The sequence below is a fragment of the Triturus cristatus genome, chromosome 4_2, assembly GCF_964204655.1.
Source record: "Triturus cristatus chromosome 4_2, aTriCri1.1, whole genome shotgun sequence".
Lineage (NCBI taxonomy): Eukaryota > Metazoa > Chordata > Amphibia > Caudata > Salamandridae > Triturus > Triturus cristatus.
The window spans coordinates 791,170,071-791,242,159 of record NC_140586.1 but is presented as its reverse complement, the minus strand read 5'-3'; the positions used below and the strand labels follow the sequence as shown (position 1 = coordinate 791,242,159).

At 42.9% G+C, this 72,089-nt stretch overlaps 1 long non-coding RNA gene across 3 annotated transcripts; it reads right to left on the bottom strand.

The window, feature by feature from the left end:
• Window positions 1–15,499: 15,499 nt before the first annotated feature.
• LOC146835054 (uncharacterized) lies at window positions 15,500–61,808 on the bottom strand. 3 transcript variants are annotated; one of them, XR_014960372.1, is made up of 9 exons: window positions 61,747–61,808; window positions 60,906–60,998; window positions 60,707–60,814; window positions 60,518–60,606; window positions 60,368–60,431; window positions 56,036–56,104; window positions 35,069–35,131; window positions 34,764–34,958; window positions 15,500–15,556 (listed from the first exon to the last, which is right to left on the bottom strand). It is a non-coding gene; the product is annotated as an uncharacterized LOC146835054 (long non-coding RNA). The 3 variants fall into 3 exon arrangements; XR_014960370.1 differs by lacking the exons at window positions 15,500–15,556; window positions 34,764–34,958; window positions 35,069–35,131; window positions 56,036–56,104 and adding an exon at window positions 59,615–59,926; XR_014960371.1 differs by lacking the exons at window positions 15,500–15,556; window positions 34,764–34,958; window positions 35,069–35,131; window positions 56,036–56,104; window positions 61,747–61,808 and adding exons at window positions 59,615–59,926; window positions 61,326–61,425.
• Window positions 61,809–72,089: the final 10,281 nt, after the last annotated feature.

Genomic DNA, 72,089 nt, shown 5'->3' with positions numbered 1-72,089 from the left:
ATTCAACATCACCAAGGCTCATTTCCTTTGCTCTAGTCTAATCACTCACCCAGGTTCCACATGCTCATGGTCTCAAGTAGCTGTTAGGACATGTGCTCTTTTCTTCCTCTCTAAACTATAAGGAAAATGTGTCAGGCTGTTACAGTAATTATCACTTTTTCTACCACAGTAGTATATGTGCTTTGAAATTGCCAATCAAATATCGTTTTCTGCCTAGAATCACACCATGAGTCTGTCTGCACACAGGAATTGTTGTCAGAGATTTAATTCGTGTTGCTCTTGTTCTGTAAGACTTGCACTTGTAGGAAAGGGGCAGCTCATATGATAGGATTTGAAAAGCTCAAAAAAAAAATAGTAATATATTTAAATTACATAAAGGTATTTTTTTTTAGTTTCCTTCAGGTATTGCTGAACAACACTGAAATAAATTAAACATGCCTATAAAATCAAGAAAGAGAAAAGAACAGCAAAAACATCTATATTTGAAGACAACTGGACAACAAAAATTAGTTGAAGAACCTCATGTTGGAAAAAAGATAAAGTCTTCTGGTAAGCAGACTAAGGATTTTTAAAAAAATATCCTCAAACATAGAAAAAATGTACAAAGTATATCCACTGCAAATAGTGTTTCAAGAAGAAAACAACAAGACCATAGAAAGAAAATACTAAATGCTAATGTACAATCAGAAGCAAGAAAGAATGACTTAAAAAGAAAAACAGAATTTCAAAACATTTGTAAAAAAATGTTTCAGAGAAGAGTGGTGTTCAATTTGCTAAAGGATGTGAAAAAATATAGGAAGAAAGCAATATTTTATAAGAAAATGAAGCATATTGAATCAATTGTTGCAAAGGCTTTGGAATCAAAAAGAAAACTATTCATTTTAATTTTGAACAGGATCCGTACATTAGATAAAATAGTCAATGTAAGGAAGTCAAAAAGCAAAAGGAAAAGAGTAGTGAAAAAAAATAACTTTTGTAATGTGTTCTTAGGAGAATGGAAGCATAGTTCAAGTACTGAACCATTTTTTAATGAAGAGAGTTATCTTCAAAGTAATAGTTTGCTGCATGCAGTTGACACCAGTGGTCGAACTTATGAAGTTAAAGATGGTTGTGTAATGGAAAAGGAGAAAATGGTTCGAAGAAATGAGGAAGAAGTGTTAGCTGATGAGGTTATGGGGAAACGTTCTAAAGCCCCAGTGTACACTTGGAATTGTAGTAGTATTTGTACTGTACGACAAGAATCTATTGATAAATTATGTGACTTTCTAAGAGATTATAGTAAAAAAAAGTGTTACACAGAAGATTAGGGTGCTTCAAAGACTAGATCCATGCAGAGTGAGAAAGGATACTGGTTTGCAAGGACATTCTCTGGCTTGTCTTTCTAGGAAAGCTTGTCAAAGTGTTTTTCTCCATTTTAGGATGCTGGCAGTACATCATACTGAAATGAGAAAGTTTGTGAGAAAATTGTATTTTGCTAAAAGTCCAGCACTAAAGTGAAATGAGTTGAATAGTGCTCTGTTGCGTGGATCTGTATCAGATGTAGAGAAGGTTACTGATGATATTCAGTTTTGTTACTTTGGTCCAGAACAAGAAAGTGCAGGAAATGACACAGTTATTGAAGAAAATGTGGAAGCGAATGTAGAACCCACTGTTAGTAAAAATGTTGAAGATCAAATGACAAAATTTACTATCATCTCTAATGAAAGACCAAATATTACTTGTATTTGTTGCCCGAGAAGCCATTATGAAACTCAAACAAGGAATGTTGATCTCTATAAAAAAAAGTGAAAAAGAAAATAATTATGAGTGGAAGGATTTTGCTACATATTTGTTTCTGGAAAATTGTTTTGATTTGGGTGAAGATCAGCGTATTTTTAAATACTGTTATAACAAGTTAGAAGAAAATAAAATGCCAGCTAGAGCTGTACATACTAATTTAGAATTGGTTGATATTCCTGCAGAACTTAGTGATTTAAATACGTATGAGTCTATACTCATTCAATGTGTCCATCCGTTTCAGACTATAGTTCATATGGAGCCCAAAACAGGTAAATTACCTCCTTCCGATTTACAAAGAGGTTTAAAAGGAAAAGTTGTCTATTTGCCATTAGATTTGAAAACAAAAATTGAAACAATTGATGCAGATAGTTTGGAAACTGAACCATTAGTTATTCTGGTTATTGGTGTACCTACAAAGAATAAGAACATTTGGCAGGAGCTAGTGGATGTACGAAAAGTACAAAGAGCAAATTTATATTTGAAAAGAAATAATAAGTACTATGATTCAATTTATATGGATGAAGATGAAGAAGTTTTACTAGCAGACACAGGAATACCAACTGGGCAAATTGAAAAAGTGGATAAGTCAAAAGAAGAAGAAATTTATGAACACTTCAGCATACATCCTCTTCATTCTAAAGAAGTTATGGGAAACACTATTGATCTGTTTCCGATGAAAAAAGCAAAAGGAACTCCCGTCAGTGTATGGGAGGAGAGCTTGGAAGCTCGTTGTTTTCCCCAGCTGTTTCCTACAGGAAAAGGTGGACGATATGATGAACGTCCAGTACAGATTCCTGCTTCTGAGTATCGGACTACAAGATTATATGCAGAAGATCCAAGATTTCGTCAAAGTATTCCTTATTTGTTCCATCTTTTATTTGAAAGTGACTTGTCTGCACTATCTTATGCAGTAAATCACATTTTAAAAACTGGAGTACATCTACATAATGTGTCTGCAAAGGATTTTATGAACAAAGTGCAACAGCGAGATGATCATTTGGAATCTCAATTGATTAATCTGATGGCTTGTCAGCGTGGAACTAATGAATATTGGTACTGAAGCCATGGAGAATTGAAATGTATGTTACGGAATTTAGGAACTCCTACATGGTTCCTTACCCTAAGCTGTGCTGAGTACGCTTGGGATGATTTACTGGATTTTCTTCAAGAGGCAAATTCAAATATTGAAAACATCCAATACAAGACAGCAGGAGAATTGTGCTCATTGGATCCGGTTAATGTTTGCAGATATTTCAATCATAGATTTGAGGCTATGATGTCCTTCATCTGCAATAAAAAAAATCCACCTCTTGGAGAAGTTGTGGATTTCTTTTGGAGAAAAGAGTACCAAGCAAGAGGTGCTCCTCATATTCACATGCTGTTGTGGATCAAGGATGCCCCAAAATTTGGAACAGATTCTGATGATGCAGTTTTATCTTTCATTGAAGAATATGCAACATGTGCTATACCTAAAAGCACAGAAGAAAAAAACTTAAAAGAGCAAGTTTTACGTTTCCAAAGTCATCTGTGTGGAAAATACTGTCGACAAAAGTACAAGAGTAAAGATAAATTCTACACAAAATGTCGATTTGGATTTCCACGACCTGTTCTTTCAAAAGGAAGAGTAAACAGTTTTATGTCAGCTGTGCGACATACCATTACAAGAAAATCTCCGAAAAATACCTACAACCTAAGAAGAAAGAAGAGTCAAAATGTATAAATGACTACAACCCAGTCATTTTATCCATATGGAATGCTAACATGGATATTCAGTATATAGCTGACAATTCTATTGCTGTGGCTCGGTATGTCACATCTTACATCACGAAATCTGAGAAAACGGAATTGAAAGAAATGTGGGAAGAGATTTCTCACGAGAAGACTGTCAGTAAAAAGCTATACAGGTTCAGTTTAAAGATGTTATCACATCGAGAAATTGGGTCATACGAATGCTCAGATAGGTTATCATCTGCAAGTCTGTACTCCAAATCCAGAAGAATAATTTGGTTAAGTTTAGGCCTTGCAGGAATGCGAAATCGGGTACTGAAATCTAGTCGAGAAATTGAATATTTAGGAGAGAACGAACCAGAAAGTACAGACATTTTGAAAACAAATATGTTGGACACATATTACCCAAACAGAAGTCATCATCTTGAGAACATGTGTCTCTATGAATTGCTGCAGATCTACATTTTTACACGGAATGCCACAGAAGACATCAACAATGGAAAATATAAAGTCATTGGTGAGGAAGGATGTTTGGTGAAACAAACAAAAGGAAGTTTGATTAATCACAGGAAGCTGAGTTGCGACACTACTGACAAAAAGGAATTTTACTACTTAGCACTTTTACAGCTGTTTAAAGCATGGCGTTCAGAGGATGAATTACTTGAAGATTTTCAGAGCTATGAATATTCCTTTAATGCATGTAAAGATAGCATAGAATGCAGTACTTTCACAAATTATGTACAAATGTTAAATGAAGAAATTGAACCAGAAGCTACAATTGCAGCTGAAGTAGCTAGAGACAGTTCTCAAGATAGTCAAAGTTCTGGTACGCTCAGTCAAGATCCCCTAGGACAACCATTCGTAGAAAATGAAGCTGCAATAGCCATGACTGAAGTGGAAACAGCTATGAATCAAGCTCAGGAAGATTTAATAGACTTACCAAATTTGGAACAACAACTGAATGATGAACAAAAACAAATTTATGAAGAAGTCACAAAACAAATTGATCATGGATTACTACATGAAAATAAAGAGTGCTCATGCACATCATTTGAACCAATCAGAATGTATGTGAGTGGACAAGCTGGAACTGGAAAAAGTTTCTTAATTAAAGTAATTAGAAGCTACCTACAGAAAAAAACTGATTCAACTTTGTCTTGTGTTGTTACTGCTCCAACTGGGTTAGCAGCATATAACATAAAAGGAATTACCTTACATCGTTTGCTAATGTTACCAGTAGACCATGAGAACAAAATAGAATACCACAAGCTAACAGGAGAAGCATGTTTTGAAGTTTCAAGAGTGTTGAAGAAAATGAAAGTTCTCATTATTGATGAGGTAAGCATGGTATCAAACTTAATGCTTGCCTTTGTGCATTTAAGAATGCAGCAAATTCTAAAGACAGACTATGACGTGTTATTTGGTGGAAAACATGTTAACATGTTATAGTTTTTGGGGATCTACTGCAGCTCACTCCAGTTAAAGGACAACCAGTATTTAATACTCTTGCACATGAAGACAGAAAAAGTCATTAGGAAGGATAGGTAATGTGAATATTTGGTCATACTTTGAGTACAAAGAACTCATTACCAATATGCGGCAAGCAAATGATGATGATTATGCAAGTATTCTCAAAGATATCAGAATTGGACTACTCTCAGAACATGGCAGAAAAGCTCTACAGAGTTGATTGCTATGTAATTTGTTTCCAACAGAACAAATAGTTCCAGAGAAAATATACAAGAAAATTGCAGTAAAAAATACTGTAATCTGCTTAATGCCAACACTACATGAATGCTCTATATTCAATGAAGAACTTTTGAAATTGGAAAATGAAGAGATTATGAAAATGGAAGCCGTGGATAAAATATAGCATGAAGGAATAACTATTATATTGACAGGCAAATTGAAAAGTAAATTGGATTCTCTAGAAAAAAACATATCGAAAACAGCTGGTTTAGAAAAGAATCTTTATGTATGTATGAACTGTCGAGTAATTTTATGACGTAATTTGAATGTAGAAAAAGGTTTAGTGAATGGAGCTATGGGTAAAGTTGAGGGTTTTGTTAATTACCAGAATAAAGATGGAATTGAATTTTTAAAAATAAAATTTGATCAGATTGAAGAGGTTAAAGACATTAGTCGTTGTTCAGTTCGTTTTTTGCTTGTGAAAGACTTATATGTACGTAGGAAGCAGTTTCCGTTTTCTCTAGCATATGCTGTAACTATTCACAAATCTCAAGGATTAACTGTGGATAGTGCTTTTGTAAACATTGGATCTAGTTTGTTTAAAGAAGGTATGGCATATGTTGCTTTGTCACGAGTGAAAAAATTATCTGGTTTATTCATGATAGATTTTGATGACTCAAAAGTTAGTGCTGATGCAAATTGTGTAAACGACTATAATAGATTAAGAAGAAGCTATGCTCCTCATTTAGGTCAGTATCCTGTGTTTGAAAAACGTATTGTTTGTCGGAAAAGGAGAATTGAGAATATCTGTAACGAGGATGTACAGAAGAGAAAACAAAAAGAGAGTGTTGTGATTGCAAGCAAAAAGAAAAAGGACAATGTTGAAGAGGTTGTTGGTTGTCATTTTGAAAATAGCTCTGGTGTCAACTGCTACGCTAATGTAGTGCTGAATGTTGTATTTTATCTTGAAAGTTTGCAAGAGCAGATAATACTAAATCTTGAAAAAAGATTTTGTTCTCTGCTGAGTTTCCTTTATGAGAAGTTGAGTAATGATAAAACTAAAATAGAAAGTGCTTCTGATGTTAGAAATCTTTCAGATGTACGTTCTGGATGTACACAGTTTACACAAAATGTCCAGCAAGATGCACAGGAATTCTTAATGTATATGCTTATGGTACTGGAAGATGAAGGGGTAGAAATAGAAAATATGTTTGCTCTCTCTTATAAATGGGAACATTGTCGTGAAAACTGTATGAACACATGCAGCACTAATGTTGATTCTGAAAGGTTCATACATTTAACATTACCAGAGAGTAAATCAGTGACTTTTAGTACATTAGTTAAAAATGCAAATCACAACATGGAATGTTCTCAATGTAAATCAGAAATGTTGTCAACGTTATTTTTAAAGAAATATGGACAGTATATAATTTTAATGATGCAACGTTGTAGAGCTGATGGAACAAAATTGGACACTTTAATAAAGAAGTTTGTAGGAAATCAATTATCAATATCAGGAAAGACTTTTGTTGCAGTTGCAATAATTTTCCATGATGGACCTTCTATATCTTCTGGTCATTACACAGTTTATCTAAAATGTGAAAAAGGCTAGACACTGTGTAATGATTCTCAATTGATTTTCAAGCAACGTTTGCCTGCAGAATTACCAAATTCCTACTTAATTTTTCTAAAAACAAAATTTTAGATACAAATTGCAGCATCTGAAGAAACCATTATTTCGATTTTATAGGATTACCATTGGATATTTCACCTAAAAAGGATTTAAAAATTACCATTTGGCCTCATGGAAAGGTAAATGTTTCTATTGTGGACTTCTTTGACAGATATTATTTTGGTGTATGTGCTTAAGCAACAAGATTTACAGACGTTATTTATTGCAAATAGTTATTGTTCTTAAAAGATATTTTTAATATATATGTTACATTTCTATCAAGGTATGTTTTACTGAGGATAGATTCAGGGCTTTTTTAAACAATCTTTCAGATTGTTTATTTTTTTGCCCGCTGTTAAGTGATGAATACAATTGATATCACTATTTTCAGTGAAATTCAATATATTATGAAAACAGCAAAAAAAGGGCAAAAAATTATTTTGTTAAATATGAAAATATGTGTACTGTATTCTAAAATGTATTGTTAAATATTACTACTTTTTTTCTTTTTTTCAGATCTAGAAAGAAAATTTAGGAAATTGAATCCATTTTTCTTGTAATTAAAAAAACTCATTTATTTCTAATTAAGTTATTTTGTTGGTCAGGTAAGATTAAAATATCTGTATTTCTCACCCCTTCAATTTCATGCTCTCTTTTCTTCACTTCTCCTCACTCTGCTTTTCTCATTCCCCTTCCCTCTCTCTTCTTCCTTTACTGCTCTTTCATAACTCCCTCACTCCTTCTCTACTACTCCCCTAGGTTTACTGCCTCCATCACTATTTTTTCAACCATGTTTCTCTCCCTGTCTCCATATGTCTCAGTCATTCTAACTGCCTTACTCCTTCTCAGTTCCTTGCTCTCTGTCGCTGTTTCTGTCTCTCTCCCTTTGTCTGTCTTACCCTTAATTTCCTTAACATCTGTTTCTACCACTCCTCCTCTCTCCATCACTCATTTTCCATCTATGTTAATTTTTTAACCTTCTCCGTCATTCTCCTTCCCTCACCTTCTCTAACTGTCACTATCCTTTACTCATAGTCACTCCTATTCTCCTACTTCACTTCCTCCTGTCTGTATCTCACACCCCTTCACCTTTTTGCATTCTTTCCTTCACTCTCCCTCACTCTCCTTTGTTCATTGAATTCCTGACTCCCTTTCTCTCACTCCAGTTTCCTAAATCCCTCCATCCCCTCACTCCCCATCTCTCACTTTCCCTTACCCCCTTTTCTAATCCTCATACCCCTTATCTCACCATCACTCCACTTCTCTTACTTTCAATCCCTTTACCCTGCTGTACTTCATCCGCTTCATCTGTTACACCCTTTTCCTATCTCCGTCCCTTACTCCCCTTTTCTCACTCCTCCTCCATCACTCTCCATTACTCACTGCCATTCCCTTACTCATTCACTCTTCTTACCTGTATCCTCTACCCTTAGTCCTTTTTTTGCAATCAGTCTTTCACTTCCCTTTCATGACTGATCATACTTTCCTATTCTCACTCATTCTGTCTGTCCTTTCCTCCTCTTCACTCAGTCATTTCAATCATTTCAATCATTCATGTATACACTACACATTCATTCAATAAAATTACAAAACAGTATATTAGGAATATAGCTCTTCTTGGAGAAGTGAAGTGAGTTCTGAAAAGAACTGTTTTTTTTGTCTTTTTTGTTTTGTATTTTTTTTTTAGTTTAACAATTTTGTATTTTTTTACATTTTTTTAGAGCACCAAAAAAAACTGGTAATGAAAAACTGTTCAACAGGAACAAAAACAATAAATGAAAAAAATTATGGGCTGGAGCATGTGTGCTGCTGTATTTTGTTTTCGATCAAGTTAATACTGCTCTCAGCGTAGCAAAGAACAGCATTGCACACATTACAATGTATGTGCACCTTCTGGAAAAGTGGGCGGATGTCCAGTGACCTGGTACACGGAGAATCTGCGGCCGCAGATGATGTGCTCGGCTGAGCAGGTGGAGGGTTGTCTCTTAGGGCTCTAGTTGACTCTCGAGCATAAGGTACAGGATGCACTGCCTTGAAGTGTCTCAACATTGAATAAATACTAAACGAGTATTTCTTGTTGGGATCTCCTCTGGATAACACACTTCCACAAATAGTGCATGTCACCTTCGGGGCATTGACCTTCTTTTGGCCCTCTGGAAAGGTGAAGAATTTCCAGATAAGAGTCTTTTTGTTTGGTCTTCCTTGGTGGTACCACAAAGGTCTCCTCCTCACTCCCTGAAGTAGACTGCTGTTCTGCCATTTTCAAGTAAAATTTTACTAGAATAGCTGTTCAGCTCCTTGTCCCAGGAAATAAGAAGAAATAGTGAGGGGAGTGGGTGTGGTGTTTGAAGATTCTGGAACAGAAACTACTATGAACCAATGAAAAGTGTTGTTTCGTAATCACATGACTTGCCGTGTCATCAGTGATGTCATTAGTGATGTCACTGACCATGTCATGAGTGATGTAATATGTGACGTCATCAGCAGTGGATTGCGGTCGCGCGAGTTATAGTTAGCTGAACTAACTATAAAGGGGGAATTTCAATGGTTTTGTACGAGTGAAATGTCCAGCTAACTATAACATGTGTGAAACCTATGGTTTTTTCAGTTAATTTGCAAGGTTTTTTAAATGCTAATTCCTAACTATAACGTGTGTGAAACCTATGGTTTTTTCAGTGAATATATATATATATATATATATATATATATATATATATATATATATACTCACTGAAAAAACCATAGGTTTCACACATGTTATAGTATAGTTAGGTGGATATTTCACTCGTAAAAAACCAATGAAATTCCCCGGTTATAGTTAGTTCAGATAACTATAACTCGCGCGCCCGCAATCCACTGCTCATGACGTCACATATTACATCACTCATGACATGGTCAGTGGCATCACTCATGACATCACTGATGACATCATCCTTGTGATAGAGTGGCGGTCGCGCGAGTTATAGTTATCTGAACGAACTATAAAGGGGGAATTTCATTGGTTTTTTACGAGTGAAATATCCACCTAACTATAACATGTGTGAAACCTATGGTTTTTTAAGTGAATTTGCAAGGTTTTTTAAATGCTAATTTCTAACTATAACGTGTGTGAAACCGATGGTTTTTTCAGTGAATTTGTACGGTTTTTTAAATGCTAATTTACTTATGTATTATTATTTTTTTATATATTTATTTTACAATAAACTACGTATTAAATTTTTTATTTTTTTTTCACCGTGCGCACCCCCGTGATTTAAAAAAAAAAAAGAAAAAAATCTGCGACGAGCTACAGCCCGAACTGCTGAACGAAATTACCCCAAATTTGACAGAAAGGTAGAGCTTGGTTCAGAAAGCAAACTTTTTTTTTTTTTTAAATGGTGTAAATCCATTATATAGTTTTTGAAAAATTCTAAAAATAAGAGTGAAAAAATCAATTTCCCATAAGAAACTTTGTGCAAGGCTACAGCTGAAACTACTGAACGGAAGTACCCCAAATTTGGCACAAAGGTAGCGCGTGGGTCAGAAAGCGATCTTTTTTTTAAATGGTGTAAATCCATTCAGTAGTTGCTGAGAAATTAGAAAAATACAAGTTTTGATATCCCGTGCATGAGCTTCACTGTGACTGGCTGCCAACACTCCAAACCAGGAAGTGTTGGCAGCCATCTTGTGGCTCGGTAGAAGCGAGTCACTAGAAAACAGAGAAACAAAAGTAGAAAACAATAGAAGGGGGTAGAGTAGAAACATCCTGACCCCCTAGATCTGGCCAGGGGGTCCCAGAAGGACCCCCCCAATTTTTTTTTTTTAAATCGCCGTGATTGGTGCTGGGGTCCCAGGTTTCCGTGTTTTATTTTAATGAGACCCCCGGGTGGGCTAGGTCCCGGGGACATTTCTTAAAAAATAAGAGCGGGGGCTCGCCGGGGCTGCGGGTGCCCGCAGGGGTCTCCGTAGTCTCGGGGCTTCCCTCATGTTGGGAGGGGGGGGGTTGCACGGCCCCCCTCCTGAAGCTCTCAATCTGCTTATATCTTTGACATCGTTTGACAATTGCTTACGAAATTTTCCTAAAAGTTTTTTTTTTTTGATCAGCTCCTATCTTGAAAGTTTAGGGGTGATTGGTGAAGGAGGGGCTGAGAAAAAAGGGGTGTGTGAAAACGTGTTTTCTCAATGGATTTTCCATAGGAAACTTTAGACATGGCTACAGGTCAAACTGCTGAATGAAATTATGCCAAATTTGCAGGGAGAAAGGTTTTGGTCCAGAAAGCGCGGTTTTGTTGAAATGGTGTAAATCCGTTCAGTAGTTTTTGAGATATTAAAGGGAAAAAATATATATATATCTGGTCGGTACCTTACTCTCGAGCACGAGCTTGCCTCTGATTGGCTGCCAACTCTTCAAAGCAGGAACTGTCCTCTGATTGGCTGCTAACACTTGAAACCAGGAAGTGTTAGCAGCTATCTTGTGCCTCGCATCGAGTGAAAATATTAAAGAAAGGTTCCGGGGGCAATTTAATATAGCGGAGCTCTGTGTGATGATGATTTTGACGCAGTGAAGGTTTAACATTTATTAACAATAAAGGAGAAACAGGTGAGCGCCAGGCAGCACGACTTCTACTCCAGGACACTAGTAGGAAGATAACTCTTTCACGCTCCCTGTGCCCAACATCACCACTTTGGAGGTATGCCATTAGAAGCCAGTCCGTCGGCTCGCAGCTGTCTACCTTTGCATGCTAGCATGCTGCTGTTCCTTTGGGAGCGGACGGCTCATAGTTCTGCCTCTGTGAGTTGAGCGGACGGGCTGCAGTTGTCCCTCTGTGAGCCTGGGTACGAACTGTTCATAAGTCTTACTATATGGTCATTGAAAAGCCATTTTGTGATTCAGTCCGTCAGCTGGCATCTGTCCGAGGCATTTCTGAAAACATACCGGAGCTCTGTTTGTGAGAGATACCCCTTTCACACTGCCTCTCCCCACATCAGCAGGTATTGCACCCTCTTCCCACATCACTAGCATACCGTCAACCACTGGTGGGCTTGCAGCTCTTCCGGTGTGACTTCTCGGGCCCGCACTTTTACGAGCCAGGCCACCGGTTTGCAGGTCTCTGAGAAGAGATGCAATGGAGGCAACGATGATGCAGGTCAGACACCCAACGGTACTCTGATATCCCCCAACAGCAGCTGCTTGTACGCCATCCACGCTCACTCCCCACAAACAAATGTGGAGCCTTAGAAATTGGCTGGTGTTGCAGTTTAAATAAAAAAGATGCTTGTGAGGGTGGACAAATAAGAATCTTATGTAGGTAAAAAGGAATTTGCGATTCTGAAATTGCAATTTTCCACGAATCGCATTCTGAGAATCGCAAATTCCGATGTAGGTAAAACATCGCAAAATAATAGCGATTCCCCAAAAAAAATCGCAGAATTATTTAGCGATTACCGAGAACGCAATTAAGGAATAGCAAATCCGGGAATTTGCAATTCAGGTGCAGAATGATGACATCACAACCAGGAAGTGTGACTGCCCATGCTGCACTTGATTGCCAGAGTGAGAGCCAGAAGCTGAGTGAGAGCCTGTGAGGAGAGTTGGCGATTTGAGGTCAGCTACTTAAAGCAGGATAAATGGAGTCCCAGGGGACAGAGAAGCAGCACGAAGAGCCACCAAGAAAGAGGAAACAAATATCTAGCGAAAGGGAGCTGGAGGTACTCACCCAGGAAATAGTCAGAAGCCATGATCTCCTGTTCGGAAAAAGTTCCCTACGTATGCCAGAAGCACGAAAAAGAAAAATATGGAGTGACATCCAGGAAAAAGTAAATGCCATTGGCGTGACACGCCGCTCAGTCGAAGACAACAGAAAAAGGTGGTACAACATGCGGCTAAGGTCAAAAGGAGAGGGTGGCTACAAGAATGGCTAAGGCCAAAAAGACCGGTGGTGGGCCGTCTACAGCAACAGACCCAACGCCCCTGGAGGAGCTGGTGGAGAGCACCCTTCAGCCTGAGAGTGTGAGTGGTGTGGCTGACCTGGACAGCTACGAACACCCAGACACCAGACAAGGTAAGATGCATGCCAAAACCCCCTGATATATACCCAACCCACTCACACCCCTCCGAAGGTCAACCTGAGTGCAACTCCAGTACATGTCCACCAGCACACCCAGAAATGCATTATGGGAGATGTAGTCACATGCACTGATACCTGGGCCAGTGAGACACAGCTAGGTGGAATAGGGATGAGTCCTTCAGGAAATGAGGGAAAAAGACAGATAGGACTCATGTGAATTTTAATTTGTAAACTGTAATGCATTACAAATGCGAGATAGGACACAGAATTAATGTGTGCATTTAAATTCACAACACAACCAACAACACAAGAAACTGTGGCAGAAGGGGAGGAAACACCAGAAATTGAGGACGAGGCAGGGCAGGAGGAGCAGGGCGAAGCAAGACCAGCAAACCCTGCACCATGCAGACGGCACAACATAGTACCACCACTGCCACTGCTGGAGGCACAGGCAACAGACACAGCAGGAGAGGCACAGCCAGTGCACAGGCAGCGTGCAGGACCGCAGACAACACAGTTCCCTGAAGAATCCAGAGAAGGGAGAGGGTTGAGATGCAGGGCACGGCCGTCCAGCAGCACTGCTCCTGTCGAAGAAGACACGGTGTTCTCTGGCCTTGAGGGCAGCATGCTGAAACAACAGCGCCTGCAAGTCAAGGGAATAAGATCAATAAAGCGCCAACTGGCTGCACATGATCATAACATAACTGAGTTGCGGGCTGGTGTAATGGCCATGACTGGTGCTTTGGAAGGACTCTGCAGGGAGATCAGGAGAGACATGGCAGCCCGGCGCAGGGAGAGACAATACCATCACACCCGGAGAGAGATACAAGAGAGAGAGAAACAGTGTGAGAGAGAAAGAGAGAAAGACAGAGAGAGAGAAAGAGTGAGAGAGAGGAAGAGAGAAAGAGTGAAACAGTATGAGAGAGAGGAAGAGAGAGAGCGAGGAAGAGAGTGAGAGGAAGAGAGAGGGAGAAAGAGTGAGAGAGAGGAAGAGAGAGAGACAATGAGTGAGAGAGAGGAAGAGAGAAATATTAAGAAAGAAAGATAGAGTGAGATACAAGGAAGAGAGAAAGAAACAGTGTGAGTGAGAGGAAAAGAGACAAACAGTGTGAGAGAGAGGAAGCGAGAGAGAGAGGAAGTGAGAGAAAGAAAGAATGAGAGAGAGAGGAAGAGACGGGAAACAGCCTTTACCACGAAGGCTTTTCTACGCGTTACGTTTACAACGGTACACTTACCTCATAAACGTCTTTACAACGCGTATTGCTTCCACAACCATCTTTACCACGCAAGCAACGTCTTCAGGGAACATCTTCCTGATCCGATTCAGTCCTTTTTTAGTGTCGGCGAAGACGTGTGAAAAAGGCAAAAAAAAAAAAAGGGGGCTTGTGGGGGGTGGGGGGTCTCCCCCCCCAAAAATAAATGCGTGGTAAAGGAATAATCAAGGTAAAGGAAATGCATAGAAAAATCATTCCGTTGTAAAGCATGCGTGGTAAAGGCATGCGTTGCAACGGAATGCGTAGTAACGACATATATTCGGAAGAGACAGAGAATTAGAGAAAGTGTGAGAGAGAGAGATGGAGAGGGAGTGTTGGCACTGGAGAAAATCTTTACAGCTCACCTTTGTGTCACCGGTGTGTCACCAACCATGTCCCGGGACATACAGCACCCTCAAGTTTAGTTATCTGAAAGATATTATAGAATTAGTAATTGCAGACTATATACAAGTGCACACGCGTAATTCTCTGTTTTGACTCTGCGCACCCAGGCTGCTGCATCTCATTCACTTTCCCTGCCCAGAGGTGTCTAACAGCTGCTGCGCACCCAGGGCCATATTATCAAGAACGGCAACAACATTATTGCCGCTTTAGCGGCAGGAAACTGCCGCAAAAGCAGTGGTAAGGGGCTTGATATTATGCCCTTGTGAATTCCCATAGAAGCCCAGGTTTGATGTCTTTCACACCAGAACCTGGGCTTCCATGGGAATTCTCAAGGGCATATTATCAAGCCACTTATTAACACTTTAGCGGCAGTTTCCTGCCGCTAAAGCGGTGATAATGTTGTCGCTGCTCTTGATATTATGGTCCCCAGTCTGCTATAGCCCATACACTTGTACTACCCAGAGGTGTATAACAATCGCTGCGAAACCCAGGCTGCAGCACCCCATGCACTCCCACTATCCGGAGCTGCCGCTGCGCATCCAGGCTGCTGCACCCCGTCCACTCCCACTGGCTGGAGGTGAGTGCCCGCTGCTGCGCAAACAAGCCTCTCTGCTCACCTTCCGCCACTGGCGTGTGTCAAAGAGAGTCAACCACGTGCCGAAGGAACCTCGTCAGCCTCAGTACACGTGCTCAACTCAGCTCACAATTAATAATGGGTGTTGATTGCCAGGATGGCCACGCATCATCGCAGGTTCTACATGTGTTCAGCTCTGGTGGTGTTGGGAGAGGGACGTCAATTCATGAATCAGAGTCTATTAGATAAAAAGAAAGTTAAGATTGTGCGTCATGCATCCATCAAAGGAGAGAGGAAGAGAGAGAAGAGTGAGAGAGTGACACTGGAGAAAATCTTCACAGCTCACCTTTGTGTCACCAGTGTGTCTCCAACCACGTGCCGGGACATAGTGCACCCTCAAGCTCCCGCACTGAAAGATAGTACAGAATTAGTAATTGTAGGAAAGTATGCAGGAATGAAAAGACAGACGGTAATTCTCTTGATGTGGTTTAATCCTCAGAACATGTTTTATAAGCAGCAAGAATGACTGAACCCCCGTTAACTTCTACCTCCCAACCTTCTCACATTCAAAACATAACATTCCCAAAGCGACGCGAGGCAGCCAAGAGCTGTGAGAGGAATGTCATGCTCGTGTCTGCATGCTTCAATGCTCCCAACACACCTTACCTCTTTAATAAACAAAACAGAGAAAGGAAAGTTTGTCAAAATTTGATGGTAAATTTAAGGGTTCAAAGTATGAAAAAAGAAATGCTCAACTACTTTGCTACAGATGTGGGAGCGACGGACATTTGGCTGACTATAAAAACTGTACTGCTATTGGAAAACGTATTCAAAATGCAATAAGAAAGGGTAATGGCAGGGTATATACGACTGCGTATGTCTAAATCGCTGTGCAGCCTGTCTGCATCTAGGCTGCTGCACGACATGCACTCCCGCCACCCAGAGGTATCTGCCCGCCGCTGTGCACCCAGGTCTCACTGCTCACTTTTTCGCGGTCACGGCACCCTTCACATCATGCAGCTCCGTTCTGGAAGGTAAGAGGTCTCACATTGGGTACTGAGTCTTGATATGGCCATGGCAGGGGACATACTAGTGCACCTATCATCACCCGCTCAGTGGTTGCGGCGCTACTAACTCAGTGAGAAGTGAGGCCATGTATTCTAAACTCTAAAATGGCACGTGCGCTCGGTCTTTTATATTAGCAGGGTCACGTGTCCTGTGACGCCTGTGCTGGATGGGTGTGGTGTGGGTGTATACCAGCCATGAGGGAGTGGCTGTGGCAATGCGGGTGTCTGTGTTGGAGTGCTACCGTCAATCGGGTTGCAAAAGCCAAAGTGTCACTCTGTGAGCCAAGTCCTACAATATAGCCAACATGGAAGGTACGGGGAGTTACTGACCCTATATTTATCCATAGTTCCACACAAGAAAGATTGTGGACATGAGACATCTGTGTGGACATGAATGTTTATTGCACATTCAGTGGAGTGTTGCGGCTGTAGCAATACAGGGCCATGGACATTTGAAGTTTCAGTTTTTGGCACATGGAGGGCAGCCAATTAGAGACACGCTTGTTGTCGGAGTTAGGCTGCACCAACATATGTACTTATACAATCACTGTGATGATCCTCACACACTTATAAATTCACTATATACTCTGCTTGCAGTATTCTAATGATGCAGTCTCTACTTACGTACTTGTACAATGACTGAGACAAAGTTACACAACTAAAGTTTTCCCCCACTGTCAAAGGTAAGATGGTTGCATACGCTGTTCAGAGCACTATGTACTGTGGTAGGGCCTAGGGGCAACATGTTGCATACATAATGAACACACGGACACAGATAGATGTCCAGTGATGTCTGTGGTGGATGCGTGTGGGATGATTGTAAGACAACCCTCCGGGAATGGTTGGTGCTAGCAACAAGTACAACAGTAATCATTGGATCAGACACAGAGATTCAATTATAAAGGGTCACTGATTTGTGCTGCAGTAAGGGACGGGTACCAGATATGAAATCATACAGAAAAGATTCTATCGTAAAGGGTTCATGACTTGTGATACACTGAGGTAGGACAGCAGAGCAGATGTGAAATTATACACACAATATTGTATCAGAAAGGGTGCAAGAGTTGTGCTGCACTGAGGTAGGGGCATCAGAAGCATTCAGCGTGTGCGCAGCCAGCGATGATGCTTGGTGCTGGCCGGCTGCACTGGGAGCAATGTCTCTTGCCTACTGGACTGCGTCATCTGCAATCACGACTTGATCTGAATTCTGAGCCCTGCTGTTCGAAGTGTAGATCGAAGGCAGTAGTCAGCTCAGACATCGAGGAATGCTTTTTGTCACTTCCTCCTGACAAAATCGGAGGACATAGAGTACAGTTCACTCTGCAATTAATACATCAAAACTGAATTTGAAATATGAGCTCAGCTGTCCGCAGTGTAGACTGCCATTTAGTCTTTATGTGGACTTTCAAGATGAATTTGGTCATTGTAGTGAAGCTATAACTGATATAAAAGAAGTTCTTGAAGTAAGGATACTAAAAGGATATTGTGTAGGTTTCAGTTAGTTGCCTACTGGACTCTTGCGATGATGCGTGGTCCGGGCGGGCCGCACTGGTAGCAATGTCTTTTGCCTAATAAATTCTGCCTTAATAAGGCCACGTGGCATTGACTTGTGGTGCCTCTGGCGCTCAGCATGTACTCAGCCTGCGGTGATGCGTAGTCCGAGTGGGCCGCACAGGGAGCAATGTGTCTTGCCTACTGGACTGTGTCATCTGCAATCGCCACTCCATCTGAATTGTGATCCCTGCTGTCCGCAGTGTAGATTGAAGGCAGAAGTCTGTACAGACATAAGTGTCTGCGGTGCTGTGCCGCTGAGTTCGCAGGGGGCCTGTGTCGAGGAGGCCCGCAGTCATGGCGGAAGCCCCGGCTTATTTATTCATACTCCTTCGCTGGAGTGGCGTACGTTGGACCAGCCCACTGCGCTTCTGCTTACAGGGTACGACGACACAGGTACATGACCGAGATTTTCTGATGTAACATGGTTGCGTCCACTGTCCACAACACTACAAGCACCAGCAGTATATGTACTGATGGAGAGGTTTATGATCTGTATAGTGAGGTCTGTCCAGCACATCACCGCTACACTTGGTATTGAGTGCATTCTTATTATTGATGGATGAGTTGCATCCTTCACACATATTTGCTTGACATATCTGCCAACATTCAAGTATTGTGTGGCTGAGGGACCATGCCATTTTTGGAAGGTCCGCTGTCCTGTTCTGTGCTGCTTCTGTGGTAGTAGGGAGGGGGGTGGTCCGGGGGAAGGAGGTGCTGAGGCTGGTGGCACTGAGTGTTGTGGCCTTCAAGATGTTTGAGCTGCGTGATCAATAACTCTAAGACATATGTTGCGCTTCAGATGTGATTCTGGGCTGCGATCCCTTTCACATTGTAGGTAGTCGTCCTGGTTTACACCAGTAAAATGCAGATGTTAGATACCTACTGCCAACGTGGCTTATTCCCTGTTTTTGGATCGCACCCCAGATTTGGCTGCTCGTTGAAAATATCGGGAACTGGTGGTTTTGTGTTAATTTTCGCACAGGGACGTCTACTCTGTATATTATTACCGTTAGTTGTTGTTCTCATTTGTGACAGATTTTTTTTTTGGGAAGCTATTGCTGGAAAACTGGGGATATTGTCTATTTTCACTAGGTTGACAATAAAGTGATATTTTAAAATCACTGAAAAAAATTATAAGTTTAAAGAAGAAAATAATTACAAATTAGAATTTAAAAAACCTTTTAAATTTCACTGAAAAAAACATAGGTTTCAGGGACGTTATAGTTACAAATTAGCATTTAAAAAACCTTTGAAATTCACTGAAAAAAACGTAGGTTTCAGGGACGTTATAGTTAGTTGGATATTTCACTCATAGAAAACCATAGAAATTCCGCCGTTATAGTTAGTTGAGCTAACTATAACTCGCGCCCCCACAATGCACTGCTGATGATGTCACATATTTCATCATTCATGACATGGTCAGTGACATCACTGATGACATCACTATGGTTTTTCAGTGAATATATATATATATTCACTGAAAAAACCATAGGTTTCAGGCCTGATATAGTTAGGAATTAGCATTTAAAAAACCTTTGAAATTTACTGAAAAAACCATAGGTTTCAGGCCTGATATAGTTAGGAATTAGCATTTAAAAAACCTTTGAAATTCACTGAAAAAACCATAGGTTTCAGGCCTGATATAGTTAGGAATTAGCATTTAAAAAATCTTAGAAATTCACTGAAAAAACAATAGGTTTTAGGGGTGTTATAGTTAGCTGGACATTTCACTCGAACAAAACCGTTGAAATTCCTCCGATATAGTTAGTTGTCCTAACTACATCTTGCGCGCCTGCAATCCACTGCTGATGATGTCACATATTACATCATTCATGACATGGTCAGTGACATCACTGATGACATCTCAAATGACATCACTGATGACATCACTGATGACATCATCCAGTGAATGTGATTTGGTTCGTTATTTAAATATGTATTATATATATAGCAGTTTGCATTGAAGAATGAGTGGATATACAAATATAAATATCTGGATGGAGGATTTAGTAGCAGTGTGATTGACTGTTTACTCGAGCCCCAATGCCCCCACGGTCCCGCCAGTTCCCTGACTCCTGCAGAAGCCAGCACTGCTTTTGGGCAACTGGAGCTGCTAACATGCAGCTTCCCTTGCCCAAAAGCAATTCTCCTTTCCTTTATTGAAGCAAGAGGAGGTTTTCCTCCTCTCGCTTCAACGAAGCAAATCAGGGTTTGCTATCACAGGGTGCAAGCCATGCTCCCGCCCTGTCATAGCAAACGGCAATGTCCCAGGGGTGCACACCCTGGGACATTGCAGGAGCCGGCCCTGGGGGGGTGGTGATCCCCAGGGCCATCAAGCATTTCGGGAGGGGGACTGTGTGACCCCCCTCTTTCTATTTTCAAAGCCCCGGGGAGGAGGTGGTCCCCGGGGCTTCGGGGAGCCTGCGAGGCCCACCCAGCACATTTAATGAAAGCCCTGGGGGGTGGCGATCCCCGGGACTTGGGGTGGCCTTAGAGGCTCCTCCAACAATTACTAAACAAACCCTGGGGAGGTAGCGATCCCAGAGGATGCGTGAGGGCCGTGTGCCCTCCCACACCTAATTTACATGGGAGGTGGCGGTTCCCGGGGCAGCGGAGGCCCCGCAGGCCCCCGCAATATAGTTATAGGATTGCCGCCGGAACCTGCCCCACTCGGGGGCTCATTTAAATGAAGTGGGGGAGCCCCGCTTCATTTTTTTAAATCCGGATTTGCGCACCCAGCGCTCATTCTGACTTTTTTTTTTTAAATAACTAATAATTTTTAGGCCTGGGGGTCCTTGTGGGCACGTGAGCAGGATTAGGGGGTCAGGGTGTTTCTACCCTGCCCCCTTTTCATCTCTTTTAATCTTTTTTTGACTGTTTTCTTGTAACTCAATTCTACCGAGTCACAAGATGGCTGCCAACACTTCCTGGTTTAGCGTGTCGTGGCACCCAATCACAGTGAAGAGCGTGGTCAGGAGGGTGCGAGAACCCACCGCTGCCCCAGATATAAAAACTTTTATTTTTTTTATTTCTCAGCAGCTACTGAACGAATTTACACCATTTAAAACAAAAGTCGTTTTCTGAATCAAGCACTACCTTTTTGCCAAATTTGGTGTAATTCCGTTCAGCAGTTCCGGCTAAATCCTGTAATAAAATATCCTATGGAAATTAACATGGAGAAAACCCTTTTTGGACCCCCCTTTTTTCTCAGCCCCCACTTGATGAATCACCCCCAAACTTTCAGGATAGGAGCTGACCTGGATAGACCTTTTTTTTTGAGAATTTCGCAAACCTTTGTCAAATGATGCCAAAGTTATTAGCAAATCAAAAAATGCTTTTCCTATGGAAACTAGGTTGTAACTACCGCCAGTCGGTAAGCTATATATGGTGAGCAGATCTAGAGTGTCGCTGGTGTTGAGAGTGCTCTATACAGGAGCTGCTTTCCACTTAAACTTGAGAACTACCCAGAGTACTCTGCTTCTTTTTTGCATATATATATATATATATATATATATATATATATATATATATATATATATATTATCTACTGGCGGTCGCCAGTAGATAGTTATAGTTAGGACCTATTTTCCATAGGAAATCCTCAACATTCTATTGGGAATATCTTTGGCGCCGATTGACGAACCTTCGCGAAATTCTCCAAACTTTTGACCAGCTCCGCTCCGCTCCTACCCTGAAAGTTTTGCGGTGATCCGTGAAGCGGGGGCCGAGAAAAAAGGGGGGGCCTAAAACACGTTTTCCCCATTCAATTTCCCGTAGGATCTGTTGTCGCAGCTACAGCCCGAACCGCTGAACGGAATGACACCAAATTTGGCGAAGAGGTAGTCCTCAGTTCGGACTCGTGCCTTTTGCATATTTGGTGTGAATCTGTTCAGTAGTTCCTGAGAAAATTAGGGTAAAAAAGTTAGTGATATCTATGGCCGTGGAGGATCCGCGGACCGTACCCGCACCGTAAGCGCACCCTCCCCGAACGGAGCGCGCACCCTCCCGATCGCGCGCTGAATGCTAATTGGCTGTTGAGCGTCTCTCTACATTCGAAACCAGGAACTGTTGGCGGCCATTTTCTGACTCGGTAGAAGCGAGGCTGAAGATGGAAGAGGAATAAGTGTGTAAAAGATATAAAGGGGGCAGAGTGAAAATACTCTGACCCTCTAGATCTGCTTAGGGGGTCCCGGAAGGACCCCCTGTGGCCCCCCCTTTTTTTTTTTTTTAAAAGCGGCGAAATGCGCGCACGGTGCGTGCATCCTATCGTGTTGGATGCACGGATTCTCTCGCGGTGGGTGCGCGGATGCACAGCAACGTTTTTTGAAAAACGACAAGAAATCATTGGTTGTATAACAACTTTCTACACTGAAAGGTAGGGTGTATATTTTTGTTTTTTAAAGGTATGATTGTTATTGGTTAACAAAAACAGATTGTAAGGAACATTATATATGATAAGCTGATATGTTGAAAAGTCAAGCACTCTTCCTGTCTTGTGTAGGAACATTGTGTGCTGAACTTGTGACCTGTGAGCTCAGTGCAGTGTTCCATGACCTGTTTCTATGGTAACAGGCAGAATGCAGATTGGGGGAAGGGTTGAAATGTATTTCAGTTGGAAAGGGTTGAAATGTTTAACTAATAGAAATGTGTGTTTGCTTTTGAGTTTATGTGCGAAGGATTCTGATTTGATGTTTACATGTATATGTGTGGAAAATGAAAGGGAAACTTTTTCATTCTTTGCTTTTGCTGAGAGGTGCATATTGCAGAGATTCTGTAAAAGAAAATATGGTGAGTGATTGATATACTCCTTAATCTACAAAAGAACTTGAAAGATGAGTTATTTAATTGTGAGGGGATGTATGTAGACTATTTTGATTTTAATCAGATTAATGTATTTTTCCTGCTAAAGTGTAGGGAGTTCTTTTTTTCTCTACAATGTGTGTGCATGTAGAAACCATTTTGTGATTGGTATTTGTGTTTTTCATGTGTTTGTAGACAGATAACTATGCAGTTTTAATATTTTGGTAGAATTAGAAACCAGTCATTGTTTATGAATTCGTGAAATGAGTTATGTTATGTTTCTATACTAAAATGTAGTACTACTTCTAGATGAAGAAATGTGTTTTGATATAGTGCAAGGGATAGTGTTGTTTGTCTAGAATCCCACAGTGAGTCTGTGTGCATTTGGGAACCACTGTGAGAGAAGCATTTGGTAACATCGTGTATTTTCTGACAGATAACTGTTTTAAAACCAGTCAGGTTGTCAAGTTTTAGTAGCATTAGAAGACAGTTATGGCTTATGCTTTCATTAAATGAGTCAGGCATTGACAGTAATTTGCAGTCGTGAAATATGTAAATTGTGTGCAGTTCCCTTACCACTTGCACTGTAGTGAATGAGTTTTGGTAAACTCATAGGGATAGTGGTGCTTGTCTAGAATCACACTGTGAGTTAGTGTGTATTTGGGATCAGTGTGAGAGAATCATTTGGTAACATCATGTATTTGCTGACAGATAACTGTTTTAAAATCTGTCATGTTGTGAAGTTTTAGCAGCATTAGAATCCAGTCTTTGCTTATATGTTGATTAAATGAGTCATGCTTTGACACTGATGTGCTGTACTTAAATATGTAGATTGTGTGCAGTCCCCTTACCCCTTCCACAGTAGTGAATGAGTTTTGGTAAAGTCCTAGGATAGTGTTGATTGTCTAAAATCACACTGAGTCTGTGTGCATTTGGGTAAGGATTGTGAGAGAAGCATTTGGTAACATCGTGTATTTACTGACAGATAACTGTTTTAAAATCTGTTATGTTGTCAAGTTTTAGTAGCATTAGAAGCCAGTCTTTGCTTATGCGTTGATTAAATTAGTCAGGCATTGACATTAAAGTGTAGTCGTGAAATATGTAGATTGTGTGCAGTTCCTTTACCACTTCCACTGTAGTGAATGAGTTTTGGTAAACTACTAGGGATAGTGTTGTTTGTCTAGAATCACACTGTGAGTCTGTGTGCATTTGGGAACCACTGTGAGAGAAGTGTTTGGTAACATCGTGTATTTGCTGACAGATAAGTGTTGTAAAACATGTCATGTTGTCAAGTTTTAGTAGCATTAGAAGACAGTTATGGCTTATGCTTTCATTATATGAGTCAGGCATTGACAGTAAATTGCAGTTGTGAAATATGTAGATTGTGTGCAGTTCCCTTACCACTTGCACTGTAGTGAATGAGTTTTGGTAAACTCATAGGGATAGTGTTGCTTGTCTAGAATCACACTGTGAGTTAGTGTGTATTTGGGATCACTGAGAGAGAAGCATTTGGTAACATCATGTATTTGCTGACAGATAACTGTTTTAAAACCTGTCATGTTGTGAAGTTTTAGTAGGATTAGAATCCAGTCTTTGCTTATGCGTTGATTAAATGAGTCATGCTTTGACACTGATGTGATGTACTTAAATATGTAGATTGTGTGCAGTACCATTAACTCTTCCAGAGTAGTGAATGAGTTTTGGTAAACTCCTAGGATAGTGTTGCTTGTCTAAAATCACACTGTGAGTCTGTGTGCATTTGGGTAAGGATTGTGAGAGAAGCATTTGGTAGCATCGTGTATTTGCTGACATATACCTGTTTTAAAACCAGTCATGTTATGAAGTTTTAGTAGCATTAGAAGCCAGTCTTTGCTTATGCTTTGATTAAATGAGTCAGGCTTTGACACAAAAGTGCAGTCCTGAAATATGAAGATTGTGTGCAGTTCGCTTACCACTTCCACAGTAGTGAATGATTTTTGGTAAACTCCTAGGTATAGTGGTTGTTGTCTAGAATTATACTGTGAGTCTATGTGCATTTGAGAACCACTGTGAGAGAAGCATTTGGTAACATCGTGTATTTGCTGACAGATAACTAATTTAAAACCTCTCATGTTGTCAAGTTTTAGTAGCATTAGAAGCTAGTCTTTGCTTATGCATTGATAAAATGAGTCAGGGTTTGACACTAAGGTGAAGTACCATGTACTATTCTGTTCACTCTGGCAGAACTGAAAATTTAAAAGTTTTACCTAAGCACTGTCCTAGAAGTAGTCTGATTATTTAGTCAGTTTCTAAGTACCAAATAGACTGCTTCAAATGTCTATGCAGTATGCATGTAGTGTTTTAACATACTATAGACTTGTCTTTTACACCTTCAATTCCCTAGTCAGTATCCATACACTTCCAGGAAACATCCTGTCACTTCCTTTGCAGTCCTCTAGAGACCCATTCAACAGTATGTACTAATCCATTCACTGTGCCAAAACCCAAACACTTATAAATTCACCAAGACACTCTCTTTCCAGTACTCTTATGATTCAGTCACTGCCTAAGTATTTATGCACTGAGCCAGGTCTTAGCACATGGACTTCTTCAAACCCCTATCCACTATGCATGCAGTCCTCTAAGCACCTACACACTTGTCTTTCACACCTTCAATTCCCCAGTCAGTATCCGTTCACTTCCAGCAAACACCCTGTCACTCCATTTGCACTCCTCTGGTGACCCATTCAGCATCATGTACTAATCCATTCACTGCGCCAAACCCTAATAAATTCACCCAGGCACTCTCCTTGCAGTACTCTAATCATTCAGTCAGTACCCAAGTACTCATCCAGTGACCCATGCCTTAGTATATGGACTGCTTCAAACCCTTATCCACTATGCATGCAGTCTTCTAACCACCTACACAATTGTCTTTCTCACCTTCAATTCCATAGTCAGTGTCCATACACTTCCAGGAAATACCCTGTCACTCTCTTTGCAGTCCTCTAGTGACCCATTCAGCACCATGTACTAATCCATTCACTGTGCTAAAACCCAAACACTTATAAATTCACCAAGATACTATCTTTGCAGTACTCTAATCATTCAGTTACTGCCTAAGTATTCATACACTGAGCCAGGCCTTAGCACATGGACTGTTTCAAACCCCTATGCACTATGCATGCAGTCTTCTAACCACCTAGACACTTGTCTTTCACACTTTAAATTTCCTAGTCAGTATCCATACAGTCCAGCACTTGTGACTGCTTTTGCACTCCTCTAGTGACCCATTCAGTACCAAGTACTAATCCATTCCCTGTACGAAAAGCCTACCACTTATAAATTCACCTAGGCACTCTCCTTGCTGTACTCTAATCATTCAGTCAGTACCCAAGTAGTCATGCAGTGAGCCAGGCCTTAGCACATGGACTGCTTTAAATGCCTATGCAGTATGGATGCAGTCCTCTAATCACCTACACAGTTGTGTTTCACACCTTCAATTCCCTAGTTAGTATTCATACTCTTCTAGCAAGCACCCTGTCACTCACCCAGTGTGTTTCCTTATAGTACTGTAATCATTTAGTCAGTTAGCATGTAGTCTTTTAGTGAGGTAGGCTTTAGGGCATGAACTGCTTCAAAGTAGTATGCACTATGCATGTAGTGTTTTAACGATCGTCACACTTGTGGTTCAGGGCTATAGTTTTAGTCAGTTTTTATATAAAATGTGTTTGTACAGTAATGGAATAGTATAAATGTGAAAGTTATTAATATACATTTTTTTGTGATTCTTTTTTACAGATACAGAACAGGAGTGTTTCTCATCTGTTTGCACTCTTCTCGTGCAAGATTGTTTGCATGAAGGGTCCTTAGGTGTTTCATCATACTTGCTGTGTCGCACGAGTATTTTTTGTTAGGATCCCCTCGTAACAGAACTCTTTGGCAAATCTTGCGAATGAAGAAGGTGGCATTGGTCTTTGTTTGCCCCTTGGAAAAAATTCAAAATTTCTTCACCACTGAAGAAAAACGTTGTGGGCGTGGTGCCCTCTGCAAAAAAAATTCCTCAGATTCGGTAAATATTTTAAAGCGGCAACATTTACAGTTTTTGTAAGTTAAACTTATAAAATGTTGTTAGCTGTATACATTTTATATATCTGTTATTTTGTTTCTTGTGGTATTTTGTTGAGAATACCATGTTGTTGTTTTTTAACAATCTTTCTGATTTTCCAGGTCTGTCGTCGACATCCGTGGTTCCTACAGGAGTGTTCCGCCTTGTTGTTTTGTATTATTGTTGTTACATTTTGTTTATTAGTTTATTGTTTATATTTATGTTAACCCCTTCAGTGCCCATGACGAGATAGTCTCGTCATGGAGCGCGGTTGCGCTGTGCCCATGACGAGACTATCTCGTCATGAACCCCGCCCGCTAATGCAACGGCCGGCACAGGGCGGGGAAAGGGCGGGGCACTGAAGAGGTTAATAAAAAAATAAAGTTTGAAAATAGTTTATCGTTTATATATTTATTATTATAAAAAATAAAGTTTGAAAAAAAAAATAATAATGTTTTTGGTTGTTCTCTGAACTGCTGTGTGACTCTTTCTTGTTCTTATTACTGTTATTTGATGGAGTCCACCATGGTGTTAAATTTTGGGGCACTTATCGCTGGAATACTGGTGATATCTGCAGTTTGCACCAACTTCTGAATAGTGTGTTAGATTTATCTCAACTTTACTTCCGTTAAAGTGCTGATAATGAAATGGAGAGTAGCCGTTCCCGTGCAAAAAGACACGAGGTGCACCTTTGCGATTTATTCTAAATACTAAAATCCTGTATTGTATTGCACTGAGGTATTGGCTGCACTTACAGTGTACACACAAAATCTATTAAGAAATCTCATTGTATTTATATTGATTGGGAATAGTGCGTCAGGTGCTGGATCTTGACGAGATACACTGCTCAGTTCGTATATTATTATGCACACGAAAAAAATCACATCACAACTTTCACACCAATTGCAATGCGAAACAAATTCCGGCGATAAGACACGTTAGCACCAGGGATTTTACACCTGCTTTCTGCTGGTGTTAAGCGGGATAACTACCTGCACCATGAAAGGGAACACAGCCAAGAGCCACACCAGAACACCCACAGGTGCCATAGAGTCAATGAGCATGATACAAGGATACCAATGAGGGCCAGAAGACTCATCTCAACAACTGCAGGACCGCCAATGCCCCCCAAACCCACATCATAGTAAGTGTGTCCCTGTGGTCATTGTCTTAGCATGATAGGCACGAGCCCTGCAACATCACAGTGTGCTGTCACCTCAGCGTTGGCAGTGAGCCTGGATGTGTAGCTATGTACGCATCCTCCTGCACAACTGGCGTGTGCTGGTCTGTCGTTCACAGGTCAGTGCAGGGGTGTGCCTATTCGGCAAGGGGAACGGGGTGTCTCGGACATTTCCAGTGTTCAGGAAGTGCGGTAAGTGTGTCTCTGTGTTCTGGTGTGGCCTGTTACAAGAGCCGCAGCAGTCGATGTTGTAAAGTGGCATGCACCACCTCCAGACGGCACTGTGATGTTGTAGTTAGAATGTAGCAGGAGATGCGCAAATAGGCATTACAATGGTGTGCCGTACGAGTGCACGAGATACAACAGCTCACCGTACAAAAGTGTGGGGGCTTGTGGGAGGGAGGAGCAGCCGTTTGGCAACATAACAGAGTGAATTCGACCATGTGCCACATGCTGGGCATCTCATCCATGATGACCGCGGTCGCAGACATCCCACAACACCAACGACTAGCCTTTGTACACATCCTCTATGAATGCAGCGTAGTTTTCACTTCTATGCTCGTTCAGTGGTGTGATGTTGGCAGGTTGTGTGACTTGTGCTCCTTGTTGGTGTGTTTCATTTTGGCCATTGTTAGTCTATATGTGTGTTGTACTTAATTGTGCATGTGTGCCATTCTGCCCATCTCCCCCCTCCCCCTACTCCCTGCTTCTTCCTTTTCCTAGTGCTGTTGTGTCTATAATTTTGTTGCTGCACACATAAATACATGTAAAGAATAAATTAGAATAGTTCCTTGATTCTTTTAGGTTTCAAAACTATTAGTTTCTTTTTAATTTTCCATATGAACCGTTTTTTTTAATATTCAACAACACATAGAAGTCAGAAGTGCAACGTATTATATCAACACACTTTCTAGAACATTCTACAATACGTGCAGGTTAAAAGTTCATCAATTTTTAAAACTTTACGATATTTTTTTGTAACATTTTCTTGAAAATTTAACGACATGTGCAGGTTAAAAGTTGAAGATTGTTTTAAGTTCGAACAGTGCCTTCCAAATGCAAGTAGCAGGTGTGGTTGAGCTGAGCAAATTTTAGCCTATGATATGTACTCCACGTTGAAACTGCTTTTTCTTAACCAATCACGAAGATGCTTTTCCACAAAACTAATGTACACCCTACTTTTAAAAAAGAATGCTTTTCATGATATCTTCAGAGATAAGTTATAGATAGGTATTAGCATTTAAAAAACCTTTGAAATTCACTGAAAAAACCATAGGTTCCATGCACGTTATAGTTAGGATTTGGCATTTAAAAAATCTTTGAAATTCACTGAAAAAACCAAAGGTTTCAGGGGTGTTATAGTTAGGAATTGGCATTTAAAAAACCTTAGAAATTCACTGAAAAAACCATAGGTTTCAGGGGCATTATAGTTAGCTGGACATTTCCCTCGTACAAAACCCTAGAAATTCCCCTGTTATAGTTAGTTCAGCTAACTAAAACTCGCGCCCCCGCAATGCAGTGCTGATGACGTCACATATTACATCACTCATGACATGGTTAGTGACATCACTGATGACATCACTGATGACATCTCAAATGACATCACTGATGACATCACTGATGACGTCATCCATTGAGTATGTGTTTCTGAACAGTTAATATGTTTAATATATATAGGGAAAGGCCTGTTGAAGAATAAGTGGGTGTACAAGTGTGTGAATGGGTGATTTTCTAGGTGCGTAACTGACTCTATAAGTGAGTCATTAAATGTATCTTACTGCAGACTAGTGACTAAACTGTGTGAATGTCTGTATCTGTCTATCTGTTGGTGTATAAACGGCTGCATGGTTTTGTGAATAGCAATATGAGTGTCTCTATGGGTTTTTGTCTGAGTATCTGTATGGGCGCCTGAGTGTATGTGTGGGTGGGGTGTGTGTGACTCTGTGCATAGATGTGTGAGTGGGTGATTCTATGGGTGCATGGTTTTAAGAGTGCAACTGTGATGGACTGTATGGTTGGGTGAGTGTATGTAAGGGTGTGTTAGTGATTGAATGTATATCTCAGTTGTACATGTGACAGTAACTACATATGTGAAACACAGTGTATATGTGTATAAGAGTAAATAACTATCTATATGTGAGAGTGTGTGATTGCGGGAAGGGCTGTATGGATGAGTGAGTGCTTGTACTAGTAATTGAATAAGAGTCAAAAAATGTTTGTATTTTTATGAGTAAGTGAACTTGAGTGTGTTTAACTGCATAGGTGAGTCAATTGGACTGGGTTTAATTATGTGCACAACTGACTAGGTGTGTCAGTACCTCAACGGATGATTGGCAGTGTGTGAGTGTCTATATATGTGTATAAATGCATATGATAGTCTTGTACGGAGTGACTGTAAGTATGAGTGACTGTACAGTTGAGTGAGTGGAGGTACATGTAGATCTAAGAGTCAATGAGTGGGTATGTAGTTATTGGTATTGGAGTATCTATGGTCTTCAAAATGGCCATCTGAAATTTTGAGTTGGTGTATCAAAAGTTATATTAGGGTGTGAGAAGGTGTACTAATTTATCACATAGATGACGTCATCAGTGATGTCATCAGTGATGTCATTTGAGATGTAATTTGAGATGTCATTGACCATGTCATGAGTGATGTAATATGTGACGTCATCAGCAGTGCATTGCGGGGGCGCGAGTTATAGTTAGCTGAACTAACTATAACAGGGGAATTTCTAGGGTTTTGTACGAGGGAAATGTCCAGCTAACTATAATGCCCCTGAAACCTATGGTTTTTTCAGTGAATTTCTAAGGTTTTTTTAATTGCCAATTCCTAACTATAACGCCCCTGAAACCTTTGGTTTTTTCAGTGAATATATATATATATATTAGGTAGTTACAGTTACAACCTAGTTTCCATAGGAAAAGCATTTTTTGATTTGCTAATAACTTTGGTGTCGTTTAACGAATCTTTATGAAATTTTCCAAATAGTTGCAGTTTTTTAGGTCAGCTCCTATCTTGGAAGTTTGGGGGTGATTCGCCAAGCGGGGGCTGAGAAGGGGGGTCCCAAAATGCATTTTCCCCATGTTAATTTCCATAGGAAATTCTGCGACGAGCTACAGCCCGAACTGCTGAACGAAATTACCCCAAATTTGACAGAAAGGTAGAGCTTGGTTCAGAAAGCAAACTTTTTTTTTTTTTAAATGGTGTAAATCCGTTATATAGTTTGAGAAATTCAAAAAATAAGAGTGAAAAAATCAATTTCCCATAGGAAACTTTGTGCAAGGCTACAGCTGAAACTACTGAACGGAATTACCCCAAATTTGGCACAAAGGTAGTGCGTGGTTCAGAAAGCGATCTTTTTTTTAAATGATGTAAATCCATTCAGTAGTTGCTGAGAAATTAGAAAAATTAAAGTTTTGATATCCCGTGCATGAGCTTCACTGTGATTGGCTGCCAACACTCCAAACCAGGAAGTGTTTGCAGCCATCTTGTGGCTCGGTAGAAGCGAGTCACTAGAAAACAGAGAAACAAAAGTAGAAATCAATAGAAGGGGGTAGAGTAGAAACACCCTGACCCCCTAGATCTGGCCAGGGGGTCCCAGAAGGACCCCCCCAATTTTTTTTTTTTTAAATCGGCGTAATTGGTGCTGGGGTCTCAGGTTTCCGTGTTTTATTTTAATGAGACCCCGGGTTGGGCTAGGTCCCGGAGACATTTCTTTAAAAATAAGAGTGGGGGCTCACTGGGGCTGCGGGTGCCCGCGGGGGTCTCCGTAGTCTCGGGGCTTCACTCATGTTGGGAGGGGGGTTGCACGGCCCCCCTCCTGAAGCTCTCAATCTGCTTATATCTTTGACGTCGTTTGACAATTCCTTACGAAATTTTCCCAAAAGCTATTTTTTTTGATCAGCTCCTATCTTGAAAGTTTAGGTGTGATTGGTGAAGGGGGGGGCAGAGAAAAAAGGGGTGAGTGAAAACGTGTTCTCAATGGATTTTCCATAGGAAACTTTAGACATGGCTACAGGTCAAACTGCTGAATGAAATTATGCCAAATTTGCAGGGACAAAGGTTTTGGTCCAGAAAGCGCGGTTTTGTTGAAATGGTGTAAATCCGTTCAGTAGTTTTTGAGATATTAAAGGGAAAAATATATATATATCTGGTCGGTACCTTACTCTCGAGCACGAGCTTGCCTCTGATTGGCTGCTAACTCTTCAAAGCAGGAACTGTCCTCTGATTGGCTGCTAACACTTGAAACCAGGAAGTGTTAGCAGCTATCTTGTGCCTCGCATCGAGTGAAAATATTAAAGAAAGGTTCCGGGGGTAATTTAATATAGTGGAGCTCTGTGTGATGATGATTTTGACGCAGTGAAGGTTTAACATTTATTAACAATAAAGGAGAAACAGGTGAGCGCCAGGCAGCACGACTTCCACTCCAGCACACTAGTAGGAAGATAACCCTTTCACGCTCCCTGTGCCCAACATCACCACTTTGTGGTATCCCATTAGAGGCCAGTCCGTCGGCTCACAGCTGTCTACCTTTGCATGCTAGCATGCTGATGTTCCTTTGGGAGCGGACGGCTCATAGTTCTGCCTCTGTGAGTTGAGCGGACGGGCTGCAGTTGTCCCTCTGCGAGCCTGGGTACGAACTGTTCATAAGTCTTACTATATGGGCATTGAAAAGCCATTTTATGATTCAGTCCGTCAGCTGGCATCTGTCCGAGGCATTTCTGAAAACATACCGGAGCTCTGTTTGTGAGAGATACCCCTTTCACACTGCCTCTCCCCACATCAGCAGGTATCGCACCCTCTTCCCACATCACTAGCATACCGCCAACAACCTTCTTAGGCCCGCAAGTCTCCCTCTGCGAACCACTGGTGGGCTCGCAGCTCTTCCGGTGTGACTTCTCGGGCCCGCACTTTTACGAGCCAGGCCGCCGGTTTGCAGGTCTCTGAGAAGATATGCAATGGAGGCAACGATGATGCAGGTCAGACACCCAACGGTACTCTGACATCCCCCAACAGCAGCTGCTTGTCCGCCATCCCCGCTCACTCCCCACAAACAAATGTGGAGCCTTAGAAATTGGCCGGTGTTGCAGTTTAAACGCTTGTGAGGGTGGACAAACAAGAATCTTATGTAGGTAAAAAGGAATTTGCGAATCTGAAATTGCAATTTTCCGCGAATCACATTCTGAGAATCGCAAATTCTGATGTAGGTAAAATATCGCAAAATAATAGCGATTCCCCAAAAAAATCGCAGAATTATTTAGCGATTACCGAGAACGCAATTTAAGGAATAGCAAATCCGGGAATTTGCAATTCAGGTGCAGAATGATGACATCACAACCAGGAAGTGTGACTGCCCATGCTGCACCTGATTGCCAGAAGCTGAGTGAGAGCCAGAAGCTGAGTGAGAGCCTGTGAGGAGAGTTGGCGATTTGAGCTCAGCTACTTAAAGCAGGATAAATGGAGTCCCAGGGGACAGAGAAGCAGCAGGAAGAGCCACCCAGAAAGAGGAAACAAATATTTAGCGAAAGAGATCTGGAGGTCCTCACCCAGGAAATAGTCAGAAGCCATGATCTCCTGTTCGGAAAAAGTTCCCTACGTATGCCAGAGGCACGAAAAAGAAAAATATGGAGTGACATCCAGGAAAAAGTAAATGCCATTGGCGTGACACACCGCTCAGTCGAAGACCTCAGAAAAAGGTGGTACAACATGCGGCTAAGGTCAAAGGAGAAGGTGGCTACAAGAATGGCTAAGGCCAAAAAGACCGGTGGTGGGCCGTCTACAGCAACAGACCCAACGCCCCTGGAGGAGCTGGTGGAGAGCACCCTTCAGCCTGAGAGTGTGAGTGGTGTGGCTGACCTGGACAGCTCCAGGGAGATCAGGAGAGACATGGCAGCCCGGCGCAGGGAGAGACAATACCATCACACCCGGAGAGAGATACAAGGGAGAGAGAAACAGTGTGAGAGAGAAAGAGAGGAAGACAGAGAGAGGACAAGAGTGAGAGAGATGAAGAGAGAAAGAGTGAAACAGTATGAGAGAGAGAAAGAGAGAGAGAGGAAGAGAGAGGGATAAAGAGTGAGAGAGAGGAAGAGAGAGAGACAATGAGTGAGAGAGAGGAAGAGAGAAATATTAAGAAAGAAAGATAGAGTGAGATACAAGGAAGAGAGAAAGAAACAGTGTAAGTGAGAGGAAAAGGGACAAAAAGTGTGTGAGAGAGATAGCGAGAGAGAGAGAAGTGAGAGAAAGAAAGAATGAGAGAGAGAGGAAGAGACGGGAAACAGCCTTTACCACGAAGGCTTTTCTACGCGTTACGTTTACAACGGTACACTTACCTCGTAAACGTCTTTACAACGCGTATTGCTTTGCAGACTATATACAAGTGCACACACATAATTCTCTGTTTTGGCTCTGCGCACCCAGGCTGCTGCATCTCATTCACTTTCCCTGCCCAGAGGTGTCTAACAACCGCTGCGCACCCAGGGCCATATTATCAAGAACGGCAACAACATTATTGCCGCTTTAGCGGCAGGAAACTGCCGCAAAAGCAGTGATAAGGGGCTTGATATTATGCCCTTGTGAATTCCCATAGCAGCCCAGGTTTGATGTCGTTCACACCAGAACCTGGGCTTCTATGGGAATTCTCAAGGGCATATTATCAAGCCACTTATCGACGCTTTAGCGGCAGTTTCCTGCCGCAAAAGCGGTGATAATGTTGTCGCTGCTCTTGATATTATGGTCCCCAGTCTGCTGTAGCCCGTACACTTGTACTGTCCAGAGGTGTATAACAATCGCTGCGAAACCCAGGCTGCAGCACCCCATACACTCCCACTATCCGGAGCTGCCGCTGTGCATCCAGGCTGCTGCACCCCATCCACTCCCACTGGCTGGAGGTGAGTGCCCGCTGCTCCGCAAAAAAGCCTCTCTGCTCACCTTCTGCCACTGGCGTGTGTCGAAGAGAGTCAACCACGTGCCGAAGGAACCTCCACAGCCTCAGTAGACGTGCTCAACTGAGCTCACAATTAAGAATGGGTGTTGATTGCCAGGATGGCCACGCATCATCGCAGGTTCTACATGTGTTCAGCTCTGGTGGTGTTGGGAGAGGGACGTCAATTCATGAATCAGAGTCTATTAGATAAAAAGCAAGTTAAGATTGTGCGTCATGCATCCATCAAAGGAGAGAGGAAGAGAGAGAGAAGAGTGAGAGAGTGACACTGGAGAAAATCTTCACAGCTCACCTTTGTGTCACCAGTTTGTCTCCAACCACGTGCTGGGACATAGTGCACCCTCAAGCTCCCGCACTGAAAGATAGTACAGAATTAGTAATTGTAGGAAGTTATGCAGGAATGAAAAGACAGAGACAGTAATTCTCTTGATGTGGTTTAATCCTCAGAACATGTTTTATAAGCAGCAAGAATGACTGAACCCCCGTTAACTTCTACCTCCCAACCTTCTCACATTCAAAACATAACATTCCCAAAGCGACGCGAGGTAGCCACGAGCTGTGAGAGGAATGTCACGCTCGTGTCTGCATGCTTCGATGCTCCCAACACACCTTACCTCTTTAAAAAACAAAACAGAGAAAGGAAAGTTTGTCAAAATTTGATGGTAAATTTAAGGGTTCAAAGTATGAAAAAAGAAATACTCAACTACTTTGCCACAGATGTGGGAGCGACGGACATTTGGCCGACTGTAAAAACTGTACTGCTATTGGAAAACTTATTCAAAATGCAATAAGAAAGGGTAATGCCAGGGTATATACGACTGCGTACGCCTAAATCGCTGTGCAGCCTTTCTGCATCCAGGCTGCTGCACGACATGCACTCCCGCCACCCAGAGGTATCTGCCCGCCGCTGTGCACCCAGGTCTCACTGCTCACCTTTTCACGATCACGGCACCCTCCACATCATGCAGCTCCGTTCTGGAAGGTAATAGGTCTCACATTGGGTACTGAGTCTTGATATGGCCATGGCAGGGGACATACTAGTGCACCTATCATCACCCGCTCAGTGGTTGCGGCGCTACTAACTCATTGAGAAGTGAGGCCATGTATTCTAAAGTCTAAAATTGCACGTGCGCCCGGTCTTTTATATTAGCAGGGTCACGTGTCCTGTGACGCCTGTGCTGGATATGTGTGGTGTGGGTGTATACCAGCCATGAGGGAGTGGCTGTGGCAATGCGGGTGTCTGTGTTGGAGTGCTACCGTCATTCGGGTTGCAAAAGCCAATGTGTCACTCTGTGAGCCAAGTCCTACAATATAGCCAACATGGAAGGTACGGGGAATTACTGACCCTATATTCATCCATAGTTCCACACAAGAAAGATGGTGGACATGAGACATCTGTGTGGACATGAATGTTTATTGCACATTCAGTGGAGTGTTGCAGCTGTAGCAATACAGGGCCATGGACATTTGAAGTTTCAGTTTTTGGCACATGGAGGGCAGGCAATTAGAGACAAGCTTGTTGTCGGAGTTAGGCCGCACCAACATATGTACTTATACAATCACTGTGATGATCCTCACACACTTATAAATTCACTGTATACTCTGCTTGCAGTATTCTAATGATGCAGTCTCTACATACTTACTTGTACAATGACCGAGACAAAGTTACATAACTAAAGTTTTCCCCCACTGTCAAAGGTAAGATGGTTGCATACGCTGTTCAGAGCACTATATACTGTGGTAGGGCCTAGGGGAAGCATGTTGCATACATAATGAACACAGATACAGATAGATGTCCAGTGATGTCTGTGGTGGATGCGTGTGGGATGATTGTAAGCCAACCCTCCGGGAATGGTTGGTGCTAGCAACAAGTACAACAGTAATCATTGGATCAGACACAGAGATTCAATTATAAAGGGTCAATGATTTGTGCTGCAGTATGGGACGGGTACCAGATATGAAATCATACAGAAAAGATTCTATCGTAAAGGGTTCATGACTTGTGATACACTGAGGTAGGACAGCAGATGTGAAATTATACACACAATATTGTATCAGAAAGGGTGCAAGAGTTGTGCTGCACTGAGGTAGGGGCATCAGAAGCATTCAGCGTGTGCGCAGCCAGTGATGATGCTTGGTGTGGGCTGGCCGCACTGGGAGCAATGTCTCTTGCCTACTGGACTGCATCATCTGCAATCGCGACTTGATCTGAATTCTGAGCCCTGCTGTCTGAAGTGTAGATCGAAGGCAGTAGTCAGTTCAGACATCGAGGAATGCTTTTTGTCACTTCCTCCTGACAAAATCGGAGGACATAGAGTACAGTTCACTCTGCAATTAATACATCAAAACTGAATTTGAAATATGAGCTCAGCTGTCCGCAGTGTAGACTGCCATTTAGTCTTTATGTGGACTTGCAAGATGAATTTGGTCATTGTAGTGAAGCTATAACTGATATAAAAGAAGTTCTTAAAGCAAGGATACTAAAAGGATATTGTGTAGGTTTCAGTTAGTTGCCTACTGGACTCTTGCGATGATGCGTGGTCCGGGCGGGACGCACTGGTAGCAATGTCTTTTGTCTAATAAATTCTGCCTTAATAAGGCCACGTGGCATTGACTTGTGGTGCACTGAGTTAGTGGTACCTGTGGCGCTCAGCATGTACGCAGCCTGCGATGATGCGTGGTCCGAGTGGGCCGCACAGGGAGCAATGTGTCTTGCCTACTGGACTGTGTCATCTGCAATCGCCACTCCATCTGAATTGTGATCCCTGCTGTCCGCAGTGTAGATCGAAGGCAGTAGTCTGTACAGACATAAGTGTCTGCGGTGCTGTGCCGCTGTGTTCGCAGGGGGCCTGTGTCGAGGAGGCCCGCAGTCATGGCGGCAGCCACGTGGCAGGGTGAGGCCTGCCGCTCTGCAACACTCTCGGTCTTCACAGTTCACAAGTGAACCATGCCCAGAGCCCCGGCTTATTTATTCATACTCCTTCGCTGGAGTGGCATACGTTGGACCAGCCCACTGCGCTTCTGCTTACAGGGGACGATGACACAGGTACATGACCGAGATTTTCTGAGGTAACATGGTTGTGTCCACTGTCCACAACACTACAAGCACCAGCAGTATATGTACTGATGGAGCGGTTTATGATCTGTATAGTGAGGTCTATCCAGCACATCACCGCTACACTTGGTATTGTGTGCATTATTATTATTGATGGATGAGTTGCATCCTTCACACATATTTGCTTGACATATCTGCCAACATTCAAGTATTGTGTGGCTGAGGGACCATGCCATTTTTGGAAGGTCCGTTGTCCTGTTCTGTGCTGCTTCTGTGGTAGTAGGGAGGGGGGTGGTCCGGGGGAAGGACGTCCTGAGGCTGGTGGCACTGAGTGTTGTGGCCTTCATGGGTGTTTGAGCTGCGTGAACAATAACTCTAAGATATATGATGCGCTTCAGATGTGATTCTGGGCTGCGATCCCTTTCACATTGTAGGTAGTCGTCCTAGTTTACACCAGTAAAATGCAGATGTTAGATACCTACTGCCAACGTGGCTTATTCCCTGTTTTTGGATCGCACCCCAGATTTGGCTGCTCGTTGAAAATATCGGGAACTGGTGGTTTTGTGTTAATTTTTGCACAGGGACGTCTACTCTGTATATTATTACCGTTAGTTGTTGTTCTCATTTATGACAGATTTTTGGGGGGGGAAGCTATTGCTGGAAAACTAGGGATATTGTCTATTTTCACTAGGTTGACAATGAAGTGATCATTTAAAATCACTGAAAAAAATTATAGGCTTAAAGAAGAAAATAATTACAAATTAGCATTTAAAAAACCTTTTAAATTTCACAGAAAAAAACATAGGTTTCAGGGACATTATAGTTACAAATTAGCATTTAAAAAACGTTTGAAATTCACTGATAAACCATAGGTTTCAGGGACGTTATAGTTACAAATTAGCATTTAAAAAACCTTTGAAATTCACTGAAAAAAACGTAGGTTTCAGGGACGTTATAGTTAGTTGGATATTTCACTCATAAAAAAACCATAGAAATTCCGCCGTTATAGTTAGTTGAGCTAACTATAACTCGCGCCCCCACAATGCACTGCTGATGACGTCACATATTACATAAATTCATGACATGGTCAGTGACATCACTGATGACATCACTATGGTTTTTCAGTGAATATATATATATATATATATTCACTGAAAAAACCATAGGTTTCAGGCCTGATATAGTTAGGAATTAGCATTTAAAAAACCTTTGAAATTTACTGAAAAAACCATAGGTTTCAGGCCTGAAATAGTTAGGAATTAGCATTTAAAAAACCTTTGAAATTCACTGAAAAAAACATAGGTTTCAGGCCTGATATAGTTAGGAATTAGCATTTAAAAAACCTTAGAAATTCACTGAAAAAACAATAGGTTTTAGGGGTGTTATAGTTAGCTGGACATTTCACTTGAACAAAACCGTTGAAATTCCTCCGATATAGTTAGTTGTACTAACTACATTTCGCGCGCCCGCAATCCACTGCTGATGATGTCACATAATACATCATTCATGACATGGTCAGAGACATCACTGATGACATCTCAAATGACATCACTGATGATATCACTGATGGCATCATCCACGTGACAATCACATACACCTCATCAAACACTAGTATAACCTTTCATCACACACTGTAAAATACAGAGTGCCAGAGTTCGGCGGATTTTAGAGGAATATTTGTACGTTTCTAAAATGGACACAGAAAATTTTCTGCTGAAAACCACACAATGGATTCCTATGGAAGGAAATACAAGTTACTGGTAAGTACGCTTAGAATTACTTTTCAGGGTCAGTGCTGGGCTAAAAGATGCAGCCCTGGGTTCTCTCCTGATAACTGGTGAGGAAATCGGAATTCATAGTTCGGCTGATTTTAGAGGAATATTTTTCCAATGGTGAAGGAAGGGGGCGGGGCCTGAGGTGACGTGTGCAAACACGCCCTATGGCGCGTTTTAAGTTGGCGAATCAATTCCTCTCCAATCCTGAGGTCCCCTGGGGGCCAACTAGCCCACCAGGTACCTCCAGTATGCGCCAGGGAGCTGCGTAGCAGAGAGGTGTTCAGAGGCCATGCCCCTTTTTACAACACTCTGCAATGCAGCTCCGTGGCACTTAGTGGAGGTACCTGGTGGGCTAGTTGTCCCCTAGGGGACCACTGGATTGAAGTGGAATGAATTCCCCAACTTAAAACACGCCACAGGGCGTGTTTGCACAGTATCACCTCAGGCCCCGCCCCCTACTTTCACCACTGTGCAAACGCACCCCGTGGCACGTTTTAAGTTGAGAGATTAAGTCTCCTTGAATCCTGAGGTCCCCTGGCGGCCAACTAGCCCACCAGGTACCTCCAGTAAGCGCCACGGAGCTGCGTTGCAGAGAGGTGTAAAAAGGGGTGTGGACTCATTACACCTCTCTGTAATGCAGCCCCCTGGTGCATACTGGAGGTTCCTGGTGGGCTAGTTGGCCCCCAGGGACCACCAGTATTGAAGGGGAATTAGATCCCCCTCTGCAAACGCGCCAGGGGGCGCGTTTGCAGAGTGGTGCAAGGAGAGGGCGTGGCCTCCGGCCCATCCCTTCTTTTTTTTTCAGACGGGGGGCCCCACTTCTTTTTCTAATTTAGTGGCCCTGGGGACCCCATCCCCCAGGGCCTGCCCCCAATTTATTTATTTTTTTAAATCAGGAAGGGGGCCGCGTGGCCCCCCTCCCGAGGCCATAATTTGCCCCGGGGACCCCATCCCCCGGGGCATGGCCTTTTTTTTTGTTTCTTTGTTTTTTAGAGGGGGGCTGCCTTGCCCCCCTCCTGTGGCCTCTTGGCACCGGGGACCCCATCCCCCGGGGCCGTTTTTTTATTTTTATATTTTTTTATTTTGGGGAGGGGGGCACGTGGCCCCCCTCCCGTGCCACTTATGGCCCCGGGGACCCCATCCCCCGGGGCCTGGCCTCCGTTGGGGCCCGTGGGGGGGTCCCAATCCCCCCACGGTCCCAGCCGGCTCCCCGCCTCCTGCGGGAACCGGCATTGCTTTTCCACATGGGGAGCAGCTAACATGCTGCTCCCCATGTGGAAAAGCAATCTGCTTTGCTTCATTGAAGCGAGAGCAGGTTTCCCTGCTCTCGCTTCAATGAAGCAAAGCAGTTTGCAATGGCAGGATGGGAGCCGCGAGGCTCCCGCCCTGCCATTGCAAACAGCAGTGTCTCGGGGTGGGCACCCCGGGACACTGCAGGAGCCGGCCCTGGGGGGTGGCGGTCCCCAGGGCCATCTTTGGCTCCAGGAGGGGGGCCGCGGGGCCCCCCTCCCACATAACTTAAAGCCCCGGGGGGGGGGTGGTCCCCGGGGCTTGGGGGTCCGTAACGGACCCCCTATTTTAAATAATTAGTGCCCCGGGGAGGTGGCGGTCCCCGGGGCGTGTGGTGGGGCTCGAGCCCCCCCCACACAGGCTTTTGTTTTTTTCAAACAAACAAGCCCCGGGGGGTGGCGGTCCCCGGGGCTGTGGGTGGGCCATGAGCCCCCCCGCAGACATTGACTTAAAGCCCCGGGGGGTGGCGGTCCCCGGGGCTTGGGGGGGGCCTTTGAGCCCCCCACTCATCTATATTGAAGCCCCAGGGGGTGGCGGTTCCAGGGGCTGGGAGGAGCTGAGAGCCCCCCCCATGTATTTCACAAAAGCCCCGGGGGGTGGTGGTCCGCATGGCTGGGGGGCCCCTCTGGGCCCCCCCATTACAACAAAAAATATCCCCGGGACATGGCACCCCGGGGGCTAATTGTAAACGCGCTTCGATTTTTTTTTTCGTCAGCGGGAGCGCATCTCGCGATTTTGAAAAAAAATAAATATTTTTTTGGGGGCCTTGGGGGTCCTTGTGGGACCCCCTGCGCAGGCCTAGGGGGTCAGGGTGTTTCTACCCTGCACCCTTGTCACGTTTTGCGCCTTTTTTTTCGGTTTTCTTGTGCCTCGGTTCTACCGAGGCACAAGATGGCTGCCAACACTTCCTGATTCAGAGTGTTGGCAGCCAATTAGCATTCAGCTTGTGCATGGCAGGGTGCACACTGGGTGCGTGGAGGGTGCGCAGATCCTCCGAGGCCATAGATATATCTATCTTTTTAACTCTATTTTTCTCAGGAACTACTGAACGGATTTACACCATTTAAGCAAAAGGCACAAGTCTGAACTGAGGACTACCTCTTTGCCAAATTTGGTGTAATTTCATTCAGCAGTTCGGGCTGTAGCTGCGTCAACAGGTTCTATGGGAAAAACGCGTTTTGGGACCCCCCCTTTTTTCTCAGCCCCCGCTTGACGAATCACCGTGAAATTTTCAGGATAGGAGCGGACCCGAGCTGGCCAAAAGTTTGGAAAATTTCACGAAGATTCGTCAATCCGCCCCAACGTTATTCCAAATAGAATGTTGCGGATTTCCTATGGAAAATAGGTCCTAACTATATCTACCTACTGGCGACCGCCAGTAGGTAATATGTATATATATATATATTTTCTACAATAGTGATTTTCCTTTGCTTACATCTTTGGTGCTGTTTCCAGGGGAAGTCAGTAAAATGGGAGTCTTAAAGAGTTTTTTATATGTTAGTTTCCACTGGAAATTTTGTTACCCACTTGAGAAAAAAAACGCTAAACAGAATTATACCTAAGTTGCCATGAAACTGGAAAGTTACTCAAAGGTTGGTTTTTTGTAAAATTATTCAGTAGTTTTGGAGAAAATATCAGTACAAAATTTTGTTGGGTGGGCTTTGAAAGATTACATTATAGAGATATTTAGACGATTAGTCTGTCGAGGGCCCTCTAACATGGGTTTGAAGACTGTAGGCAAACTTAAATTTAAAAAATAAAGGTCATGTTGGATGAGGAACCTTTTTCTTCTTATATTGTCCCTTTCAGACAAACTCAGATTCTGGTTGGTAGACACAGCAGCCACAAGGGAAACGTTTTGTTATTGCCTCCATTAAAGGATTGGGCATGATTCGGTCCTGAAAATAAAAACAAAGGCCACATGAGAGTGTCAGGCGAGCAGATCCAGCCCTCAAGCCTAGGGGGGCGGAACCTCAAACAAATCCACTAGATTAAAGCAAAAGTGCTCAATGCGTCCAGTCCGTGAACTTGGCACAGAGTTTACAGGCTCTGGTGGGACTAGATGACTAAAAGGGGGGGCAGGGCCAGTGCATGGACAGCACCTGATACCGCAGAGTACGACAGGTGCCTCAGAAGCAACTCCACAGTACAGGACTAGAGCAGTGACAGAGCGAACAAACTATCATGAAACCCACATAAAATTCGCAAAATTAATACCCCTTTGGGTTCTTGCCACTAACGGACTAACGGTGATAACAGCCACGAACGTACCTGTGCTCATTCGATCCCTGTGGGCTGCTGAGTTCCCTGCTGCTCGCTCTTTCTCCCTCCCGCCGCCGCAGGACAGCGCGGCCGCTGTGTGGGGGGAGGAAAGGACTACACCTCCCAAGATCCCTTGGCCGGAAGCGGAAGCGACGGATTTCGCGCCCGCAGGCGCTACAAAAGTAAACCTTCCTCCGGCAAAGCGGGGGGTTCTTGCCACTAACGGACTAACGGTGATAACAGCCACGAACGTACCTGTGCTCATTCGATCCCTGTGGGCTGCTGAGTTCCCTGCTGCTCGCTCTTTCTCCCTCCCGCCGCCGCAGGACAGCGCGGCCGCTGTGTGGGGGGAGGAAAGGACTACACCTCCCAAGATCCCTTGGCCGGAAGCGGAAGCGACGGATTTCGCGCCCGCAGGCGCTACAAAAGTAAACCTTCCCCCCACGTCGCGGGACCGCGCGCGGGCGGCGCCGGGCTAAGCCCGGGCAAAGGGCGGGCCCTCTACCATTCACTATTGTTACAAAACTTGGGTATTGGAGTTGCCTCACATATAAGTGCTCAGTGCTCTGTGGCAAACTTGTTAAAGTGGTAGTAGTGTTTGGCCTGTGCTGTATTCATAGGTTGTTTATTGTGGTGGTTATGAAGTATATTGAGTAATACTGTAACGGATATACATGAGGCGCATTGATACTATGAGTAGGTAATTGCTGAGTAACAAATCTTGATAAATATTTGGCCACTCAGTCGCGATCACAGTGGGGGAAAAGTGGGTTGTCAACAGAAAGAGCATCATGGCTACTAAACCAAAAACTAGATCAACCAAGCGTAAAGCAAGCACTCCGTTGATTACGACAAATAGCCAATTTAACACAGATACTCTTGTTGGGCACTCTGCACCCCCAACGGCCGTAGATTTAATGTTACGTAAGGTCATTGGGGCAGTAAACGGGGAAATTGAACGCACCCAGAGACGCCTATCAATGACCCCTACGCAAAATTCCCATTTACAAACACACAGTAGTCCCATGCAAGCCCCACAAGTAAACCTTTGTGATAGCCTACTGGATAATAGCCCGGACATTTCAATTGGGAATTTACCTTGTGGCCAGCAGCTAATAGAGGCTGATTCACCTATTGATAAGGTAACAAAAAGACCTAATTTAATTAAGCATAGGTTGCCCAAAAGAGGTACCAAGATCCGCAAGCAAGGAAGCCAAAACCCTCCAATAAGGGTGGGAAGAAACAACTAATAGAGGATGAGCTCATAGAAGTAGATACACCAACTCCATTAAGTCCACCGGGATGGCTACAACCAGTTATAGCCGATTTGCAAAAACATCTAGAAACCTTCATTACTGCCCAAATAAAACCACTCTTTAGTAAACTAGATAAAATTACTAATGAGCTTCATAAACAGGTGAAGCTGAAGGAAAGCAACTCTAACCCTATTGGAAATTTAACCTCAACTGTAATTCCCCCCCTAAGGCCACTTCCTATGGAAAACATTGGCACCGGAAATGAGCTATGCATTACTGCACAGGTTCATGATCCACCCATAAGTGTAGACCAGTCACAGGATAGATGCCGCCCTGAAAATACGAAAGACTGTCACCCTATAAATAAAGATCAGTCGAGGAGATTACAGATAAAGCCAGGGCAGGTTGTGTCCCATGAGCAGGTGGATGTATGGCAGAAAGTCCCTGATAGCAAGGGAAAAACCCCCCCTCCCCCCCCTGGAGTAAATCTACCCCCCGAAGTAAGTCCCTATGTTGTGATTTTTGCCGGGGTTCCTGAACTCAGGGGGGGTCAAAGGGAGGCACACCTAGAGTTAAAAAACAAGATTATATACTGGTTAAATATACACAGACCTCTCCAAGGGAGGGAAAGGGGAGAAATTATCCATGTAAGAAGAGTACCATGGTTGGGCAACAGAGGAAAGGACATTGAAGGGGATTGCATTATTGCAAATTTCAGGAACCCAACGCTGGTGGAGTATATACTGGGAAACTATAACAAAAATGCAAACAGTACTATTCGAACTATGCCTCTGGCCTATTTTTATCCCAGACATGGCCTTGTGTACCCTCATGGTCACAATTTAGGCAGGAAGGGAGGAGGAACAGATGGAGACTGGAGAAGGAACTATGAATACAGTTCTCTATCACTATTAAATTCGAATGGTCCGCAGTGGGAGAACAGATTTAGTCCCCTTCAATCGCTGGATGAAAATGATTGACTAACGAATTCAGAGGTATGTCTGGTAGGAAAGAAAATAAGGACATCTACGAAAATAAATGAATTAACTTCAGAGGCAAGGCACACATCGAATCACCCAGAAATTGGCCCGCAAAGCCAGATTGGGGAGAGGCAAGTCCTACCACTAGAAAGGAGGGAGGCACATGAATTAGATACTCATGGTCTAAGGCTGTCCGGGACACAGGGGGCAAGGGTGAAAATAACATCTTGGAACATCGCAGGCCTAGCTGGAAAAATAAGCAATATAGAGTGGAGGAATCAACTAAGGGACTCCCATATAATAGCTTTACAGGAGACATGGGTAGTTGAGCCCGATAATCATCATTTAGAGGGGTATAAGTCCTTCTTTGTACCAGCTCAGGAGAGTAGAGCTGGTAGAGCAAAGGGAGGCCTAATAATATACGCTGATGTCAACTTAAAGGGGAGATGGACTGTGTCATCTTGGTCCTCAGACAACTTGCAAGCAGTAACCTTCCAGGGACAGGGGTTGAGGGTACAATTATTTAACTTTTATAACCCTGGCCCAGGAAGTGGCACTAATGCCGTGCTGGAGGAATTAGATCTTAGACTAAAACAGGAATCTGATCTAAGAAAAGGCGGAGAAAATTTATTCGTCCTTTTAATGGGGATCTAAATTGTCATCTTTGCTCACGGTTGATACCGGTAACTACCCACTGAGATCTTTGCCCACTTAAAAAGGTCCCACATTTGGAGCACACAGCTGAGGGTATACTAATAACAAAAATACTAGGGAGTCACTCACTAGCACACACTATTGATCTGGCAATTCCAGAACCAGAGGGCATCCTGATACCGACTTTTAAAGGAAGGGGATGTTCGTCTATTATAGGCTACATCTTTATATCCACCTTTGCTAAACATCGGATTGGGAAGGTAAACACTAAATGGAGTGCCTTTAGCGATCATAACCCTCTTGTTATAGAAATACCGTATAAGGATTATATTAAAATGAATAAACAGCTGGATACCATTTTACAACCTACCGACCAGGGTAGGCGTTTAAAATGGACAAAAATCAATGCCCCTGAATTTTACACTGCACTGGTGCAAAAGCGGAAAAAGTGGCTTGAGGAGTGTTTAGACCTCCAAATAGAGGGAGTTGACCTAGTTGCTGCTTTCAGGGAGCTAACTAAATGCGCTGGAAAACTATTGTTGATAAAAGGTCCCAGAAAACTAGTGACTCACCCAAGATGGTTTGACGCAAATTGTGCACGAGCACTAAGAAATTTAAAGTCAAGTCTTAAGGTTAATCCGAGGGACATAGTGGAGGTGGCAAAGTATAGGAAAATCTATAGAACTAAGATCAAAGAAAGGAAAACTACCTTAAAAGCTGAATTATGGACTGATTTAAGAGAGGCTGGCGAAAACAGAGACTTCACTGAATTCTGGAAGATTATAAATAGGCCCTCTTTTTATGATTGTAACACACCGGTCCTCAGCACAAATATCGTCCCACAGCAATGGGTAGCTCATTTTGAGAAACTTTACAATCATTCCAAGGTTTGTAAACAAGAAGGGGAATGGGTTGGCAATAGGAATGAGGCGCAGGATTTTACACTCACTGAGATCACGCAAGCAATTAATGGATTAACAACAAAGCACCTGGGCCTGATGGCACTCCCCCAGATTTGTATAAAAGTAATGTCGATTTGTGGGCACCAATTTTAATGAGAGTGCTAAACGCAGCCATTAAAACAGGACTCCCGAGGTCATGGTCTACTGCCTTAATAGTTCCTATTTTTAAAAAAGGAAACAAGGACAACCCCCAATGCTATAGACCTAAATCATTGATTGATGTTTCGGCTAAAATATTGGGGCGGGTGGTTTTAAATCGTTTAATGGCCTGGACAGAAGAGCAGCACACAATAGTTGATACCCAGTATGGCTTCAGAGCGGGAAAATCGGCCAGTGATCAATGTTCAAATTTATATTTACTGGTCGCTAAATATACTAGTGCAAGTAATGGGACCATTTACATGGGATTTATGGACCTAGCAGCGGCCTTCGACAATGTGAATAGAAGCAAGCTTTGGGAAATGATGACTTCCTTGGGGATTGATCAGGGTTTGATAAACATTTTGAAAGAGCTACACTGGAACACTACAGCGAGGGTCCGCTATAGTGTGGAGGGGGGGCAAACTGATTCCTTCCCATGTTCCAGTGGAGTAAGGCAGGGATGCATTCTTGCCCCCTTCCTATTCTCACTATATATAAACGACCTGGAGGCAACCCTCATAGCCAAGGCAGCCGATTGTCCTAGGGTAGGAAAGCGCCAAATACCAGTCCTCCTATATGCGGATCACGCGGTTCTCCTTGCTAGGACACCGCGAAGTCTCCAAATATTGATTAATGGATTTGTAGATTTCATGGAAAAATTAGATCTGTCTGTAAATCTGACTAAATCCTTTGCGTTGATCGCAGGCAAAAAAACGACTAAAAAAACGATGTTCAATATTGGGACCCATGTCATGGATATAGTAACTACCTTCCCGTATCTAGGCCTGCTGTTCGACTGCAAAATTCAATTTGATAAGTTGTTGGAGGAACGCTGCTCCAAACTAGTTTCGTCATGTGGTGCAATCATGAATTTTGCACAAAGATTAGGCTGCTGGTCCCCCGAGCAAGTTATGACCTTATATAATTCAATAAGTATAGCTAAAGCGGTATATGGAGCAGAGGTGTGGGGCTTCATGGATGTTAAACAGCTACAAATGGAAGAAGATAAATTTATTCGTAGGATCCTGAAGATCCCACACACGATACCAGCTGAAATTGCACATTCTGAACTTGGTATCCCATACATTGCTGATTTGGTCAAAATTAAACCAGTTTTGGCTTGGCTCAGCATCTGGGCAAACCCAGATGCTGAGCTAAGCAAGGAAATCCTTAATGATTGCTTACAAAGGGATAAAGGAATGTCAATCCCATGGCTGAAATATGTTAAAGTAACTTTAGAATCTGTAGGCCAGCACACACTTTTCAGTACCCCTGCTCTAATTTCAAGAAATAGTAAAATACAAATTAAAAGTCTGTTGCTGGATAAAATGGAATCCCTCAGGGAGACTAAAGCTTTTACATTAAAACGCTCAGTGGTAGCGCATTGTTTAGTTAAAGAGACAGTGGGTATGGAACCCTATCTATTTCTTTTGCATAATCAACAGGATAGATTTTTAATGTGTCGTTTTAGGCTCAATTTGTTGCATAACATTTTATCTTACCCATCGGGTTTTACTGCGACTATTGAGCAGAAGGGTGCCTGCGGCTGCGACAATTTGTCTCCGCAGGACACCCTTCATTTTGTATTATTGTGTCCATTTTATTGTCTTCCTAGACGCATGTTTTTAATTGATATTTTAAAACGTGGAAAATTCCGACATGCGAAGGTAGCCTTGTTGTTCCTTCAAAGAGCAAATGATATGTATACTCTATGTTCAGTGATAAGCTTTCTGAAAGCTGCAGTAAGACTAAGGAGCACTAGAGACTAATTTACTTCTCGCATTTATATGAATTGTAACAGTTCGGTTGATGGTTATTTTTATATCAATGAAATGTATAATTGTATATGTTGTTGTATTTTTAAATATGTACTTTTTATGATGATTTTTTAACCATCGAAATAAAGAATTTGAACTGAACTGACTAAAAGCACTGGCCAAAGTTTGAATCCTGTGAACTGAGTTCATGGACCAACCAACTTGTGGACAGATGTTAGGTCTCATGCTCCGGCTTTGCAAACTCTACTCTATGTTTGCAGGGTGAAGAACTCATGGACATGTGATGGCACTGACGATGTACCTCTTCTTGGAGTTTGCAAACTCTGAGCTCAGTCCACATTCTCAAGATGTTATGGATCAAAGTTGGACTCCCCTGTTCAGAGTTCATTAACTTTGAGCTGAGTCCAGTACCTCAAGAACCCATGTACCAATTTTGGGTGCTCTCTCAAAGTTTGTGAAAGCTGAGCCAAGGCCTTGGGCTTCATTTTCCATTTAAGCAGGGGTGGGCGGAACTCAGAGTTTCAGTTCATGGAGTTACATAACAACTCTGCGAAATTCCAGAGTTCTGCACACATGTGGAAAATATGCACATTATGCAGAAATTTTGCATCAGTTGTGGGAGCAGCAATTAAAAATCAGTGTGAATGGCTCCATGTGGTGCGCAGGAGCATGTGGCCATTCAACTTGATTTTGCTGCCACCGTAGTCGAAAATCTACTTGATCTGCAGCAAATCTACTCGACTGCCTGCATCAGCAAATCATGCTAGTGGATGCCAAATATTGCTTGCGGTCACCAGCTCGCATTTCTGAAGCCTTGTAGGAAAAGAATCCACCCCTCAACAATTGTCATAATTTGTCCGGAACTCCACATTTCAAGAGTAATGTAGAGTCATTAAATTCCATCAAATCTGAAACATTCCGCCCACTTCTACATTTGAGTATATTGTGAGTCCACAGATTTGGGTCGGATTTAAAAAACTCTAAATGCATTTTTTGTGCCATTTACAATATGCATTGTTTTTCCATGCTTGTATTTAGATGGCATTGTGTGCAAAATAATGATTGACTGAATGGGGTCACGAGTAAGTACCAGTGGCTGAGATTAATTCACGCTTTCTATCCATCACTTTTTTCTGTGCCGTCATATGTCATCCTAAGTGGGATGGGTATGCCCAGATATGGGTCCTGCGCACACTGTCGCTGGAACCAAGCTGCATGTGGCTCAATGGTTAGAGCGGCAGACCCTGATGCAGAGGTCCGGCCCAGGACCAGGGTTCAATTCCCGCTTCGGTGGGTCTTGGGCTTAATTTCCTCGGACCTGATATTTCTCGCCTTGGTGCCTATTCTAATCATGGGTCCCACTCTGCAACTCTGGGCAATAGCTTGCTTAATCTCCACAACGGCCCCAACAGCGCAGGGGATGCCTGGCTGCACCTTGGGGGTGCCCAGGAGTGGACACTTCACAGGGAAAGCCAGGATGGGTTCCTCTGCGGTATAAGTACAGCGCCGGGACACCTCCGTTGGTAGGTAGCTGTGCGCTTTACAAATGCCAGATTATTATCTGGCTGATGAGCCCATAACAAGGGCGAAACCAGTCCTGAATTGCTTGTGTCCTGACTCAGGGAGGGGCTGACTTGGCAGTTCGGGCTGCACTCTTCCCATTTGAGCAGGATCACGACTGATTTGTATATATCTGGGTCCAAACTCATGGTGTGCAAAATAACGATGGACTGGGCTGTGGCCCCAAGTAATTACTAGTAGCTAAGAATAATTCAAGCATTCCATCCATCACATTTTGTATACTTTGATATAGCGCCCTAAGTGGGACAATTATACCCAGATGTGGGTCCAAAGCACACTGTCACAGGAACCAAGCTGTGTCTGGCTGATGAGCCCATAACAAGGGTGAAACCGCTCCTGGATTGCTTGTGTTCTGGTTCAGGGAGGGCTTGGCTTGGCAGTTAGGACTGGACTGTCCCCATTGGAGCAGGGTCATGACTGATTTGCATATAGCTGGGTCCAAACGGAGGTGGAACGGTGTGCAAAATAGCGATGGACTGGGAAGCGGCAGTTAGGGTTGGACTATTGTATAAAACTGAGGCGGCATGGTGTGCAAAATAACAATGGACTGTGATGCGTCCCCGAATAATTACCAGTGGCTGAGATTAATTCAAGCATTCCATCCATCACTTTTTGTATACTTTATTTAGATGTAGGCAGGGACCAGAATGTGTTTTAAGATGTGTGTGTGTCTAGTTAAATCAAACATTAAAAAAACACAACTCATTTTAACAGCACATCTAGAAATGAGGGCATGACTTCCTCTGACTTGAAACAGTCAGTGGGCCCGATTCACAGAACTAACTTAAGACAAAATACTAAACTTACTAACATTTTGGTATTCACAGAAGGCACTTACTCATTTTGGTATTCACAGAAGGCACTTACTCATTGCGGTATTCACAGAAGTTAGGAGTCCTAACTTTAGGACTCCTAAATGCCTTCTGTGAATACCGAAAGTCTTAAAATTAGGATTTTTCTCAGTTTAGTAGTAGTATAGTTAGGACTCCTAACTTTTGGACTCCTAAATGCCTTCTGTGAATACCGAAAGCCTTAAAATTAGGATTTTTCTCAGTTTAGTAGTAGTAAAGTTAGGAGTCCTAACTTTAGGACTCCTAAACTGAGAAAAATCCTAATTTTAAGACTTTCGGTATTCACAGAAGGCATTTAGGAGTCCTAAAGTTAGGACTCCTAACTTCTGTGAATACCAAAATGAGTAAGTGCCTTCTGTGAATACGAAAATGGTAGTAAGTTTAGGATATTGTCTTAAGTTAGTTCTGTGAATCGGGCCCTGGGCCTTTTTGGCAAATTAAAATGGCATTGGTTGAAACTTGATATAACCTCCCAACATATAAAAAGTGCCTATTTCATATCAACATGAGCCATTTTGTGAAGCGCTGGATTTTTTGCAGTTCTCCATCAGAGTGAGTGCTACATTACCCCTCTGCACTATGGCTAACAAAGTTCAATACTTGTTTCCATGATCATCATTCTCTAGAAGAAGAAGCCATTTTCACTGGAATGATTGTGGAACCAAACACAAAAAGAATTCCATCATTTGAAATGTTGTTCTCAGGAGAGAATAAGCTCTGCGCTAGGCTTGGGCAAAATTTCATTTGCACTAGTGTAACCTTGCATAAGTTCCAGCAATTTTTAGTACGATTGTTATGCAAAATGCCTGAGATTATATCATTACACAACATCACATAACTGAGATTGTGATTGTGCTCTCTTTTTTGCATCAAACTTCAAAAATTTGTATCACTGGTTCCCCTTATTGGATTTCTATCATTTTGCTTATTAAATTTGACACTATTTGTTCTAAATCTGTTTGGGGTTTTTATTGTTTTGTGTTTTGACTTTATTACTATGTTGGTACTTTACACATTGCCCTTACATAAGCCTTTCTGCTTTGTGCCATAGATATCAGGGTGCTGAGCTCATGTTATTTTAGTGATTTGGAGGTTCCACCCTGAAAAGAGTTGTGATTATTCCTCCAAGTAGGCATTTACCCAACCTAATTAATTATCTAATTTCTTACACTCAGATGACTTAAACACGGCTGGAATTTACAAACTTCACCTAACTTGTACAAAAAGTGTTATACATATTTTACCCAACCCTGTATTACATGATTTACACTGAGGTAGGTTCCTGACTCTTCCTATTATTCCGACTATTCTTGTATTTTGAAAAGTAACAATGTTAATGTTATGCTATGTTAAGATGCCTATATAGCGCGACAGCTACCCACTCTGGGTTTCCCGGAGCTTTTAGCAATGGGTAGGGTTCTTCCAGGACAAGATAGTTCAAAACATCCAGGTATATAGTTGTCTGTGGAAGATGGTCAGCGAAGTACAGAATATCAGGTGTTCCAGAAAAGCATTCCAGAGCTAGGGGCCGAGGTACGCAAAAGCAAATCCGTTGGATTTTAGGAACAATACACAGGAAGAAGTTGATGAAGCGCAGAGAGCGAGCAGGCTGATGAAATTTTATTGGGCCAGTAATATAATTGTGGGCATCGCCTGCCCTTGCTTTGTAGACATAGTACAAGGCCTTAAATTGGATGCGTTTCTCCACCCTTAGCCAGTGAAGCTCATGGAGGAGAGATGCAACTGGTGCATGTTTGGCAGGCTGTAAATCAGTCTGGCGGCCGCGTTCTGCACCACCTACATACGTCTCATGGAGGCCTAATCAACCCCAAAGTAAAGGATGTTGCCATAATCCAATTTGGACAAACATAAGTGACTAGATGGCAGTTTTTGGGCAGAAATGGTGAGTATCGAGATACATTTCCATAGCCATTTCAGGATTGTGAAACAGGTCGTAGATACCTGTGCCACCTGAGGCTTCATGGAAAGCTTAGTGTCCACTAAAATGTCAAGATTCTTGACTTTAGGGGCCAGCACAGGGCTATCGACTAGAGTGTTTGGCCGGTGCTGTGGTCACCAAAGGGACACGTTTTTTCCAAGCACCAGCACCTCAGTCTTACCTTTGTTAAGTTTCAGTGAATTGCTGTTCATCCATGAGGCTTCTTGCAAGGACACAGAATTGTGGTCTTGAGCATATGAGGGAGAGAAGATGATTTAAATATCATCTGCACAGGAGAATAAAGTAAGACAGCAGCAATCAAGGCCAGGGCGTGAACATAGATGTCAAAAAGCACTGGGCTTAGGGCTAATCCTTGAGAGACCCGAGAGGTCAATGAATCACACATGGAGGAGGCACTGCCAGAGGAGACCTGGAAGGTTAGAATATTAAAAAGAAGACAGCCTTAAATTGCCATTCCCTGAAGTCTCAGATGTGCCAGTCTCAATAGAAGCATATCATGGTACACAATATCGAAGGCAGAGCTAAGATCAATTCTCATCCAGGAGCCGCCTGAGGTTTTCTGTGACCTCAAGCAGAGCAGATTCGGTACTGTGTCCTTCTCTGACCATGACTGGGAGTCATATAGAAAACTTTGGTACTCCACAAAAGCTGAAAGCTGTTTGCAAACATACTTGTCTATAATATCGGACAGGATGGGGAGCAGAGAAATGAGTCTGTAATTGGACCAATTGGAGGGATCCAAATTAGGTTTCTTCACAAGGGGTAGGACCGTGGCATGCTTCTAAGGCTGAGAAATAAGCCACTCTTGTAAAGAACAATTCTAGAAGTTTTAACAGGGACAACATGACGTCAGGATCCAAGAGTCAGAGATCAGCCAGGGGAGGAGGATCTTTAGGAGAACCAGATCTTATGGTTTGTGCCAGGGACAAAAATAGAGACAAATCTAGAGCATCCCATGGGTTCAATTTCTGGTGGGCAGGTGGGGTGGCTGAAGAAGTCAAATCATTAAAAAGGGTGATAGTTGGATGTGCAGCTGAGAGGGCTCCCCTCCAGTCCCAGACAGAGATTGTTGAATATCCTACACTTTGTTAACGAAAAAATTGAGCATGGGACAATATATATATATATAACAATTATTTAGGTGAAGTGAGTGTATAAAAAGAAATTATTAAATGCTACCAAACTCGTACGAAACTATATTTCACATGCCCACCCATAATCTCAGCACCCAGATTTCTAGGGGACAGCACAAATCCGGAATCCCATATTACAGCAGCACCAAATCTGCCTTACATAATATAGCAGCAGTAAGTGGTCAAAAAAGGGGAAGGGAATTAGAAAGAGGAATAAAAAGAGGCAAAATAAAGATATTTCCCCCTGTTACGCCTCACTTAAGGAGGCTTAGCATTTGACACTTTTACAGATCTACCACTTATGGTAAATCTGGGAATGTGCCAAAATCCATTGGTGGATGAGTGGGAACACTGATGCTCTACTATGGAACGCCTCATTGGGGCAGAGTTACACAAGGCAGTGATGTGTGCCTTGCGTTACTCTAGATTTATCAAGCCATGCAGGGCTAAGCAAGGTGGCCTTGCGTGGTTTGATAAATCTAACTTAGGTTTTGCTATACCCTTGTGTAGCACAAGGGCGATGGAACACCTTAATTAATCTGACCCCAAGTATATACAATATTCCCTAACTGCTGTTCATTGGAGTGGTCACCATTTACTTTAGTGACACATGCGTGTTACTCCACAAGCCCCCAGGTTTGACGTCTCCTCTGTGTATCTCCTCTTGTATTCCTATAAGCACACTTCTCTCGAGATGATTTCTCAAAAGTTAGGGCCTGATTTAGATCCTGGCAGATTGGTTACTGTGAGGAAATGTACAAGACCCCTCTACCCCAGTCCACCTTACCTCCCGTTATGGCGCCACGATCACCTTTCTTCCCGTATCCAAACGGCGGCATCCAGGAGACAGAAACACTAAGAACTGACTGTGTTTCGTCTTCACAGGAAAAGTACTCCACGTCACCCCGAACCGGCCAATCAGGAAACGGGAGCAGATGACAAAAGGACCAATCAGCTGCCAAAGAGGAGGAGGAGTCAAAAATCAGGAAGACGGAGAGAAGCAGGAAGACGGCGAGGAGTTCGGAAACAGTAGAAGCCGGGAAGAAACGGACCACAGAAAAAGAAGCAAGGAGAGGAGACACCACCAGGGATGGCGTAGCCGAGACGGAAACCAGAGTCAAAGAAGCCACGGACGGTTGGAGCGAGGAGTTGTGGTCACCGGAGGACGCCCACGAGCCGCCGCAACTCTGGAGAGTTGCGGCTGGAGGCGGTACCTAAGCACTAAAAGGGTGGAGGTGGGATAAGGGGAAACAAAGCCCATATGCGTTAACAGGCCTTTCTGTTCGTTTGGTGATTTGTTTTCTTTCTTCCTTTCGTTTTTTCTCTCCCTCACTCGTTGTCATCCCTCAATAGCACAGCCCTGCTCTCCCAAAAGCCTGCAATTACTTCCCTGACACTGTACCATTCGGAGCCTGAATACGGAACATCCGTGCTAACGTTTTGTTGGTTTTTTTTTGTTTTTGTTTTTTTCTCTCTCACCAGATTCTTCCTCCTCTCCACCTCCCCTACCTATGCACAAATCCTTCCCACCTGGGTGTGGCAAAAGGGTAGAAAGAGAAAATCCCTTGTAATCATACTCACTGCATCTTTGTCTTGTGTGCTTACTCCCCCTGCAAGCCTCCTGGGACCCCCTCCAGTCTGCCAGAACACCTAAGAAGAAGAAGGAAAAGAGAGAAAAAGAAACCGAATTGTGAACTTATCTGGGACAGAAACCCGAAGCAAAAACAGTATCGCTTTTTTTCTTTCTCTCTCTCTCTTTACGTCTCCCTTTGCTGTGAAGTGAATACCTGTATATGCTCTGACCAACTGTCATTTGACAATAAATCGCCCCAAAATTACACCAATCCAGCCTCCTCGCTTCTGTTTCCGCCCATCCCTCCCACAGTTACTCTGTCACAACGGTGACGGATGTCCTGTCCGTCTAAATATAAGGGAATTTATATTTCAGCAGATGAGATATCCGTAGCCGTTGTGCCGGAGTAAGGCATCCACCAAGATCTAAATCAGGCCCTTAATCTTTCACAATCTGCATATCTTTCCTTTTCTCGCTAACCCAAGGGCCTGACTATCTACTGGGGACCCTGCTGCCCTGCAGCCAGCTATGCCCTTTGGTATCAGGTTACTTCTTGTTCATGCACAAGAATAAGTACCAATTCCTCCTTACCCCCATGAGTAGATGCCATCTGGCTTGTCAAGATGTTCCTTGTACCACACTCTTGACCTTGAGCATTACCTAAGAAAAGCATGCTAGCATATGAAACATGCCATGCCCTAGCAAGTGTACTACGAGTAAACCCTAACACGTTTCTGCTTTGTTTGAGGCAATCACCACATCTGAAACCGGTTGTAAAAGAGGGAGAGTCCAACACAATCATACAGCCCATTGTAATTAACATGCATCACTGCTAACACTGACAGTAACAGGCAGAGTGGTTGGGCCAATGCTCTCTTAAATAGTTTGACTGTCAAAATTGCTGCTGAGAGGTCAGATCCACTATTAACTCTCATCTCACAACACTTTGTGATTTACACAAACAAGGCCCCCAGATTTCTGTAGGAAAGTGAAACCACCCACTATGCAGGAAGTGTGTCTGCCCACATTTTCTCAAAGTGCCTTTTTCCTGCCTGTTAATAGTGAAAACCACAAGGATGACCATGACATCCACTTCCTTCACCAACACAATTTCATCCCACATCCCTAATCCCAACACAATTCAACAATGCCTCACGTATCTCACCCATTTCCCTCCCTAAATCCAGCTATAATCCTTCTTGCAAAACATATTCACCCCCTTTGAAAACCGAACAACAAATTTTACTAAAACATCCTGAAACACACATCACCCGCTCCTTGAAACCAGCAACAGTCCCTTCCACAACAAACATCCACCGTGGACCCAACTAAAGCCAACAATACGTTTTTTAGAAAAGAAAATCCCATTGTAGTCGATTCAGTTTGAAAAGCAGACCATCTGTCTAATTTCTGACAGGTTGGCATCTAGGTGCTATAAATACCATTCTCTCTTTTGCCTCCATGGCCAAAACATCTGAGGGAGAGCTGGGACTTCTTGGACCACTCCAGCAAACAGATGTTGACCAATGGGCACTGCTCTTGGTGTTTCTGGGTATTCTTCCTCCTCCTGTTTCACAAACTGGTGGAATGATGCCACCTCAATTTCCTCCAACCCTTTTCATACTTGACTGCTGGGGGAAATGTCCCTGAACGGCATGCTTTGCTGCTGTCTTACCATTCTTCCCTACATGGCGGCAGGATATGATGGCGCAAGGCAGAGAAAAACAAAGAAACTGATTAAAGGTGCCTACTACAAAGTATGTATAAAGGAACAGAAAACGTCCGGTACAGTAAACCATAGCCTACCCATCACTCACCCCTGCCCCTTACTTATTTTCCTAGCAATATCTTTTCACCCTAACTCTGTTCTGGGGTTGGGGTAAAAGTTAGGTTACGTTTAGGATTTAGGTTAAGGTTAAGTCCCTGGAGTTGTAGGTGATGATGATGGAAGAAGGTAGGGAAAGGAGAGTGGTATGGGAGGTGTTATTCCCCTTAAAAAGGCAGATGCAGCACAGTGCAAGGGTAAACTGTTAGGGTACCGTTATGGATAGAGTGACAATTAAGAGTTGTGTTTAGGGGTTAATGTATGTTTCTGTACAATTCACTCGTGGAGTTTAAAACAATGCAGCCTTTTTTATGTCTACTTTTAAAGATATTTTTATTATTGCCCATCACTGGAAGATGGCTTCCCTTCATGGAAGGGAAAAACAGGCTGGCCTAACTAACCAATCAGTATCCTTCCGCCATTCCACCAGAAAGGTCAGTAACTAGCTCCTTCACTGTTCGTCTGTAGCGCTCAGAAGCAATTATGTCCAGCAATGTGTGCTATCCAAATGAAACATCTACATCTTGAATTTGAATTTTGAAATACATTTCTAGAGCGCACGAATGCCCTAAGGCGTCTTGGCACTGACAAACATCTGATACGGATCTATAGCTCGATTTGGGGGGAAAGCTTTATACGAAAGGGAAAACAGCCTAGATTTTACTTTCTTCCTGAAGTTCAGCAGGTTAGCCTGACTTTTGAGGTGCACAGGCATCTTGTTCCAAAGTTGACAGGTTAGGTGAATAAAACCTCTACCACCCCAAGAGGCTTTACAAACTGATTTCGAAGCTGGTGAATGCAACAGTCTGTTCGGAGAGTCCCATACTATCTTCCGTCTCAGAAAATCTGTTCCACTGCCATCCAGGGCTTTATGTGCCAGGCATAAGGCCTTAAAGGCCAAATTTTTATAAAGGGAGCCAATGAAGCTCCGTCAAACTGGCAGAAACAGCTTTGAATTTGGGAATCTTTTTTTAAAGCGTCCAGCTGCGTTTTGCAATATGTAAATCTTGGTTAAATAGCTTTGAGAGATACTGAGATAAGCAGCAGTGCAACAACCCAGTCAGGATAACACCTGTGCAATAACTACCCATTTTTGTAAGTCAAAGGAAATGAAAAGTAAGACGTTTCTGATAGTTCTCAACAAAAAGAAACAAGATGATGTTAGTTTACTGATCTGATGGAAAATTCAGGATAAAAAAATGACCCCAAGGGTCTTGACTTTGGGTTCTGGTGGAGGGGGGAACCTAAGATCTGAGGCCACTAGAAAGACATATCCTTTCTGAAAAGGAGAACCTCTGTATTATCTGAGTTACGCAGTTGCTACGCATCCAGCTAACAGCAGCATGCATGCAGCTGTTGAAACAATCAGCAGCCACATTCACATTACTTGAGATAGAGACAGGAATTTGAGTGTCCTCTGCACAGGACACTGTGGCAAAACCATGGCACCGGATTAACTTGGCTAGGGGTGCCACACAAATATTAGAGTGTTGGGCTTAAAGATGACCCTTGCGGGACCCCACAAGGCAGAATACAAGTTGTTGAATTGAACTACCCGAGAGCCACTGACTGCTCTCTGTTGGTTAGAAAGGAGGAGAGCAAGTCATGGCCCAGGTCGACAACCCCTATTCCTGAAAGCCGTTCTAGCAAAACTGCATGGCTTACCACGTAAAAGTCTGCAGATAGGTCCAAAAGGTGCGCAAAATAACAAGGACCCCCTGAATATAAGAAAATAAAATATAATTCCTAGGACAGGGTAAAACACAGTGCAATAATAACTTCCTAGGCAATTAGTATATTTAATAAAATGATACCTAAAGCATGTCCAATTAGTGTAGCAGCACAATATTTAAAAATGTCACAATAATTTTTATTATTAATATGATTCTCACGGAATCAGAGAAAAATATACAATTTAAAAAAACAATTCGACAATACATTTGTACATAATATAAACATTCAATGTAATAATATTTTTCAAGTTACAAATAAAAAAATATGTCAGTGGCCATATAATTATCTTCTACGCGCGTTTCGGCGAAAAGTACGCCTTCTTCAGGAAAAGCCTCAATTCCTGTAAATTAAAAAAAGGCAAATACTTAAGATAGTGTTACATAGGTGATTTTTTCCTTTTTCTTTGTGACTTTTACAACAAATTCTGGCTATAAGGTCTAATGGACATTTTATACAATAATAAGTGAAAACAAGAATGGAAAAAAGAAATTGACAATTATATACAGTAACATTGTGCATATTATTGATGTATGTCTATCTGATGGATGCAGATAGGGATAAAGAGAATTGAGATGAATGGCTAAGAGGGAAAAAGGGGAAGAGAATAGTGGATGGAAAGGAACAGGATGTGAAAGAAAATAAAATAAAAGAAAATGGGATATGTAGGTGATTGGACACCTGAGAATGAAGTGTAAACCCGAAGTAGATGGGTATTCATAATAAACAAAGATGAAGGAAGGGGACAGGGTAATTGGATGTCGGGAAAATAAACAATGCTTACTTCAAGTTGCAGCCTAACGGGCACATGAGAGGTGGAGTGGTTATCTAGAAATCGATCTAACGACCTGTAATAATCAAGAAGCAGTGTGTAAGAGAATTAGTAATAATAGAAAAGATGTACATGTGTGTGTGTGAGGTTCTAATTAAGTACCTGGTATTAGATGCAAAGCTGTAAACGATTAAATCTTATAGTAGATGAAAAAGAGGATTCAATAATAATGTTGGAGGATGTCGTGGAACCTACAATTGCAATAAAAGGCATTTATTAAAATTTTTAATTCAGTTCCAAAAAGAGAAACAAGGTTATTAATGGTCTCTATACAGAATGGTGTATATGTACCTGTTCTGTGATACAAGTAAGTGTACGATGTAAAGGTCAGATTCTTATCGTTTAATCAAGTCGATGATAGTTCGTGGATGCAGGATATTCTTTCTGTAGAAAATGATGCTGAAATAGGAGACCCAAAATGTATTGTTATAGTAGGTGGGTGCCTATGGGTACCATTAGTTCTCAATTTCATGAATATTTCTCTGTTTACCTTTTATTTGTAATTGTCTGGAGGATATTTCACATGCGATATTCAGACAGATGCCGTTTGGATGACGGACATAATATTGGTGAAACAGATATCCTAGAGCAAAAAGGAAAAAGAGGGACATGGATAGCCACAAGGAATATATATTTTATAAATATTTAAGTAGCCAAAATGACAAAGTTAAACTGAATTTGGTTAAATCTATTAATGAGAGACTAGTTGTAACAATATTTTGGAGGGTAGAATGTTTGCAAGTCAGCTTGTGACAAGGAGATTTTCATCGAGGGTGAGTCTATGAACGTAATGTAGCGAACAGATTTACCGCGTCAAAGGTCTATGCTCAAATCGAGTATTAAATCTACTTTTATCTAAAGGATGCAGAGGTTTGCAGGTTGGACCTTGTATGCTGGGGATATCGTTTACCTGATTGACAAAAAATTGAAGTGCTGATTACTTCTCCATGGTCACAGGCTCAGCTAGATGTCAGGTGAGTAAACGGTGATGGCGGGAATATCGCGCGTTTAAGTATTCTAGTTGCACTGATGTAATTAGGTGAAATTTATTGTGCGTGCTACGTCAGTAGCGTGTGGGCGGGGCCATTACTTATATCACCATGGATATATAATGCTTGAGCGGAATCTCTATTTTATTCATAATGGATACGTGGAATGTAATAAAAAGAATTAAGCTAAAATAAACATCAACTAGTAAATGTGATAACAATATAGCGAACGATGTTGCCGCTTCAAAGGTCTATTCTGAGATCAAGTATGTTAATTTACTTCTATCTAAGGTATGTCTGGATTCGCAGATAGAACTCTATAATACTAAGGATAGTCTTTACCTGATCAACGAGGAGATGAAGTACCGATTACGTCTTCATTGCCGCGAGCTTAGTTATGGGCCTGGTGAGTAAACGGCAATGGCAGGATTATCGTACGTTTAAATATTCCAATTGCGCTAATGCAATTGGATAAAACTGGTTCTAGGTGCTACGTCAGTAGCGTGTAGGCGGGTTCATTACTGTTAACCCGATAAATGCATACTGTGTGGGCAAGGTCTCTGCTATGTTCCCAATGGATACATAAAGTATGATAAGTATCAATCGACAAAGAAGGTAATAGCCATTTGTGCCTATATAAATATATGAGCAAGTACCTTATATGGGATTATCTTCCTGGTGAGGATTGATACGTGAATATAATCCTGTATAAGTAGTACCCAGTGTGAGTAGCTGCTGGAGGTGCCGAGAGCTACAAAGGGATTGTTTGGTGTATATAGGGCTGCGTATAACATTAATGGATATTGCTGATATGATACTGTCAGTGAAATAAATAAATATAAACATAGCTATATATCCATAGTTTGACAAGCAATAGTCCAGGTATGGATAGAAAGAAAATATTAGTTCAATCACAGTAAGATTAATTGGTGAACAAATGTACTGAGTGGTCATATCTTGTGTGGGGACAAAGGATGCGAATATAAATTTTATCTATTGCATCTTTGTTGTCAGTATGGATAATTAGATGATTGCATTTTCCCACGGCAGATCACTGTTAAGACCATTGCGAAAGGTGTCTAAAAGATCCAAAAAACTTCTCGTTTTTTTCGCACTGCAGTCCCTCCTTGAGTATCAGCTATATTGATTTTTTCCAAAATGCGCCAGCGTAACTCATGTGGTTGATGTTGTGCCTGAACAAAATGTTTCACCAGAGGGGCTAGAAGCTTCTTAGTTTTAATGGCAGAGCGGTGTTCTGATATATATCCTAATGTGTATGGCTCAATGTGTATGGCTCTTGCGGTCTCGCCTACATATCCTAGTTGACAGGGGCAAAGGATTAGATAGAATACATTCTGGGTCTTGCAATTCCACAAGTTCGTGGCTTGGATTTTAAATCCATTGTGGATCAAAATTTCTCCAGATTTAATGGAGTCACAAGATTTATAGTTAGTGCATCGTATCGTTCCTTTAATGGGAGCTGCACCATGGATGGATTTTTGGATAAATGGTGCTTGGGAATTTTGGCTGGTGAATTTCGAGTGAACCAGGATGTCTTTAAGATTTTTATTTTTGCGATAGGCATATACTGGTTTTTCCAATTTTTTATGGTTGGTCGCAGCACAGTTAATAATATGCCAGTTGGTGTTGATAATGTGTTTTATTTTGGTGTTTAAGGTTGAATGTTTAGTGACACATACAAGTTGTTGATTTGTGTCTTGTATCTTAGGTCTTAGTAGATAATCCCTATCGTAATATCTGGCTCGTTTGTAGGATTCTCGAACGAGTCTATGAGGATATCCTCTCTCTAAAAATTTCTTTTTCATTTCCACTGCTTGTCTGTCAAAATCAGCGAGGTTGGAGCAGTTACGTCTGACTCTTAAAAACTGAGAAAAAGGGATGCTGTCTTTTTGGCTTCTGGGATGAAAACTATTGAAATGTAAAAGTGTATTTCTGGCTGTTGGTTTGACATGTAAATCTACTTCTAGGTGACCACAGTTATTCCTGATAAGAATGTCCAAAAATTCCACTGTTGTGGTGTAACTATTTGCAGTGAATCGTAAATTGGGATCTGTGAGATTAAGCCATTGTAGATATTCAGATAATGTGTCTTCTCCCCCAGTCCAGATAAAGAAGATGTCATCAATGTATCTGGACCAGTGGGAGACAGATTAAAAAAATGGGGCGATGTCATTGTGGATGAACTTGTCTTCCCAATGAGCCATGTAGATATTAGCTATGGATGGCGCCACGGAAGCGCCCATACTGACGCCTTTGGTTTGATGGAAGATATGATCCCCAAAGCTAAAAAAGTTTTCAGTCAAGATGATATGAAGACATTCTAAGATGAATGGTTTTGAACAAGGAATTTTAAATTTATCTATGAACCACGATGTGGCTTCAATGGCTTCATTTTGGGGAATATTGCTATATAGGGACTCTATGTCCAAAGTTACAAGGACATCATGTGTTGGGTTGAATGGTATGTTTTCTATTTTGTTGATCATGTCTCTAGTATCTTGTATGTATGACATGATTTTAGAGATATAAGGTCTTATTATATTATCTGTGAATTTAGAAAGTGGTTCCGTGATTGTGCCATTGGTGGAGACTATGGGTCTATATGGTGGCTGATCTAGGCTTTTATGAATTTTTGGAACACCATAGATGCATGCTGTGTTTTTTGGGGGAATAGTTGAGATAGTCAATCTCTTTGTTGGTGATATGTCCCTCATTTAGGGCAAACTTAGTAAGGGTAAGGATCCTTTTTTCTATTCTAGAGATAGGATTCTTTTTGGTGCTACGATAAAATAGTTGATTTTCTAGCATTGTAAGCATGTTTTGTTCATAGTCAGCTGTATTTAAGACTACAATGCCTCCTCCTTTATCACAACATTTAATTGTGAGTGTTTTATCATTGGTGATGTTCTTCATAGCTGGAAATTCCTCTCTGTTTAAATTATAAATGGGTTTGGGTATAAATTTGAGATTTTGCTCCAATTGTTTTAAAACTACATTTTCAAACATGGATACTTCAGGTCCTACTTGATCTAATGTCGGTGTGAATGTAGATGGTAAAGAAAGTGTGTTATTTCTGAGAGTTTCATTTTCTGAGTCTTTATTATCTTGGAAAAAAAATTTGAGTCTAATTTTTCGAAAAAAGGCATGTATATCCTGGTATAATTCAAATTTATTGACAAAAGAATGAGGGACATAAGATAGACCTTTTGCTAAGAGACTGGTGCTAGGGGTGTCTAGTGGATTTGATGATAAATTGAAGATGGGTATTATATTCCCTGTTTCCAGTATTGCCGGTTCCTTGTCTCTAAAAGATATTGGGGATCTGGTTGGTAGTGGGGTCCCTGGTAATTTCCTCTGAATTGGGGTTGTGGTTGAAACCTGACTCTTTGTCGTCCTCGGCGGGCTCCTCGATGACCTAAAAAAGACTGATGCGGATTTTTGTTTGAATTAAATGAATTGTATGTGTTGCTAGTGTCCTGTTGATGTATGCCACTTTCACTGTCTGAGTCTGATGTATCAGAGAAAGTCATGACTTTTTGATGTCTTGCTGTTTGATCATTTGTATATTGATTTTGTTTATAAAAATCTTCATGAAGATATGGATACGTTCTATCTGGTGTACAGTATCTTTTATCTTTAAATAGTTTATCAGACTTTCTTTTATTCAAATATTCAGTGAAGGAGGCTAGTTCTTTGTTTGACTCTTCTAATTTTTTTAAAGCGTCTTCCAAAAGGACCTCTGCAGCCCTCCCTCCGTTGTCCATAATATTTCTGATCTCCTCGGCGACTACAACCAGAGCTGATTCTGTGCCGTGGTTGGTCCTAAATCCAAACTGAACCTTGTCCAAGAGCTGATTATTCTCTAAAAACTTGAAAAGAGTATTATTAAGGTGCTGTTCTAAAGCCTTTGCTGGGTCGAGCAAAAGTGATATGGGTCGATAGTGTTTTACTTCTGTGGGATCAAGCGCCTGCTTCTTCAAAAGGAGAAGAATAGAAGCTTTTTTCCAATCTGATAGAAAAGAGCCTAACATTGATAAAAGCATTCAACAAACTTGATAAAACTGGTGCTATGGTGGTCACTCACTACTTCTTGTAACACTTTAGGCGGACAACGATCAGAGGGGGCACCTGATTTGGTGCGGCTAATTAAGTCGAGGACTGATTCAGTGGACCGAAGAAGGAAACGCCAAGTCAAATGTGTCCAAGGTGGCAGACTCTGTGCCTGGGCCCCTTGAACTTCAGGCTGCGTCGAAGTGCATGTAGACTGCCTCCACTTTGTTTTTAAAAAAACTCGCCCAACTTGTCGCAAAGTGATTGAAGCCAGTCAATACGACATTGGCAGCTGGTGATTATATTCCCCTCTGGCAAATGGGCTAGTGTTTGCCCAACCAGTGGCGGTAGTCAAGGCCCAAGACAATGAGAATATTTTCTCTTTCACCTTTCAGATGAAAATTCCTTCTGCACCAGGAAGATGGAAGCACAACATTTCTCAAAGTTTGAAAACAAAATCTAAATTTGCGAAGCACGTGCCTTCGCAACTTCTGCCACTGCCAAAAATGGCAGAGGCATGCCTTTGTTGACATTTTACAAAGTTCAAATATTATATTGGTTAGTAATTAAAATTAAGAAAGAATAAACATCTCTTACCACCGTTGCCAGTTGCACTTTTCTTCCCACCACGCTAATGGGCTGTTATGGCACTACAGAGGCAAAATGACGGTATAAAAACTCACACCAGGCGGATAGTTTATTATACTTTCTGTCCCATAACCCCAGCTCACTCATTTATTATTCCATAAATATATATTTTTCTAATGCACCTTGCGACTGTCTTTAACCCAACACCGTTGAAAAAATTATGTTTCATTATCATTTAGAAAACAATGCATATAATTTTAATAGCAGTAAAAGAACATCAAACAATAATATGGAACCAACATTCAAACAAATCATAAAGTTAGCACCATGCTACCATTAGTCCGAACTGACTTACCGGCTTTCCAAATAAATACACCATGCATAGAACCCATCTCTCCCTACTGACAAGCATTTACCACATCAATTAGGTATTCTAGGTCAGACATTTAGAAGGGCTATAAATAGTATTTCATTCCAATATTTACACAGCACCTACTACCACAATGTAGGGTGCTGATGCCTTTGCCTACATGGGTAGAATGCTACAACGTGTGGGGTTGGTTGCCCTGAAATAAATCTAAGGATCTGTGATTGGAGAAAGAGACCCTACTACAGGTGACACTGCACACTGACGTCCTTTACTTTAAGAGTGGGCTGTTTCTGCAGGCGGTAATAAACCAGAGGAACTCGATGAGGCTGTAGAGATGAGACTTTAGTGAAGACTGCAGCAGAAAGTCCCCCACTGCGACTTTACTCCTCCGAAGGGTACAAAAGTGCATAACACGTGTTGAAGGCTACACTGCGCGGGCTGCACTTGAACAGTCTTGCCACCACCATCTATGATTGAGAACTAATATGCACCAGAATGCACTGTGGAGCAATGAGACGGGATTGGTAGCCAGTGAGCCCCACCCTTTTATAATGATGCTGGCTTTTTGGAGGCACTACTGGGTGTTGTACTCTATGCAGCTGCAGCTGCAACATTTCATTAAGATACACCATAGACTTGTAGAAATGCATTAAGGCTGCATAAGATGCTCTGTCTGTCAATGTCATTTCAAAGTCCTAAACGCTTTTGCACTGAAATTGAGGCAGCATTTTGAAGGATCCATAGGACGAGCAGATCATCAAGTCTAGGGTTCTCCAAAGTCGGTTATGGAGGGCCGAATCCCGGCCAGATTTGTAGTATATCCCCATTTAGAAAAAGGTAGTTATCTTAAAAATCTGGCATGGATCCGGCCCTCCAGGACCGACCTTGGAGAACCCTGATCTAGTCTACCTCTCCTACTCCAACCTGCACCGAACTGCATAACCTCTGCTGGGCTTTCAGTGTTCCCAGAAGTGTCCATGAATAGGACCTGTGGCTCGCTGCCACCACCAATGCATCCTGGATGAACTGCTCTGGGTTTCCAAGCTACAATGAACTTCCACAGTGACAAGTGGGGGAAGTTAAAACCCACAGATGGGGTACACTATAGGATTGATCTATAGGAAGAAAAATGCTAAAAAATGCATATTTTATGTTAATTATTTCCATTTAATTCTCTTTAAACCATGCTCGCTAGATTTTTTTTATGCACAGGGATTTAATGAAAGACTCTTAAGTTTAATGCTTCTTTACTTTTCTGGGATCGTCTGTTAGGGATGCCAAGTGTTGTTAAAAATGCACAGAAGCAAGTAAAGATTTACTTAAGATATCCAATTAAGATTCCTAATCAGGATTCATCAAAGCCTTCTAATTAGCAGGGTTTGTTAAAGCTCATTGTTTTCCCTTTAATGGCCACAGGACATCTAAATGGTTTTAAATTATGTACCAGGGGCCTGTAATCAGTATATTGAACTGCATTAATTGTTAAACGCAGCTAATAGCTTGTGCTTCCTGATAGAAAGTGCTAATAACTGGAGGCAGAGAACTCATCATGGCCGCCTTGGTAAAAGGGTGGGGGGCATTTTGTCTCTGGGTGTCTCATTCGGTTTTGGTAATTAGATTCTACTGGATTATCCGATCCAGATCTTTATTCAGTTTACTCTGTCAAATCTAGTTTGCATTTTAAATGGGAAATAGACAAGAAAAGCAATTTATCTCTTGACTGTGTTAAACTGATGCACTTTCTTGGACCTTTCAGAATTGAAACGGAGATTGAAGAGTATCCTTCCCTCTTCAATCATAAATAAAGACCTCAACTCAATACGGCGGTTTCAGGTGCACTTACCAGCCCCTCGCTATGCACACGTCAGCACGATATCGCTTCATGGCTGCAGCACGTGCCAGGTTTGATGAGCACCAGGCATTCCTCATATTTGGACAGCAAGGAGGATGCTAACAAATTGCCTCCTCCAGGAGTGATGAGTGTGTAAGTATTGGTGAGTGAATGAGTTCTTGTATGTCTGGGGAATCTACAGTTGTGTGATTGGCAGACCATTCATCTGTCAGTGTTTATGAGTTCAATAGTTGAGGAGTTAGGGTCAGAAAATGAGCTGGACTTTTGAGAACACGAAGCTGCACTGACTGCAGCTGAACTGCCAGGGAGCAATGCTGCTGAGTCTCTGAACCACTGTGATGTCGTGACCATGACGCGATACGCCTGGGCGTACGCGTCAGGTCACGTGAGGAGTTACAATAAAAGGCAAGTCGCTCACGCACGTACGCCAGAAAAGGCTGCGGCGGCGGACTGAGTAAAATATCAATACTGTCCCCGTGTTGTTATTGCCAGCGCCGAGGCCCACTGTCCCACAGCGCGGTAAGCACCCAACAGGTGGCCCTACGACACCACATAAACTGGCGACGAGGGTGGGCGTGCCCTCGCTGACGCGGAGTGCGCGGGTGTGGCGGCCGCGAGCGATTCTTCACTCGTGGCGCTCGTGCCCCTGCGCGGCATCACGATCGGCTGTTGGTGCCTCCGGTGACGGGTCCGGTGCTCTAAATACATTGCGCTGCTCGGCGGAGCTCCGAGAAGGCGCGTGCACGCGTGGGTGGTGCTCACCACGAGTGCCACGTGGCCCAGGCCTGCAAAGCAGCCGTAACGCTGATACGAGGGAGGTGACCGGAGTGTGCTGCCAAGTGCCCCAGGAGTGGACTGTGCCTCGCGTGTGCTGCACTGAGCACTGAAGGAGGCGTGTGCTGCAGGGAGAGAGCCAGCCCATCGATGGTGCCCGTGAGTACTGGTGGCTGAGTGTCTGAGGCCCCAAGGAGGGAGCGCATCGCGTGCACACGCTGGGGGTTGGACCTGTCTCCCTCTGCATCATTCAGGAGGACTGGTCCCCTTATCAAGGGGGGTGCAAAAGGGGGAGAACACCCACGTGACCAGCTGGTCTCGCCTGGCAGTAGCAACACACGCACGTCATGGCAAACATACCACCTGTTGAACCATTCACAGTGGAGGGGTCCCCGTCTTCAGTGGCGGCCAAATGGAAAGATTGGGAAGATAGGCTACGCATATTCTTCGAAGCTACCAAAGTCCATAGAGACCAAAAAAGGGCGATGATTATCCACCTAGGAGGAAAAGACACTCACAATATAGTCAAGACGCTCGCAGAAGCCACTCCCAAAACTCACCTGACGCTGATAGCCGCCCTGAATGAACACTTCGAACTGATGGCTAACCGCGACTATGAACGATTCATATTCCGACAAGCGCGCCAGCTTCCCGAAGAATCGTTGGATAGGTTTCACGCTCGCCTCAAGAACCTCGCGGCCACATGTGGTTTCCGGGACGAGACCGAAGAAATTTGAGGGCAAATCATCAGGGATGCGCGTCAGCCAAATTGTGCGAGCGCATACTGGAAGAATCCGGTAAACCATTGGCGGAAATCTTGACGATGGGTCGGACCAAAGAGCTGTCGAAAGCGCGGGCGGCGCACATGGAGGCGGCTCTTCAAGCGCCAGTGAAGATTGAACCTGTTAATGCGGTGTCTGCAAGGCCTACGCAAAAAGGGGGCAAGAAAGGGGCGGGAGCCACTGCTCCAGAACAGCCAAGATCGTGCGGGTACTGTGGGGGACCGCCACATGCGGCGGCGGAGTGTCTGGCAAGAGGGAAGAAATGCTCGGGGTGCGGGCGTTTCAATCACTTCGAAAAGGTATGCCGGTCAAAAAGGTACCGCAAGCCCCGTCCAGCAGCAAACGCCATCAAGGAAGGAGAGCCGGTAACCAGGACATGGATGACGTTGAAGAAGAGGAAAGGGTGGTGCACAAAATCCATATGATAGGTACTGCCACACGCAAAGCAAGACGCCTACCACAGTGCAACATTCGGGTAGGGTCGCAAGACGTCAACGCAGTTGTGGACACCGGAGCCACTATCAACATCATGGCTGCCACGCTGTACAGCACGATGCACCCGAAACCAACTCTACATCTGTCAACGATAACAGTGTTTGCATATGGCCACGAAGCACCGTTGAGAGTGCGGGGACGTTTCAGGACAGTCATATCTCACGGAACCCGGTCGGTCACCACCAACATTTACGTTACGGAGGATGGCCAGGGAATGCTCCTGGGATGCCGAGCAGCAGAGGACTTGGGAGTTGTGACATTTGCATTCGGGGTGCACCAGGAGTCCATGCACCACATCCTGGGCGAGTTTGAAGAGGTGTTCCAAGGGATTGACAAATTTCGAGGGAAAGAAATTCACCCCCACATCGACCCAACAGTCCAGCCGGTCGCCCTGCGACACCGGCGGATAGCATTCCACCTCAGGCCGTTGGTGGAGGAAGAGCTCAAGAAGCTTGAAGCGGCTGGAATAATCGAGAAAGTATCAGGCCCCACCCCATGGGTGTCCCCCATCGTGGTTGCCAGGAAGCCCAAGCAGCCGGGTGCGGTGAGAATATGCATCGATATGCGACTCCCCAACGTCGCGATTAAGAGGGAGCACCACATCACTCCCACCATCGACAACCTCATAGGGGAAATGGCTGGCGCCCGGTGGTTCTCGAAGTTGGATCTCAGGTCGGGATACCACCAACTAGTACTAGACGAAGCCTCCCAAAATATTACAACTTTCTCTACACATGTGGGACTCAGGCGGTACACACGATTAAGCTTCGGAGTGTCGAGTGCCGCCGAGGTATTTCAAAACGTGATCCAAGAGCTCATCGCTGGAATCCCTGGGGCGATCAATGTCAGCGATGACATTATGATCCACGTGAAGACTGTCCAGGAACACAATGAACGACTGCTCCAAGTGCTGCGCCGAATTCGAGAGGCTGGCCTCACGCTACATCGAGAAAAGTGTGAGTTCCTGTGCAACAAGTTGCAATTCTTCGGGTATACTTTTTCAATGGAAGGGGTAAACCCGGATCCCGAGAAGGTGAGGGACATCAAAGACGCGGCCGCTCCCACCAATGTCACAGAGGTTCGAAGCTTCCTAGGGATGGTCAACTACTGTGGAAGATTCATCCCGGACTTGGCAAATCTGACAGTCCCCCTAAGAGAGTTGACCAAAGAATCCACCCCGTGGACATGGGGCAGCGAGCAAGCCCAGGCATTTGAAAGGATCAAGAAATCGCTCTCAGAAGCAACGACACTCGCGTTCTTTGATCCTGCCAAACTCACCTTAATCGCCGTGGATGCTGGTCCGGTCGGACTGGGTGCCGTTCTCCTCCAAAGGAAGACGCCTCAAGAAGAGTGGGCTCCGGTGGCCTTCGCGAGCAGATCACTCACCGAGACGGAGCAAAGGTACTCACAAATAGAGAAGGAGGCCATCGCGATTCATTGGGGCTGTCACCATTTTCATCTGTACGTGTACGGAAAACCATTTGTAGTGGCGACAGACCACAAGCCCCTGGTGTCACTATTCTCGGGAACCTCAACAAAACCACCACCACGAATTGAAAAGTGGATGCTGCAGTGACAAAACTATAATTGCAAGATAGAATACAAACCCGGGTCAAGGAATCCGGCTGACTACCTATCCCGCCATCCTCGGAAAGTCCCATACCCATCTCCATTGCTAGCATCCAGCAAGCCACCAGCCAGGACGAGTGTCTGCAACGGGCCAAGAAGGCGGTTCAGAACAACAGTTGGAATC